The sequence below is a fragment of the Artemia sp. Qi Xiang Cuo genome, chromosome 21 (genome assembly GCF_049724085.1).
Source record: "Artemia sp. Qi Xiang Cuo chromosome 21, ASM4972408v1, whole genome shotgun sequence".
Lineage (NCBI taxonomy): Eukaryota > Metazoa > Arthropoda > Branchiopoda > Anostraca > Artemiidae > Artemia > Artemia sp. Qi Xiang Cuo.
The window spans coordinates 41,605,985-41,678,073 of record NC_142814.1 but is presented as its reverse complement, the minus strand read 5'-3'; the positions used below and the strand labels follow the sequence as shown (position 1 = coordinate 41,678,073).

General features: G+C 33.6%; 3 protein-coding genes across 3 annotated transcripts; 1 reads left to right on the top strand and 2 right to left on the bottom strand.

The window, feature by feature from the left end:
* Positions 1 to 27,970: 27,970 nt before the first annotated feature.
* Positions 27,971 to 45,598, bottom strand: LOC148939564 (DNA mismatch repair protein Mlh3-like). The gene is made up of 5 exons (XM_089106581.1): positions 45,462 to 45,598; positions 39,977 to 40,176; positions 38,240 to 38,360; positions 34,302 to 34,444; positions 27,971 to 28,184 (listed from the first exon to the last, which is right to left on the bottom strand). Exons 2-5 carry the CDS (start codon positions 40,148 to 40,150, stop codon positions 28,125 to 28,127), a joined length of 498 nt encoding a protein of 165 aa, XP_088962707.1. The 5' UTR covers positions 40,151 to 40,176; positions 45,462 to 45,598; the 3' UTR covers positions 27,971 to 28,124.
* A 3,782-nt stretch (positions 45,599 to 49,380) lies between these two features.
* On the bottom strand, positions 49,381 to 59,516 carry LOC148939563 (uncharacterized). The gene is made up of 3 exons (XM_089106909.1): positions 59,443 to 59,516; positions 51,240 to 53,135; positions 49,381 to 49,496 (listed from the first exon to the last, which is right to left on the bottom strand). Exons 2-3 carry the CDS (start codon positions 53,122 to 53,124, stop codon positions 49,381 to 49,383), a joined length of 2,001 nt encoding a protein of 666 aa, XP_088963035.1. The 5' UTR covers positions 53,125 to 53,135; positions 59,443 to 59,516.
* Positions 59,517 to 62,772: 3,256 nt separating this feature from the next.
* Positions 62,773 to 68,619, top strand: LOC148939562 (uncharacterized). The gene is made up of 2 exons (XM_089106722.1): positions 62,773 to 62,892; positions 67,237 to 68,619. Exons 1-2 carry the CDS (start codon positions 62,832 to 62,834, stop codon positions 67,953 to 67,955), a joined length of 780 nt encoding a protein of 259 aa, XP_088962848.1. The 5' UTR covers positions 62,773 to 62,831; the 3' UTR covers positions 67,956 to 68,619.
* The last annotated feature ends 3,470 nt before the right edge of the window (positions 68,620 to 72,089 follow it).

Genomic DNA, 72,089 nt, shown 5'->3' with positions numbered 1-72,089 from the left:
TATATGATATTATTTTGTATTTATTGTTTAGTGTGATGGTATTAGTGGTGTCGGTGGCCAAGTATTCTTTGTTTTAAGGATTTTGTTTTCTCTACCTCCCCCACGGACAAGCTTTGCTTTTTAGGGGAGGCAGCAATAATTTTTTATTGATATGTTTTTTTTTCAATAGATAGATAGATTTTTTAGATAGATTTATTTTTTTCCATATACCAGTAAAATAATTACATAACAATATACAAATCCCACAAAGGCTCCATGGCCTGTAGGAGGGGGATTATGAAAAGATCAAATAAACATTAAACATTTAAACGCTTAAGATTTAAACAATATAAACATAACATTAATATTTAAACATATAAACATAAGCATTTAACTTTTAACATTTAAAGCATTTGCTTAAAAAAAAAAAAAAAAAAAAAAAAATCAATAAAAAAGAATATAAAGAGAGTTCACTAAATCAGCTTTATCAAACTACAGTGAATCACAGCATATATAAAAAAAAAAAAGAGTTCACTAAATAAGCTTTATCAAACTATCAAACTACATTGAATCACAAAATCTATATATATATAAAAAAAAAAATAATAAAAAAAAAAAATTAAATGAAATAAAAATATTGGCAGCAGGCAAAAGTAAAGAAAATTAATCACATGAAAACAAATATTTTTTTACTAGTCTTTTGAAGGTACCAAACGAGTGGCATTCTCGAGCCGAATCGGGAAGGGTGTTCCATATCAAATGACACGCAAGAAGAGGATTAAAATCGGATCTTATTGTTGGTGTATGGGGAATTTGGATATTTAGAGAACTACGGAGTTGATAATTTGACCGATCAGATACAAAAGAAGACGTAAATCTAAGGGACCTAGGAATATCACCATGGAGCTGAAGAAAAGCGAAACACGCACAGGAAATAATATAAAGTTTTTTAATATGAAGTAACGGTTTAGTTGCCGAACGATTTACATCCTGGATAAGATTTATAGCTTTATCATAAGTATTCGAAAGCGGTTTGAGAAAAGAAGGGAAAGTAGACATCCATATGACTGAACAATAGGAAACATAAGAATGAATTAGGATTCTTAGAATTGGCCCTGGAAAGATATGTTTTATTTTTCTTAGAATACCGAGGTTTCTGCATACCTTCATTTTAATCAAATCAATATGGTGTTTGAAAGATAAATTTTCATCTAGGAGGATGCCTAGGAAACGGACATGGCCATCCTTTGGTCTCCTAATAAAGCCTTTGGATATATGAATTTCAGATAATTGAGGACAAGCCTGGGATATACGAGAAAAAACTAAAAAACTGGTTTTAGAAACATTTAAGGCAAGAGAGTTAGCATCAAAACAAATTGAAACTCTCTCAAAGAGGTCCACTAACTTTGTTCGAACCTCATCCTCTGTTCTCCCAGAAGTAATAAGGGTGGTATCATCGGCAAAAGTAATAAGAGAACCCGAGGTACGCAAACTATAGTTATGGGTAAGGGAGACTGTTGGGTGACATAGACGACAGCAATAAAGATGATTTTTATTTCCAACTGCAAAAATTAGGTCATTTATATAAATTAAAAACAGTGCCGGCCCTAAAACTGACCCTTGAGGGACCCCCTGGTCAACACTTGATGGTGAGCGAAAAAGTGGATCAACCGAAATTATTCTACCAGACAAGAAAGACTTGAACCAATCAAACGCACTACCTCTTACGCCAAAATGAGAAAGTTTAAATAGAAGAACACTGTGGGTTAAAGAATCAAAGGCTTTACGAACATCCAGAAACAAAGCAGCAGGAATCAGATGGGAATCTATGGCAGAGTGAAAATAATTCAGTAAAACTGCACAAGCATGCTCAGTCGAATGATTTGCTCGAAAACCAAATTGAAAATTGTGAAAAAAATCTTTAGAAGTAAGAAAATTATTAAGACGAGAAAGCATTGCCTTATCAAATATTTTGCTAAAAACATACGACAAATAAATTGGCCGATAGTTGGCTGGTTCATTTCGTGCCCCCCCCCCCCCCCTTATATAATTTGATGACTCGAGCACTCTTGAGACTACTCGGGAAAATGACATGCTGAAAGGAGAGGTTAATAAGTTTTGTTAAGTGATAAATAATGGAAGGAAGCATGAACTTAATTACTTTAGTAGGAATATTATCAGGGCCAGAAGACGAACAATTTTTCAATCCCATAACAATTTTAGCTATTTCTTTCTCCGTTGCCGGTTCCAAACAAATTGACTTCATACAAGGTGGACCAAGATAAGACCTGAAATTGGATCCTGAAGTAGAATAACCAACAGCCGAAGCGGTCCTTTTACCAATATTCGCAAAATATGAAGTAAATGCATCTTGAACATTCAGTTCACCTTCGATGATTTTGCCATCGAGATCCAAAAAAGAAGGGGTTGATGGAGACTGAAAAGAGGGCCTAAGCACAGAATTTATAACCTGCCAAGTTTTTCGTATATCTTTACCACAATCTGAAAAACAATTAAAATAATACTGGGACTTGGCCTTTCGACACACAGAATTATAAATATTCCTATAAATTTTAAATCGCTGAAAGCAAATAGCTTTCATTGAAGGGCTAGCAGACTTAAAGGCCCAATAAATCCTTATTCTTCTTCCTGACACAAACGGTATTTTTTAATTTGATTTTATATCTTCTAAAGTTGACCTGAAAAATGAAATTTAATATTATTCCAAAAAGTTTCTTTCTGTGTTCTTTGACAACCTGGATACACTCACGCTCTTTTTAATTATTTAAAATGTAAAAGCAAAAGCAGTAATAGTAGTATCCCCAAAAATTTCAACTTAATACCCCCAGTCGTTGTCGATATATTGCTGAGGAGGCTTATTGGCAACCATAACTACAACGCCGTTTGATTTATTTTAAAGCAACATTTAGTTTTAAAGCATTATGGCCTAATTGCATAATTATGCGGGATTGACATGCCTAAAACCCCTAAAGACATAGTTGCTGGACCATTCTACTATACTGAACAAAATGGCTGTCTTAAAATATTTTCTCAAATAAGTTGTCTCAGAAACCAGTCTGTTTGCTTCTCGCCGTGCCTGTCTTTGTCAGTCTGTACGTCTGAAACTATACTCCCACTGTCTTTGCATGTGTGTCTGGACTGCTGATTGCTTGTCCCAGTACCTGTCTTTGTCTGGGCAGGTGTTTTCTTGTCCCAGTGCCTGTCTTTGTTGGGTTTTACGTCTGAATCTATATGTTTGTATGTGTGTTTGTCTCTCTCTCTCTCTCTCTCTCTCTCTCTCTCTCTCTCTCTCTCTCTCTCTCTCGCTCTCTCTCTCTCTCTCTCTCTCTCTCTCTCTCTCTCTCTCTCTCTCTCTCTCTCTCTCTCTGTCGCTCTCTCTCTCTTTCTCTCTCTTTGCTTGTGTGTCTGGGCGGGTGTTTGCCTGTTCTCATGTTTGTCTTTGTCGGTTTCTATGTCTGAATCTATATATTTGTATGTGTTTTTTATCTCTTTCACTTTCATTGGTTGTGTGTCTGGGCGGGTGTTTGCTTATCTCAGTGCCTGTCTTTGTCGGTTTGTATGTCTGAATCTATATATTTGTACTTTTTTTGTCTCTTTCACTCTTTTTGATTGTATGTCTGTGTGGGTGTTCGGTTTCTATAACCGAATCTATATATTTGTATGTGTTTTTTTATCTCTCTCACTTCCATTCGATGGGTCTGGGCGGGTGTTTGCTTATCTCAGTGCCTTTCTTTGTCGGTTTGTATGTCTGAATCTATATATTTGTTCTTGTTTTTTGTCTCTCTCACTTCCATTGCTTGTGTGTCTGGGCGGGTGTTTGCTTGTCCCAGTGCCTGTGTTTGTCGGTTTTTATGTCTGAATATATGTTTTTGTATATGTTTTTATCTCTCTCACTCTCTTTACCTGTGTGTCTGGGCGGGTGTTTGCTTGTCTCAGCGTCTGTCTTTGTCGGTTTGTATGTCTTAATCTCTGTATTTGCACACGTTTTTTGTATCTCTCACTTTCTTTGCCTCTGTATCTGGATGGGTGTTTGCTTCTCCCTGTGCGTGTCTTTGTCGGTTTGTACGTCTGAATCTATACTCTCACTCTCTTTGCCTGTGTGTCTGGGTAGGTGTTTGCTTGTCCCAGTGCCTGTCTTTGTCGGTTCGTATGTCTGAATCTATATATTCGTATGTTTTTTTGTCTCTCTCACTTCCTTTGTTTGTGTGTTTGGGTGGGTGTTTGCTTATCTCAATGCCTGTCTTTGTTGGTTTGTATGTCTGAATCTATATATCTGTATAGACTTTTATCTATCTCACTCTCTCTGTCAATGTGTCTGGGCGGATGTTTGCTTCTCCCAGTACCTGTCATTGTCGGTTTGTGTATCTGAATCTATGTATTTTTATGCGTGTTTGACTCTCTCACTCTCTTTGCCTGTGTATCTGGGTCGGTGTTTGCTTCTCTTTCAGTGTCTGTCATTGTCTGTTTTTAAGTCTGAATCAATATTCTGACTATCATTGCTTGTGAATCCGGGTGGGTGTTTGTTTCTCTCAGTGTCTGTCTTTGTCCGTTTGTATGTCTGAATCTATATATGCGCGTGTGTTTTTATATCCCTCCTTCTCTTTGCCTATGTGTCTGGGCGGATGTTTGCTTCTCTCAGTGTCTGTCTTTGTCGGTTTTTACCTCTGAATCCATACTCTCACTCTCTTTGCTTGTGAATCTAGGTGGGTGTCTGCTTCTCTCAGTGTCTGTCTTGGACGGTTTTTACGTCTGAATCTATACTCTCACTCTCTTTGCCGTTGTGTCTGGGCGGATGTTTGCTTGTCCCAATGCTTGTCATTGTCGGTTTGTATCTCTTAATCTATGTATTTGCGTGTGTTTTTGTCTCTCTCTCTCTCTCTTTGCCCGTGTATCTGGGTGGGTGTTTGCTTCTCCCAATGTTTGTCTTTGTCGGTTTTTACGACTGAATCTATACTCTCACTCTCTTTGCCTATGTGTCTGGGCAATTGTTTGCCTATCCCAGCGCCTGTCTTTGTTGGTTTTTACGTCTGAAGCTATATGTTTGTATGTGTTTTTGTCTCTCTCTCTCTTTGTCTGTTTGTCTGGGCAGGTGTTTGCTTGTCCCAGTGCCTGTTTTTGTTGGTTTTTACGTCTGAATCTATATGTTTGTATGTGTTTTTTTCTCTCTCTCTTTGCTTGTGTGTCTGGGTGGGTGTTTGCTTGTTCCAGTGCCTATCTTTGTTGGTTTTCATGTCTCAATCTATGTATTTTTTGTCTCTCTCACTTCCTTTGATTGTGTGTCTGTACTTACATTTTTCAACCGTTTTAAACAGGAAAAACTTCTTTCGCCAGAACAATTTGTCGCTGGTGTAGGATGAGCCATGCGAACTGCTATGTGTGAATTCTGATAAATGTTATGCTAGCCCTGCTGTTGCAGAAATGAAGATATACTTCTTAAAAACCCATAGTTCGGTTTTGTTAAAACGTTTTTGGAAGTTATATGGTATTGAAAACGTAAACACTCTTGAGCATAACCATTTTCTAATCTAAGTCATTCGAATGAATTTTTTCTAGGAATAGAAAATTTGGTTTGAATTTTGGTTAGAAAAAAATTTAGTTAGTCCACATGTGCTATGTGGTGTACAATCGACGATTAAAGAAAAATATTTCGCGTTTTGTTTCTTATCTTTAATTATTTGAAAAAAACTACGTTTTCTAAGGAGTTAAAGAGGCTGAGTCACAAGTTCGAAGCTTAAAACGTACAGGGATTAGGAGGTGCAGTTGGGGGGCTGCCACCCCCCCCCCCCAAACCCCCACTTCCGTATATGAAAGGGGCTGTGCCCTCCTCAACGCCTCGCTCTTTACGCTAAAGTTTTTATTGTTTAAAACAAAGAGTTGTGAGAAAGTCAAACTTTAGCGTAAAGAGCAAGGCGTTGAGGAGGGCACAGCCACTTTCATATAGGGAAGCGGGGTTTGGGGGCGGCAGCCCCCCATTTACACCTCCTAATCCCTGTACGTTTTAAGGTTCGAACTTGTGACTCCGCCTCTTTAACTCTTTAGAAAACGTAGTTTTTTTCAAATAATTTCTGCACGTTTTTGTACAGTTTATTACTTTTTATTGCTTGACTAACTGTTAGCTGATCTTTTCCGGAGTTAATGTTGGGGGGCTGCCGCCTCCCAAACCCTCTGTTTTTGAAAATTCTTGTGTTAAGGCTTTTAATTCCTGAATACTCAAATCAAATGCACAGTAAGATTTTCTTTTTCAACTTTTTTTCGAGCATGCGGGTATGCGGACTGTTATCAAAGCAGTGGAGACTTACCTGTAACCTGAAGGCCGACTGTGATATTCTTCTGGAGACGCCTGTTGAGCCGAAGGATTTAATAGATTGGATTTAAAAAAGAAACTGAGTTTCTTTTTTAAACTTTAAATTCAGTATATAAAAAATTTTCTCTGACAGGGAATCAAACCCAGATCTTCCGCCTAGCAGTCAGGAACAGCGACCATTGTACCACAGAGACACTTGTTATATTATTTTAGTCTATTGTATCTATTTTTGACGCAAAAAATCTCCACAAAACTTGATATTTGGTTTTTGGAAAATAGGGAAGGAAGGATCGGATCGGACAACGTTAAAGGGGGGCTGTGGTGGGAAAAATTAACATGGGCTCTTATAGGAAAACGAGATTTTTCGTAAATGTAAATTCGGGGGATAATTTTTTCGGTCTGAAAATATCAAAAGGCCCTAACAGGTCAAATTCCGCTTCGAATGAGTCCTCATTCACCCGGATCCGTTGCCAACTGTGGCCTGTAGGCGTGGCTGATAAAAAAAAAAGAGAAATGAACTTTAAGTGGCTATATTCGGTTTTTGGAAAACAGAGAAGGAGTGATCGGATTGAGCTGAAATTTCGAGGATAAGCTTCCGGGTCCCAGGAATACGTGACTTCTAAATTTCAAACCAATGGAAAAACGATAAAGGGGGGCTGGGGTCGGTGGATTAAAACTTCCGGCCCACTTTTACCCATGAAGATAAAGTTGGAGGGAGGTGAAATTTTGCACATTTCTTAGTTGGAGCTTGGGCTACAAAATGCGATCACCGCTGTCTCTCTGCGACCGGAAATCGCTTAACATTGTGGTGGGTCGCCTCTTTAAAGAGGCACAAGTGTGTCTCCTTGATTTGTTTTAAGACTTTATGACTCAAAAAAGAATAAACACATGGCAAATGATTTAGACAATTAAACTTCCAGATCCTTAATTTCCAAATCGTTTAATACGACTGTCTAAAAGGGTCGAATTCAGCTAAGTTCCAAAATCATACAATACTTTTCGGTGTGTGGATCACCGAACTTTTAATTTTTTCCCCTGAAAGTGAGGCCTCTTGAACGTAGTCGTTTCACAACGGCAGCAACTCTCTTCAGACCGTTTCGCCAATACATAATTTCTTCATCAATCTGGACATGCAGCAAATGATCAAGTCTGCTATCTATGTTAGTTCTTAGTTTCAAACTAATATTACTAAGTTTATGGCGTGAAGAGTTTTCATGCTGAGATACTCGGTGTTCTACATTTTCCAGTCATTGAACCCTTCGTTCTCAAACTGAGTTTTATTTTCTAATGGGCTGAATGCCAAACAAGGCTCACAAAAACAAATTTTTAGTTTCAGAATAAACCAGCCAATTTCGGTCATTAACTTCATTGTCTTTCATTTTATTTTAGAAAATACTCAATGGCAGGAAACGATGCTGATCAGCATATATTTTTTCACCTTTTGAGAAGCCTTTCGAAGCCTGTTGTTTTAATCGAAGCCTTTCCTAGCAATAATCTCCCTTACAGAATCATTGATATCCCATAAGGCTGGATATTTGTTGAGATTAATAACACTTTCTAACTTCGATTCTAATGTAAGATTTGGAGACACATTTTTACTTTTGGAATTAGTTGATGATTCCACCACCGCTTCCTTAAAAAGTAGATGTAGGTGGTAAAGCTAAAGCCATTGATTGTTGTTCTTCAGCTGCAGCAGTATTTTCTTTTTCTTTAATTTTCGACTTTCATCGTTTTACGGTTGATTTCTTCTTGTTCTTCCTTTTTCATTTTGGCCTTCCTTTTATACTCAGCTCCACTTTCCATCACTTTTTTCCATCGCTCATTTTGATCATTTTTTATCCAAAATTTAGATAGAAAATATAGATAGAAAATAGAAATAGAAGATAGAAAATTTAGATAGAAAATATATTTATTTCTTGTTTACAGTAGTTAAATTACAGAGTGATTTGTTTCTGAAAAAAATATTAATATTATCATATATACTACTTACCCATTATAAATAAGTTACGGCGTTAATATAATTTACAAAAAACTTGTAAAGAAAATTACAGCAAACACTCAGAACAAATTGTATTCTATTCGCAAGAAAAAACTGAAACTGTTATAATCAAGCAGTTCGTGGTAACGAACTGTAGGCTCAGTAAAGAGCGACCCGGCTCAATAGTGACCAAAATTCCAAAAAAAAGCGAATTTTGATACCAATAGATACATCAAAAGAAGAAAATTTTTATGTTGATTTCAACTATATAAGTTTAATCAAGTTTAGTTTTACTGACCAAAAGTTACGAGCCGGAAAAAAATTTGCCTTATTTTAGAAAAAACGGGAAAGCACCACCTAAAAGTCAGAGAATCTTAATGAAAATAACACAATCAGATTCAGTGTATCAGAGAATTCTACTGTAGAGGTTTCAAGCTCATATCTGCAAAAATGTGGAATTTTGTATTTTTTGCCAGAAGAAAGATCACGGATGCGTGTTTATTTGTTTTTTTCCCAGGGGTGATCATATCGACCCAGTGGTCCTAGATCATCGGGAGAGGGCACATTCTAACGGAAATTAAAAGTTCTGGTGCTTTTTAAGTGACCGAAAAATTGGAGGGTAGCTAGGCCCCCTCCAACGCTCATTTTTTCCCAAAGTCACCCGATAAAAATTTTGAGATAGCCATTTTGTTCAACATAGTCGAAAAATCTAATAACTGTGATTTTGAGGACACCTTAATCCCCCACAGTCCTTGGGGGAAGGGCTGAAAGTTATGAACTTTGCCCATTGTTTACATATAGTATTGGTTATTGGGAAGTATACAGACGTTTTCAGGGGCATTTTTTTCTGGTGCGGGGTCGGGAGTTACGTGGGAGGATCTTTCCATGGAGGAATTTTTCCTGGGGGAAGGGAATTTTCCACGAAGGGGGCGCCGGATTTCACACCATTTTAAAAAAACGATCAGAAATTAAATAAAAAAACAAGATTGTTCAACTAAAAGTAAGGAGCAACATTAAAACTTAAAACGAAAAGAAATTACTACGTATATGAGTGTGTTTGCCCCCCTCGTCAATGCCTCACTCTTTACGCTAAAGTTTTTTAGTACTTTCAAAAGAGCTATTTATTCTATTTAAACGGCCTTTGTGATTCAGGATTCTTAAAGAATCGGAACAAAATTCGAACTTTAGCGTAAAGGGAGAGGTATTTACGAGGGGGGCGAACACACCCATATATGTAATAATTTCTGCTCATTTTTAGTTTTAATATTCTCCTAAATTTCAGTTGAAAAACTTGCTTTTTTATTTAATTCAAAAGAAAGCGCGCTCATAGTCAATAATGACAAGTAAGCACTGTAATGCAATATATATATATATATATATATATATATATATATATATATATATATATATATATATATATATATATATATATATATATATATATATATATATATATATATATATATATATATATATATATATATATATATATATATATATATATATATATAGAATAATGACTCATAAACTTAAAACTATAAAGTTTGTTTTGCATTTGCCAACAAAAGACTATCGACAATGTCGGTAAAATTTGCCAACAAAATACACTCTACACATCAAATAAATTTGATAGAGTTTATTCAGAGATTTTAAAAATTTGAAACATAAGCAATGCCAATAAAGCGATCACGCCAAAGAATCGGTCTATTAGAATAACAAAAACAAATATCAATATTTGTTCCTTTATGTAATATTTATTATTGTTAATTTTTTTGGTCGCCCCGAATTTACGCCACCCCCAAATCTTGCCGCCCAAGTGCGCTCCTTTCCCACCGCCTAGGAACGGCCCCGGTAAGTTCATTACGTATGGTGCTAGCGCTATCATTTCCTCACTCTTCAGTACCTCACTCTTTATGCAAAAGTTCGACCTTTTGTTCCAATTGTTTAGGAATGACTTCTGAAACACAAGGGCCGATTAATTAGAATAATAAGCTTTTTTCAAAAGTTCTAAAACAAACTTCAGTGTAAAGCGCGAGGTATTGAGGAGGGGGAACCTTTCTCATATACGTAATAGTTTCGGTCGTTTTAAGCTTTAATGTTGCTTCTTGCTTTCAGTTGATTTTTTTTTTTAATTTTTTAAAAGTAGAATGGAAGACCAGGAAAAATGCCCAGGTTAAAGTGGTTTTTGGCTTTATGCATTATTTTAAATTAGGTTTACCATCTAAGATATTAGGGACCTGGTTTCGTATTCAAACAAAGTGTCTAACATTAAGAAATACAAATAAGGCGTTTGAAAGTAAAGGCTGGCCTCAGACAGAAGCAGTGTTAAGGGGGACAGAGGGGGCACTTGCTCCAGGATCCAGGTACAGAAATTTTAGGGGCGCAAAATTTCAAATAAATAATCTAACGGTTATAATCATTTTGCAACGTCCTGTCATAGCGCAGTAGGTTTGACCTTAGCTTGGTAGTATGGGACCCAGAGATTGAACCTTGCTGAAGCAGCACACTCCAGGGCCAACACAGGGACCTTAGTAGTCAAGAAGCGTCAGTTGATCCGATTACATTGCATTAGTCGTTTTGTAATTTTTGAAAGTTATTTTTATTCAAATAAAGTAGAGGGCGCAGTTGGCAGTAAGTATAAGCAAATTGAATCGGGAACTTTCATGTTTTCCGGAAGCTATCAATTGGGACGAGTTAGTTATAATTTTGCAGAGACTAAAGTAAGAAAAGTCAGATTAAAATAAATTATTTTCAGTCAGATGGTTATTTTTATGTTATAATGTTGTAATGTATAGTATGGGATACTATGTTGAATGACCTTATTCAAATTAGGATCAATAAATTATTTATTGTTGTTATATTTGGCAGGAATGTGAAAACTGAAAACATTGCGGATATTTTAATTATCATATTCCGTAATTAATTACCGCAAGCTAAAAATATTAGGTATTCAAGATTGAGTTTATTGGCCGGAAATCCTTCTTTAACGATTTAGACTATTTAAATAGTTGTGTAAATCCGCATAAATAATCTTTTTATTGAAGTTGAGTAATGGCCATATTAAATTGCATTTTCCACAAGAAAGAATAAGAAAACAAAGGTAGAATAAACTTTTTCCCGAAAAAATAAAAAATAGATACTCGAAAAAATAGAGGTTTTTATTAGACTCTATAATTGAAAGGGTAGCTAAGACATGAATATAGATTTATTTCCTGAATTAAATAGAAAATAGGGTCTGGTTAAATGGAGGGTGAATTGCAAGGGGTGAGTTAAATGGGGTTGAGTTGGATGAAGGCTGAGTTAAATGTGGATTCAGTTCAATGTTTTCATTAGACTATATACCGTATATGAAAAGGTGGTTGAGTCATAAATATAGATTTACTTCCTGAACTAAATAGAAAATAGGGTAAGGTGAAATGGTGGTTGAGTTGCAGGGGGTTGAGTTAAATGGGTTTCAATTGAATGAGGTCTGAGGTGAATGGAGGCTGAGTCAAATGGGGTTGGGTTTAACGACGGTTCGTCTAATAGGGTTGAATTGATTGAGGTTGGTTTAAACGATGGTTCAGCTGCACAGGAACCGCGTAGCGTATATTCTTATATATCCCTCCCCCATCTCCAGCGCAAAATTTGAAGTTACCTTGCTTTTCCCCTCCCAAAAAACCTCTCCCTGGTTCCTCCAGCCCTGACTCACAGGAGGGTAGACTTATCAGATCTAGAAGTTTGGAGACCCTCATTTGAAATACCAAAGGCAGTAAAAATGAACTCTAACTGTTTGAATGAGTCAAGCGGAAACTTATATAATCTTTATTTTCTAAAGGAAAATAGCTCCATGTAAAGTTACGGGATTTTTAATAGTAGCAGGGCCAAATTTAAAAAAGATAAATGTAAAAATTTATGGCACCAATTAGTTACAAAGACATACCTTTCCCTTTGAAGATGGAGTTGTCTTTGAGAATCAGCAGATTCTTGTTACTTGAATTTTTACGAACGAAAAGCGTTGTCAAATTTAACTCATTTGTTTCGCTAATTTATTTTTATGATTGAACGTGGCAACACTGACTGTGGCATTGCCAGAAAAGCTTCGTAATTTAAAAAAAGAAGAAGAAAAATCTTAGAAAATTGTGGTCTTCGGGTATGAAAATGTAAGACGGGCTGAGAGGGCATTTTTTTTCTTTGATGTTCTTGGTAATTAAAATAAGTCAATGAGACTCAAATCAAATTCGTTATCTATCTGAATAGCATCATCCAGTGACGCCAAACGTGGTACAATTGTATCATTTTGGTACATTTCACCTCTACTGGTACAATTTAGTACACTCCTACAATATATGATACATTTTACAAAATTATGGTACAATGTGGTACAATTCAGTATTTTTGTACATATATTTGTATTCTTTCATCTAGAAATATTTTATTTCACCCTGATCTGTTCAGCATAGTCAAGATCAGAGACAGACAAGCAGTCACCTATTTTCATTTTTTCGTAAAGAGAAACTTCACTTCCGGCGTTCAAAGGTCGACAAAAACATCTCTCTGTGTATCAACTCTTACCGATTGAAAATGAAAAACTAAAAATGAAGGTATAATGGCACTTGGATTCGTAATGGTTGGGAATCTAGTGCAATAAAAACAAAAGCCAACCACCCAAGGTGTATATATATATATATATATATATATATATATATATATATATATATATATATATATATATATATATATATATATATATATATAGTTACCAAACTTCGAAAGCAGTTAGTTTTTTTTTCTTCAGAATTGCATAAAATGAATCATTTTACTTGTAGATAGATTGTTTATCATCCTTTCATCCTAGGGTAGAACTAACGTAAATAGTAATATTTGTTGGTGGAGCAGTGGTGGATCCAGGATTTTTTTTTAAGGGGGGGGGCAGAAAATAGGTCGATCCAGTAAACTTGCGTTAGGAGCAAGTTTAATTAACGCAAATTTGCGTTAATTAAGTAAAATTACACTACTTTAGACTACGTTAGGGGGACGCGCGCGCCCCTCGCCCCCCTCTCTGGATCCGCCACTGGAGTGGGGGCAATTGCGGGTGGGGCACTCGCAGTTGAGTTAAGGTCTAAAGCTATGATATAGATTTGACACATTAATAAACATATATGTCAGATATTAAGTAATCGTCCCATTGTTAATATTTGAGTCTCTTAACTAAAATGGCTGCTAACCACTGTGTTAGTTGAATGCTGTGAACTTGAGTGCCTCTTCTCTTCTGAATGAGATGACATATGGTTTCAGTCTGCATTTGATTACTCAGATTCTGCAACAGGAAATGTGTCCTATTTCAGGCAAATTGCAGACTCATGTAAATATTGGGCTGTACCTGTATCAGTGATTAAATAAAAAAAACAATTTTTTTCAACTGAAAGTAAGGAGCAACATTGAAACTTAAAACGAACAGAAATTATCATAGACAGCGCAATCGCGCTACCTAAGAAAAAGAACGATGTTGGCACAATGTATTATTTTTTTTGTCCTTTAGACCAGGGCACTTTGTATCGAAGGAGTTGTCGGAGAAACTTGGAAAAGGGCTCATTCGATTGGAAATTGGAATGGCGAATGCCCTTTTTAGTAATGGAAAGTGATTGGAGGGCAACTAATTCCCCTCCCACGCCCATCCTCCCATCTTCCCATTATGTTTAAAAACTAAATTTTGCCTTAAGGTTAAATCAAAATGAACTGTGTTAATTCTAATTCCCAATAAGACATCTCAGCAGTATCTCAAGAACGACTGAGGGTATTATGTTCAAACTTTCGGGGCTACTTCTGCTCTTAAGATTTAACCAAATCAAAATAGCGTAAGTGTATCCAAGCTATCAAAGAAAATAAACAGATTTTTTTGCGAATGGTATCAAGTTTTCTATTTCAGCTCAACTAGAGGAGGTATGAAACTAAATTAAACACTACTATTTGTGTCCAAATTTTTAAAAGGGTGTATGTTGTTAAAAATTGCTGAAAATTTTTCTCCGGCATACAAATAGCGGTAAATTTTTCGTTATTCATATTATTGAGTTACGAATAAAGATTTAACAAAATTAAAATAGCGTAGGTGTATCCAAGCTATCAAAGAAAGCATACAGAGTTTTTTGCGAATGGTATCATGTTATTTATTTCAGGTCAACTAGGCGAGGTTTGAAACTAAATTAAAAACTTATATTTGTGTCAAGATTCTATAGAAGGGTGTGTGTTGTTAAAAATTGCTGAAAATTTCTCTCCAGCATACAAATAGCGGTAAATTTTTCGTTATTCATATTATTGATTTACGAATAAAGTAAGCATACCATTCGATGCCTTTTTTATGCTCTTTCCAAATATAATAACCATTATTGTCGGAAATGAATTTTACCTCCCCCACCCCTATATATGCCTATTCAGGGTATATATTTGCACATTAGGGGGTGAGGGTAAATTTTATTTCTGATGTAAATGAGAGTTGAGTTTAAACTTTCCACCCACCTCCTTAATGTGCAAGCATATACCCTGAATTGGTATATATAGGGGTGGGGGGTAGAATTCATTTCCGACAGAAATGATTATTATATTTTGAAAGAGCATAATAAAAGGCATCGAGTGGTATGTTTACTTTATTCATAAGTCAATAATATGAATAACGAAAAATTTACCCGAATAGCAGGCCAAACTATAAAGTCTTAAAAAACGAAAAAGTTTAAACTATTATTTTCTTTTTCCCAGAAAAGACTATGTCAATATAAAACGAACAGAAATTAATCAAAAAACTTTTTCACCAAAATAAGTTTTTCAAAGAAAAGTAAAGAACTCCATTAAACCAAAAATGAGCAAAAATAAAATCAAATAATCTACCAAGCGTGAAACTACCACAAATCAGCATCGATAAATAAATGAAACCCGAAGCGAACAGAAATTACAATAAATAACTGAGTCAAGCTCAAAACGAGCAGAAATCAAAATAAGCAGGGCTCAAAACGCCTATGCCTTCCCAAGGCCAGAACATAATTTGCACTTTACTGGAAAAAATACAAATGAATGTGTATTGTCAGTTTAATATACATATACTGATATTTAGTAATCAAAATGTTAATATTATTTGATTTATTAAAGTTATAAAAGTAAAAACCTTTTTTATTTTTCAGTAGATTGCAAGTTATGTTCTGGCCTTGAGAAGGCATATAGGTGTTGAGCCCTACTCTTGTTAATTTCTGCTCGTTTTGAGTTTGAAAAAGTTTGCTAAAGTTTACCAGGTTTATAAATGGTCGTAAATGGCCGAAAAACAACGACTTTTGTTGGCCGGTAGTACAATGTTTTTGTTGTAATATATGTTACTCCGAACAATTTCTTCAGGTACTGTCAGGAGTAATATACTGTGTTAGAAGAGAAAGAAAAACAAAGGAATGGAAAAAGAAAGTGAATGAAAATGTCTTATGCAAAATTTTCATAGATAGTACTTTACGTCCCCGACGATCCGCGTGTTACGCGAAGCGTAACGTGCGGAAAAATTTTTTGGATGTGGTACATTTTTTTTGTCTTTGGTACATTTTTCATACAATTTGTGGCACATTTTGTTTTGAGGTGTTGGTAACACTGGCATCAGTTGCTATTCAGTCTCTGACCTTTTAAGAGCTATTTGTGTTAAAAAAGGATTATATTTCGGAATCAATTAGAGACTAAATATATTTCGTCATTCACATCTGACCGGTGTACAATAGTTCAATTTTAAGCCGGATTAACTTTGGAATATATTATAACATTGAGAGGGCAGACATATATGGACTTTAAAGATGCCTTTAATGATTGTATATGAAATCTTGATAGACTTTTTTTTTACCTGGATAATGAATTAATTTCGGCTATGTTTTGAACAAGAGACTGTTTTGGACTGAGCTAAGCAAAGTGATAATGTTTTTACTTTCAAATATTCTTAATTTTATCCCATCAAACATTCCATTGAGTACTGATGACGAAGTTATTATTAATCATGCAGTGGAGTTTTTTCCTGAAGATATTCACAAAGATGCTAAAGTTGATTTATGGTCAGAAATACACCCCAGTAGTAAAACAGCACCAAGGAGACAAGGTGATAATGCCACCGCTCGGCACGTGAAAGATATGATTGATTTGCTTCGGAAGTGTGAAAATGAGGAGCTAATAGTGCCAACGTATGTAATTATTTCACCCACTGAAGTGCCTGTAATTCCTGCTGTTGTTTACCACAAACTTGCTTCCAAAATTTGTGCTCTGGATAGTACCCTTAACTTCATCAAATAAAAGGTAACAGCTTATGATTGAAATTCTCCGTCACTTCCCATTCCTTATGCTAGTCCTCATATTGCAAGCACTGCCACCTTTATCATTTCAAAAGTGCATACTAAACTTGACGACCCTTCAAAACGGGCTCATACTCTATATAAAATCCCTGGTCATCAAGCTATTCCTAAGATGAGGCCATCTGGAAATAGGCTGCTTGTTCAGATTACTCAATTTGCAGCAAATATTTCCGGCAGTGTGGTTCCTGACGTATTGAATAGGTCTGACGTCATCACTCACGAAAATAAATTTCATGGCATTATTAAGGGGGTGCTGTCTAATTATGAGGTGATAATTTTGAATAAATGTGAAGGTGTCATCGACGCTGAACGTTTGGGAAAATCCTTGGCTGTGAAAATTACCTTTGCTGATGCTGTAGCCCAGAGTAATAGCCTACGACTCAGGCTCAAGGTGGGCTATGAATCATTCCGGGTTTTTGAATTCCTGCGGCCGTCCCGTTGCTGTCATAATTGTCAACCTCCCAAACACATGAAAACCAAATGCGATAAGCCAACAAAATGTAGCCGCTGTGCCGCCTCTCATGTATCATCCCGTGATTCCCCCTGTGTTTTTTATCCAAAATGCACTAATCGTGAGGGTAATCACGTACCACTTTGCCTAAAATGTCCTATTCTGTATGATATCTTCAGCAATTCTGTCATTCGGAAATGACTTTCGAACTATCCGTCCCTTTATGTTGGTTTAATATCAATGACACGAAATGTAAAGACGGCTTAATAAATAAAAAAATTAATGATTTCGATGTTTTGTTCTTGTAAGAATATCTCCTTCCTACAATTCGTCAAATCTTTACGAAAAAGCAAACACCATACTTTCTTTACTGTCAATGTCTGAAAAACAAAAGGCAAACCCTGGAAAGACCTTGTACGTGTTATCAAACTATTTAATACTCCTTTGTCGTTTATCTTATTTCATTTTCATGATAACAATATGACAATACTACTTGGTCACCATGTATTTATAAATGTATATCTTCCCTGCGATCAGAAACGTCTAGCTTCACTTACTAAGTTTTCTAATGCCGGCTCATCCATTAAAACTCTGTTATGCAATATTGAAAAGCATGGGTATCGTTGGCTATTGATAGGTGACTTCAATTGTGATGTTCATAGCTCCTCTACTCGTGCCGACTTAGTCTTAGATTCGATGCCTATTGGTTACCCCATAGTACCCAAAGCCCCTAATTACAGTTATATTCATAATAGAGGAACTGTGACTAGTATTGATCATTGTATTTGCTCTACCGATATTCCCTGTTCTGTCGTTAATGTTTTTGACCACCTTCCCCTTTCCCTTACTGTGACATTAACCGCTCATCCATCTAATCATCCTTGTGCTGCTAATAAAAAATGGTGTATGAAACGAGAGTGGAGCAAAGCCAATTGGCCTTTATATATTTCTACCCTAAGAGCTCTGTTGTCCTGCGTCAAGATCCCTTTTAATCTATTGTGCACGAGTGTTTTTTCGCCACAAGCCAGAGTGCAACTGAATGTTTATTATCTTCACTTAGTTAAGTGCATGAAACAAGCTGAGAATGTAGCTGTTCCCCTTGTCCGGGTTAAACTCAAAAATCGAAGTCCAATTTAGAAAGAAGACCCGGGTCTTAAAGTCGTCAAAAATCGTGCTAAACTCTGGCTTCGCATCTGGATTGCGTGTGGGCGGCCCTTGCGAGGCCAAGTGTTTGATATAAAGAGTAAAACAAAAGCGGAGTTTAAACGGTATCTTCGTTTGGTTCGATATAACGGTGCTGAGTTCCCTAAAAGTGCAGTACAATGGAAAGAAGTCATTATTACGTCTAAATTTGATTCTTTAGAGACCAGTGATGTTATCTCAGTTTCGTATTGGGTTAGGCATTATAAAAATATTTTCTGTAAGATTGAGTATAGTGTTCATTATCATTTTCAGTTCTTAGTTTCTAAATTTTTGCCTCCTAAAGTTTTGCAACATCATGTTATTCCCGTCTCAACTAAAAGTTTTGTTAAATGTATACTTAAACTTAAGTCTAAATCGAATGATCTTGATGGGATTAGCGCCCACCATTTACGTTGTGATTGTCCGGCACTAGTCACTCAGCTCTAGTTACTTTTTCGGTTCTGGTTATCTTTGTCAATGGTACCTGATCCCTTCTTGTACAGAATGGTCTCTTCGACTCTTAAAGGTAGTAGAGACCCTTTTTATTGCAGTTGACATAGGCCCATCCCTGTTGCTTGCAATACTATTAAGGTTTTTGCATATGTTCTGCTCCCATATATTATTGAACGAACTGCGAAAGACTCTAACCAATTTGGATTTCAACCTCGTATTGGGTGTCAACATGCGCATAAGGTTTTAGCTTCAACTCTTTATGATGCCCAGTCTAAAGGTTATGAATTACATGTTTGCGCTTTGGATTTATCTAAAGCCTCCGATAGTATTTGCCCTGTACAAATGAAGCACTCCTTGTGTCAGTTAGGAGTGAAGCGTTCTGTCATACAATTATTTCAATTTGGGTATAACAATTCATATCTTTATTCTAAATTCGGTACAGGGTACTATGATAACATACCATTTCAATCTGGAGTACGGTAGTGTTGGATGCTATCAGCTTAGCTATTTAATGCTTCCATTCAAAATGCATTGTTAAGAATCAAGCCTTTGTATTTCTATAATTTATCTGATGTGTCTTATATTGCGTATGTGGACGACCTGCTAGTTTTAAGCCGAACCAAGTCTATTTTGGCATTATCGGTGCAACGTATTTCTATGATGTTTCGGGATGTTGGTCTGTTTTGGAATTTTAATAAATGCAAATATTTAGTTTTCAATCCCAAATCATCTGCTCATAATTTCTCCTGTGGATCCTCAGTAATTCGCAATGTTGCGAGTTTACGGTTGTTAGGAATTAGTATTTGTTCTACACTCACTTTTTTGCGACTTCAAGTTTTGAGAGATGTAAAAGAAAAGTTGAAGATCGGATATGCGAAAATTGTACCAAACCGTGGAAAATATTCACACCCAGCTCTAGCTAAAATATATTCCACATATTGTGACCATTCTGTCTTGTCTTTAAGTGGAATGTATTCGTTATTGAATAAGAACGATCTGCGCCAGATCCGTATTGCTTATTTTAGATATTGCAATTTTTTATTGTACCTTCCCACTTCATATCGTAATACACATATTATTGAGAAGTATGGTGCTACTGACAATGTCCAATCGTTTGAATTGCTTAGTAATAATTTGACAAGAAATGCCTGTGTCCCTAGGCCCAAACCATAATATTATCCGTGTGGTTTTGTCAGTGGTTGAGGTTTAAGTTATCTTTGTTTCTGTGTATTTGATTGTTTTTTTTCCTTCTTAGTGTACTTTACTCCGCTTGTTTTGTGTAAAAGTGGGTTAAAAATAAATTATTATTACTATTATTAAGTTGTCTATTATTAATTCTTACTCCGGCAATTTTTTGCCCAGAAAAAGAATATATTCTCCATATCTGTACCTTTTACCGACAGGAAAACGTCATGTGTTGGGTTAAAATCTACAACCCTGTAACTAATACGGGGTGCTACCATTTCACCGCACCGTCACAACATCGAAGCGTCGGAACCTCGAACCGTCATAACATCTAAAAAAATTTATTAGTTTATATAATAGAAAGAAGTATATATTAGTTTAGAAACAAATTTCGGCTATGTATTTGCATATCCCGGGGGTAGGGGCAAAGCCTTGCATATATTACATGCGTAACCAAAACTAAGTACTTTTTCCCCCTAAACCCCAAAAACTACAGTTTAAAATTTTAGATGCTGCGACGGTTAGTGGTTCTGACGGATTTGCTTGTCGATGTTATTGTTATGACAGATTTTGTAGACGAAATGACGTTAGTTCTCCTGACGGTTAGATGTTATGACGCCTTTCCGTTAAAATCTACAACCCTCTAGCTAATACCATGATCGATCACATGCTCTACCGACTGAGCCAGCGGGCTTGGTTAGTTGATTTTATACCTTTCGTGTACCTAAATGTAAACAAAATCGGGTTTACTATATACAGTCTTTCTCCAACTATTATATAATCTTTATATAATAGTTATATAATAATAAAAAAAAGTTTGAATGGAATATCGAACGTGATTAATTGCTTGGCTCCTTATGTAATATAGCTAACACAGTTGCTATTAAGATGTAGCCGTAGACTTGTTCCATAAATGGGGTCCCCTTGCCTCCAATACCTTATGAAGAAAGGCTTTTTTTTATACTTGATTGTTTTCCGTTCGTATTTTTGTCATAAAATTGCCTTAGCAACCATTATAAGTTATGGATTCGAGATTTAGTGGAAAAACTTATGTCCCAGCTATTTTTCTGAGAAATTGTCTCAGGAAGGTTATCAAACTTTTGATAATTTTAGTTTTGTTGCTAAGTTTTGAAAAATTGGCAACATTTGAAGTTCATCAGAGACAATACTCAAGGTTTGCCTATAGTAAAGAGCCACAAGGCTTCACTGTAGATTATTCTTCGGATTTTTTTTTTCAAAAGTCACTTCATACGGAAGGGGTGGTCGTATAAACTTCGAAGGGGGCCTATTGAACTGAAAATTGAAAGTTTTAGTGCCCTTTTTAGGAGTCAAAAGTGACCAGAGGGTAACCAGCCCCCCACCCACGCCCTTTTACCCCTGGCACATCCGATCAGAATTTTGAGATAGGCACTTTGTTCAAGATAGTCCAAAGGTCAAATAATTATCCGTTCAGGATTAAAATAGACCCCCGCAACAAAGGCTGTAAACTATGAACGTTGCCCCTATGTTTACATATAAAATTTATTATAAGGAAAAGGGACATGTTTGACCCAAAGTCTCCAAAAAAGTCTAGGATATTGGAGAAACTTTTAGAAAACGTTTACAGGGATGTCAACGAAAATCAAAACACACTATATGGTTGTTAAAGGATGGCAGGATGGTTGTCAAAAGGGCATCTCAACAACATCTAAGGGACGGCTGAGATTATTTAGTTGAAACTTTTAGGGTATGTTGAGGGGGATTTTGAAGAGTGATTGGAGGGCAACCAGCCCCCCTTGTCCTTTAGAGATGTCCCCCGCCATCAACACTGATAGAAATTCTGAAAAGTAATTGTGTTCAAAGTCACGGTTGCAGCCGTAGCTACAACCTAGTAAATGACGAACCACAGCCCATAGTAACCAAAAATGTAGAAACACGTTTTAAAAAGGAAAAAAAAACTGGCAAAAGATAAAATATCGCCATTTCTAGCTGATTTATGAATGGTAACTATTGTCTCGATTAATCTTAATAATAAAATATTATGTCGACAACAAATTAATGAGAATTTCAAAAAATAGCCTGAACCCCCTGAAAAATGGCCTCAGATCAAAAGAAAAGTACAGCATTGGAATTGCAATGGCCAAAATCCAAACAAAGGAAACTTACTGTGCCCTGGCTTGAACAACAAGGAAAATCGCTTTTTTTTGCATGGATAGCACTGAAGTGTCCCTTTTTCTTTTTTTTTCTCCACCGCTAGCAGGACCATGGAATATCATAGAGCCGTTTAATGACTCATTATTAGAGGAATTTGCTACATCTGGGCAATTGTAATTGACAAAACACAATACTTCAAATAAAATTAAATTTTTGACAAAAACTGAATCTGCTGATTGGGATTTGATAAAATCTACCGTTAGAAGATATGTGACAACGGGCATCATAACGAATCACAAATAAAAGCAATGCAAAGCAAAATCCACGGTTAGAAGACAAGACATACGACAACGGGCATCAATAATCGACGCTCGGTTAGAAGACATGCGACAACGGGCATCACAACAAATCACATATGAAAATGATGCGCAACGAAATCTGCAGTTAGAAGAACAGACATTCGACAACGAGCATCAATAATTATGTGTAAGTGTGTATACTTAATACATATTATTTCTAGAAAACGGCTAGATAATTTTTCTGCAAACTGGCGCAATAACACGTTTTGACTTTAAAAGATGATGTAGATAGGTCACAACTTCGGAAAAATTCGTTTAGAGCCTCAATTTTGGAAAGACATTTTTCATATGAACATGAAAAATTTCACTATTTCTTAAAACGTCATGTGACGTTTAAGAAACGTCACATTTCTAGGCATTTCTTAACATTCTTCTGTATGTTTTATCTCGTGTCCAGAGATACCATGCCCCCAGATGCCCCAGGAATGTAAATTATACAACTTGGCCGTTTTTACATGCAGGATTTATCATTTGGAAAGGGGGGAATGCTTAATCCTTTGCGTGTCCAAAAAGTCTAAGCGTATCGAGCTGAAATTTCGGGAGTTGTTGAGAGTATTGAACTAAATCAAAAGACAATATGTGCATCCATGGTATCAAAAAGTTGTATCTGCAATACCTTAGGCCCGGGTAAAGATATTAAATTGAAACTTTCAGGGCTACTGCTTCTTTGACTGTAACTGCGGCTACTTATGACTGCGAGCAGTTGCAACACCACCTACTATTACTTGCGACGGCGACTACTTGCAACCATGGCTACTTGCGACATCGACTACGAATACTCACAACAGTGACAGCAACTATTTGAGAATACGAATACTTTTACTAGCGACTACTTTTTGGAAATTCTGAGCGAAAATACCCTAGGGGCAAGCTGGTTGTAAAAAATGACGCATCACTAATATCTCAGGAATGTCTGAAGGCATTAAGTTCAAACTTTCAGGGTATGTTCAGAAGGATGTTCAGCCCCTCCCCTACTTGTCCTGTGTAGATGCCTCCTCCCCAGCACTGATCGAAATTTTGAAAAAAACTTCTTTGTTCAAAATAATCAAAATGTCCAATAGTTTAAACTATTTTACAAATAGTTCCAACTAGGGTGAGTGAGGTGAGAAGAGCAGAGGGGGATTGAAGATGTTGCAGTTTTCGAGGCAGAATTATGTAAGAATTTTTAATCTGTTCCAATGTGGGCAAGTAGCTCTCCCCATCGGCATTTATTTATTTTTTTATAGCATATTAGATGATATGCATCGTTTCAACTTTAAGAAGGTGCAACATGCCAGCTCTTTCAACAAAAATGTTTTTGTGAAAAAGTGGGAAATTTTACAATGTGGCCTTGCCTTTGGGTCCAAACAGGCTATGCTTTCTCCCAAAAATATATTTATTGGGCCTTTTGGTCATTCTGAGTGAAATTGGCTAGCTCAAAATTTTAATTTGACACCGTGGAAGATGTCCAAGGGAAAAACGCATGGGAGAGGACTGGTTGCTTTCAGCTCCGTTTTAGTCCTTAAAAGGGGCATGCTAATTTTTAAATTACGATCAAATGAAACACATACCAGTTTTCTATGAACACCAATTCTATTCAAAATTGGCTGCAACTCAATGTACCTAAAATTTTACTCTTATTGTAAACAATTTGCCAACATGATTTGATTTCATTTCGTTCTTTGACATACACTTTTAAACCCTTTGCACACTACTGAAATACCCAAAACCTTTCAAGTTTAAAGTTCCAAAATATCCATTTCTAGAACATAAAGTTTCAGCTAAGCCGGGGTTTAATACTGAAACCTCACAACTTATAAACAACAACAACTCGAATTGATTGCACTGCGCGACCTCATTGAATCATTCTCAATACTGCGTATTTTGGATACTTTCTTAAGTATCCTTTTAAGTTCCTTAAGGTATCTTTTCTCAAGTTAAACATTTTATCGTCACTGCCAGAACAATAATTATATTAACCGTTTTAAAGTTTTATTTGAAAACTTTCTTTTAAAAACCTTTTTTACGATAACATCTTTCCACGCTTCAGTTTCATTTCAGATCTATTCTGTAGAATAGGGTCTTGCAGTTGAAAAAGTTTCATTTCAGATAAGTTGGGTCTTCTAACCCGACTAATCGATTTTCATACAAATCCCTCCTAATTCATTAACCTTTCTACTTGTATCGGCAAACTCGAACTGATTGGAGTCATTGAGCTTAGTGTATTATTTTCAACACTTTTATATTTAGGATATTTTCTTAATTTAGACATCCGATCAGGATTATTTAACAGATATGATAAATATCTTGATTGATTAAGAATAGATCTTTCGACATCTTTATTCTTTGGATAAGAAAATTCTTGAAGTGGCTCTAACACAGATATATTTTCTCGGAAGTAGTTGACAAATTCTTGGCTGCCACTTGCAAAAAGGATTTTTAATAAATGTATGGACTTCACAATGTGCCTGGGACACTTTTTGTCAGTTAAGCGTTTTACGATTGCGAAATAAAGGGGAACGGTAATATTGGAAAGTCTTATTAAATTGCGGATGGCGTCTTCTGAAGGTTCTGAATTTTCATTGCAGGTAATTTCACGGACTAACTTCTCAATCTCGGAGTAAGATGATAACTTGTTCTTTAATCTTCTGCGAATAGCTCTTAATGACATAATTTAAAACTTAAAATAGTAAGCTCAATATGTTTTGAAGTAAACATTATCAAAACAAAGTCCGGTTAGTAAGTTTCAGTTTGGTCAAAAATCGAACTGAAACTTTTTAGTTCGGTTTCTTAGCAAAAACATAAAGTTGAAATAGGAGATATTTTTGCCAGTTTTCGTTTCAGCATGAAACTCGGAGAGAAGACAAATCTTCTGATGTTTGATGATACCTTTCCCAATGAGGTGTGGAATATTACTTTATAAAATTTGTATGTGTCCGTAATACCCGGGTAGTCACTAGTCTGAAAGCATTGGCGTCCTGCTATTCAACGGGTAACAGTTTCTTCGAAGTATTTTTGTAATGAGATTAAGCTCACTTGGTTTTTGAATGCTCATGAGAACGTATGTATTTTTGTACCTCTAACCTAAAGGCAAGCGAGTTTGCCTCATGACAGAGATTACACGCAGTCATAAGATCGTGGTTTCAACGGTAGCTGCAATCTAGTAGAGAACGCAACATAGTAACCACATAAAAAATTAAAAACGCGTAAAAAAAAACCCGAGAAAAGATTACCTAGCTGATTCAGGAGTGGATAACTATTATCTCGATTAGTCTTAATAGTAAAATGTTATTTTGAAAATAAATTTAAGGTAACTTTGAAAAATAGCCCGAAACCCGTAAAAATGGCGTTGGATCGAAACAAAAGTGAACCATTGGCATTGCTTTGGCCGAAAACCCCAATCAGGAAACTTGCAGTCCCCTGACTTGAACAACCAGAGAAATCACTTTTTTGATGGGTAACAGCTGCAAGCTCTTGTTTTTCTTTTTTCATCCTCCGCTGCTATCAGCGCACTGGAACATCGTAGAGAGCTGTTTAAGGGCTCATTTTAAAGGAAACTGCTGAATCTAAGTGCTTTTGTAATTAATAAAACACAATATTTAAAATAAACAAATTTTACGATAAATGGTATCTTCGTTAATGATGTCATAATCGTCGGTTGCAAAATTAAATGACGGTAAAAGTAAAAACTATATAAATGCAACGGTTATTTGACAAAAACTGCACCTTCGTGCACAAGATGATGTTATATTGGATATGACGTCATATTTTTTTAGCAATCTGCTGCCTATCCTATCCTGTACGTTAATTATATATACTGATAATTACGTCAAGTTTCACTAAAAGGTGAAATTTTTTATAAATAGTCCGATAAGTATACCCCGTTTTATTTCATTGCAAGGGATTGGGTTTTTTTTTGGGGGGGGGGTTGTCATAGAAATCATAATTACATTTGAAGGGAGAGGGAAAACTTTGTTTATTAGGTCTCAAAAGAAAGTTTAAGCTAATTTGTATCTCTTTTGTATGCTTGTAGCCCAACAGTCTTTGACTAGTATATATGATCAATAATATGCACCAAGAGTGCCACCGAGAAATTTTTCAGACGGATGAGGGGGTTTTAGCTACTTGAATTGCAACATCAGACGCGTATTATTATTTTTTGGAGGAGGGGCGTCAGGTTACTTATATTTGTATTTGAGGGAAGGCGGCAAACTGTTTCTCTGGTCTCACAAAAAAAGTATACGCTATTTTTTTCTCTTTTGCATCACTGTCATCCGAGAGGGAGAAGAAAGTACTATCAGGAGTTTCGCTTTTCCAAATTTAAATGGGGATATTTCTCATTTTACTCTTCCGATGAATTTTCTAAAGGCTTTCTTGATTCCTAGCAGAGAAAGATGATAACTACACTATTAACGTTGTTACAATATCAGAATACCCTATAACCTCTATTAAAAAATCAGGGTAGCCAGGGGGAATGATATGACCCCTCATCGTCCCTAGGAAAGGGGCTGTGTAACTTACGCAATTTGGCCATTATTTACGCACAGTATTTGCTATAGGGAAATATACGAAAATTTTCGGGAGGGGCGGGGGTCTGTGGTGGGATTTTCTCCATAGGGAGGAAAGTTTCCAAGGAGAATTCTTCGAGGGAAAATATCATACATGGGGGGGGGGGGGGATTTCCCGGCATGATTTGAAAAGCCTTCAGAAACTAGATTAAGAAGCAAGTTACTTCAACTGAAAGTAAGTAGCAGCATTAAAACTTAAAAAGAACGGAAATTGATCCGCATATGAGGGGGGCTACCCCTTCCTCATCGGTCCCTCTTTACACTGCTTAAGTTTGACTTTCTGTCCAAATTGTTTAAAAGCGACTCCTGAAACACAAGGGCCGTAAATTTGAATGATTGAATGATTTTCTCCATAGGGAGGAAAGTTTCCAAGGAGAATTCTTCGAGGGAAAATATCATACATGGGGGGGGGGGATTTCCCGACATTATTTGAAAAGCCTTCAGAAACTAGATTCAGAAGCAAGTTACTTCAACTGAAAGTAAGTAGCAGCATTAAAACTTAAAAAGAACGGAAATTGATCCGCATATGGGGGGGGGGCTACCCCTTCCTCATCCGTCCCTCTTTACACTGCTTAAGTTTGACTTTCTGTCCAAATTATTTAAAAGCGACTCCTGAAACACAAGGGCCGTAAATTTGAATGATAAGCATTTTTAAAGAACTTTAAGACTTGAGCGGAAAGAACGAGGAATCAGGATGGGGCCCACCCCCTTATATACGGAATAATTTCTGTTCTTTTTTTAAGTTTCAGTTGAAAAACTTGTCTTTTTTGTTGAATTTGGAGTAGAAACGGGCTGGGTCTTAACTTGGTACACATAATTCGAACGGAGGCAGACTATTTAAATACCAAATACTGTCACTTCAAAAAAAAAAAAAAAAAAAAAAAAGAGCCGAAGACCCGAGTTGCCAAGCAAAGGGAATAAAACTCAAGAAAAGCCAGTTCTTCTGCAAATAATTTTATATTTGAAACCTGGAAAACCAAGCTTCAAATGATGCTTTCAGAAAGAGTAATTTGTAGGTAAAATATATCAGATTTGGTTTATCTGCAGTATAATTCTGAAAATACAACAATGCTTACGAGTAGAAATAATACGATATATAGAAAACAGAATAAATAGAAATAATCTTGCCAATACATTAATTTCTTCTTTAACAAATGTAAAAAAGTGTCCAAAAAATAGTGAAGTCAGCACTACGCATTGAAATTTTCCTTCCTTGCTACAATATTTGTCACCGGCTTTGAAAGCTGCAACTAAACAAAACAAATAATTAATGTGATGCACAAAAGTTGACATCCTGAAGCACGTGAAAAGGCAATAAATAGCCACTATAAATTAATCAATAATTAATTAATAAATAAATAGCTATAAGTTAATTAATTGATTAATAAATAAATTAAGTGAACAAATAATTACTATACTGCACAAAAGTTGACATCGTGAATTACGTAAAAAATAAATAAATAGTCGCTATAAGCTAGTCATAATTACTTAATAAATAAATTACTATAAATTAATTAACTGATTAGTAAATAAATTAAGTAAACAAATAATTAATATGCTGCATAAAAGTTTACATCGTGAAGTACGTAAAAAGCAACAAATAGCTACTATAAATTAATCAATGATTATCAAATAAATAAATTACAATAAATTAATTAACTGATTAATAAATAAATTAAGTAAGCAAATAATTACTATGCTGCCCAAAAGTTGACATCGTGATATATAAAAAAAAAAAAAAAATAAATAGTACACTGTAAAATAATTTATTATCATTTAATAAATAAGTTACAACATATTAATTAACTGATTAATAAACAAATTAAGTAAATAAACCATCACTATGCTGAGCACTATCAGAGGGGTAATAACTATACTTACAGATAGCCAAATGAGTAGAAATTTATTGGACGTGACAACGCCTTTTTGACACGGATGATTACAGTAATAAGATTAAGTAATAATATTCTAGTCGCATAAATACTACATTTCTACTATCAGTAATACTGTTATCAGTATAGTATCATCTATAGATCGATATATCTATCGATCTATCGGTATGGCCTGTTATCGATCGATCGGTATGTTATCATCGACAAAGTGATAAATACTTTTACCGATCGTCGAAATCTATTATCACCAGAAAAGCAAAAATCGTAAGTAAAAACCATAGACGTATTATTAAATATTATATTATAAATAGACGTAATATTAATTTAAAATTATAGATATATGTCAAAAACTAATGAGAAATAGTTAAGTACCGTTAAGGTAGTGAATAAGGAGTACAATTCTTTGAATTATTATTAAAGTTGTACGGGAAATCTGAGATAAATTTTTATACGTTCTTCTCATTGTGTTAAAAAAATAACAGAATCCACTCCTATTTCCTGTATTAAAAATTGTACGCCGGATATTCAGGACCAAAAGGCGACTTTTCCGTCACGTGTGTTTAAAAAAGAAAAGAAGAAAGTATTACATTTTAAAACAGAGTTCACGGAATAATTAAACAGTTGACTTTTAGGAATATTTTATTGACATTATATTTTATTGACATTATATTTTATGAATATTTTATTGACATTATAAGAAAGATAGAGCACATCTATAACAAGTCAGACAAGTTTCATAACATTAGAGAAGTTGTCAGGACTTCCTGGAAGGCAATTGCAGTGTTCATATCAAGAAATGGATATGGCTCCATGACAGGGTTAGATTTTTCTTTTGATTTTTTTGTGGTTTCATATGCATTCAATTGACATTTGTTCTAGCTAGTACTGTTTTGTTCATGGCCTGTCTTACCAGGGATGATTTTCACTGAAACATGTCATTTTCTTGAGACTGCTTGAAAGATCTAAAATTAACTATGGCTTAGTATTTTAGCCACAGCCCCATCCCATCTCAGTTTACCTTACTAATTGCGTTTTTACCTTACTAGTTGCCACTAATTGCGCAAGTCATAGTTAAAAAACATGATTTAAATATACTAGGCTAGGTTATAGAGGCTAGGATTTTTACCCCGAATTATAGATAATTCATGGCACCTCCTATTGCCTAATTATTAAGCTATGCTAAAATATAAATTTTGCATAAACTTAAATCTATAGCTATTTTATTTCCTAACCATACTCTGTCTTAGGACTATAGAAATTATAGGCCTAGGCCAAATAGGTAAAAGATCCTAAACTTACAATTAGTTCAGGGGGGGGGTAATGAGGGAGAGGTTTATAAAAACAATTTTACACAACGCATTAAACATTTGAATATATACATTTTTGTAACAAGTCAGACAATTTTTTTGGGAGGGGGGGGTCAAACCCCTGTATCCCCCTGGATACCAGCTTTTTTGCTAGTACCTTATCATGGCTGAACATTTCACTATCTTGTCTTCAATTGTCGAAATTTGGCAATCAAGCGACTTCATCCTCCCTATTTGGAAAGATTGAGAAACTTAAGAAAAAGGCCAAAAATTGTTAAAACAGTTCCTTGTTAAATATCTTATTTTAATGTTATGAGAAGTGAGACACACAAGACAGAAAGTTCCTTGTACGTTAGAAACAAGAAAAAAGGATGGTACATTATACAGGTTTATTTTATTTAAAATGTGCAATTTTATGTTTTATTGCTCAGTTGAAGCAAAGAAAGTATAAATTATAGATTGAAGAGGGTAGTCAATTTCTAAACTTGTTCCAAAAACGATTGTATATTATAAGATAGTGTGTACTATATAGTATTTAAATACTGTATATTTATATAATATTGCATGTTGTAAATATATGGGTACAGTCATGGGCGCCCTTAAGCTGAATTTCAGGGGGGCTTACCTGTTCTAATTGATTCTTCTAATACTGTATAATAGAAATCTTAAAGCAAAAATATAAAACTGTAAGGCAGCGTCATTCAGCCACGGGGAGGGGGTCTGGAGACCCCCCCCCCCATATGGGCGCCCATGAGTACAGTATTATTATACATTGTATATTATACTATTGTTATTTAGAATATCGATTACCATATCTTTCCTAATAATATAATATCATATAAAGCCCCGCATGAAAACAACAAGGATAGAGGTTCAATCTCTGTTGTCACAAGGAACATGCAATCACGTAATAACGTAGCTATGACAAGGTTAGTAGATTTCTTATTCATGTTTATTTTTTTTATTCTTTTCTTTTTCCCCTACTCCGTCTGATCATATTACGTGAGTGGGTTTTCAATAAATAAATGAATATATTAAGGTATCGCTTATATAATTATATATCTTTTATTATTATATTGTGTATTATATTTACCTTTAACATCCCGTTGCTATAACATACAAAGGTCGTGTTCACACCTTGGAGACAATCACAAAACCGTTTGCTAAGCTCTTATGAAAGGGATCAAAGGGGCAAAATCGTGCTGATCCTTCCTTTAAAAACAGCGCAGAAAACGTTTTTCGCAATTTTCATAGAAATATAAAAACGTCAGATATGACCTTCAGATTAAACGCAGAAGATCTGTATGTTTTTATCACAGGGAGGTTATTTCTACATTTTATTTTGCTGTATCTTGCACGGTGTTACCACAAAGAGGAATTATTATTATTATTTATTGAAAACCCGTCTTCAAACAAAAAGAAAATGAAGGATCAATGAAAATAAAACAACAAAAGCAAAAGAACAGTATATAGCTCTGACAATGTAACTAATGTAGAAAGAGTTGGGTCCAAGCATGTTTTGAAATCTTTGGGTTCTGTTTCATTGTCACTGGCGTTTGTAACACACGATAGTTTGATTTTTGCTTTCTTTTCAGCTGAAAAGTATTTCCAAATGTCAGAATATCTCAACTATAGTTGAATAATTTGAAACGTAGCTATCGCAAAACTTTCTTTTAGACTTTTAGATCAAACACAGAAGATCTGTGTTTGATTTTATCGACAGGAAAGTTCTTTCTGCATTTTGTTCAGCTGTGTTGCCAAGGCGGGGAATTATTTGTTATTAGTCGCTATTGCCGTTTGTAACACACTCTTAGTTTCATTTTTGCTTTCTTTTCCCCCGAAATACATTTCCGAATGTTTAACTATAATATCTCAACTACAGTTGAATAATTTGAGAGTCTTAAGTAGACATTATCACAAAATTGACGTTATAAATTTATTTACCTGTAATCTCACTTTATTGCAAAAAAAAAAAAAAACAAGCAAAAACAAGTATATGTCTTGTTTTTGCGTCAGATTACATGTAATACTGTAATCTGACGTTATTGCAAAATTTTCCTATTTCTACATACTTTTGTCTTTTCATTTACTTCTTATATATTTGACCCAGATTTCTAGCCTTTTTAGTCATCTCTAGCTTTTTTATTTCTATTTTTACGTGAAAACAAGCCCAAAACAAGTATCTTACATTATGTAAGGTTTTTCTGAAAATTTAGTTCCTTTTTAAGAAGAGTTGCATAGTTGCCTGTAATTTTTTTCACATAATTTTTCTACTTTAATACTTTTTGTTATACATTTTTTGAAATATTTATTTTCTTTTTTGTATAAAAACAAAACACAGAATATTTTTTAATAATTTTGAACTGGAATCTTGAGTACTAGCAACAAACTTAGTCTGCCATAGGCACAAGTCCATTTCCTTTTATTATGTTTAATTTTCTACCATATTTTATTGTACTTCTACCGATTGAAAACACATGAGAAATTAAGATGTCTAAATGATGTTTTTACGGCGTCCTGTATACCTGCTTAGGATTCGTTCCCCTTTTTCAATAGTTTTCATATGACTCACCCAATTGCACGGTTTTGATTCCTACAAAGACATTTCCGAGAAAAGCTGATAGGGAAGTCAAATAACTTTTCTGTTTGAAAAATTAGACCCCTCCCCTTCTTCTTATCCCGTAAACAAGTTTTTAAGAAAAATCTGGTATAATAATCAAAATCGGTATTTTAAAGAGATATTAAAACACATAAAAACCTATTCTAGTAATTATTGAAATCTTGATTATCAGTACCAGACTTGGTTTTTCAGTCTCAAAATCTACTAATTTAATATTTGTAATTTACTTTTCATAGTTTTAATATGACTCATCCATTTTTGCTGACATGACTGATTCTCCTCCTCCTCTCTTTCAGGACTCTTTTACAAAATTTATACTACCGTTCAACCATTTTCTATTGTTTTAACGACCCCCCCCCCCTCTGCATGGCCGTTTACAAGAACAGCTGACATGGCAATTTAAGTACTTTTACAGTTTTGAAAAATAAGCTACACGCCCATAACAACATTATTAAGAAAGGCTTATATGGTAATTTAAATCAATGCTTCAATAGCATTTCAATTTCAATTTTTCATTCAAATTTAAATCAATTGCAACCGTGAAGACATATGAAAACACTCAAAATCCAGACTTGGTACTCAACGTCTAAAATCTTGATTTGGGGTTTCGACCGATTTTCCATAGTTTTAATATGAATACTATTTTGACCAAATCCTCCCCCCACCCCCACCCCATAAAGACAGTTTCAAAAACGTTGATACAGCCATCAAACCGATTTGGCTTTTTTTAAAATCCCTTTTTCCTCGTAAGAACATTTTCAAGAGAAGAAGATTAGATATTTCGACCACTTTTACTGTTTTGAAGGACTTGCCTCCCGTCCTTCCCTAAGAGAGAGTATTAAAAGAAAGCTACTTACTTAAAGTATATACCAGCAGTTACTCTTGCTATACAATGGACATAAATCACCAGCAGCTCATGTCATTTACCTTGGAGTTGGACTATATGCTTTTTCTAAACGTATTGTGAGTAAAATAGTAATAGGATTTATAGTTTTTTAAAAATACATTTATTTTAAGTAACACTCAAAACCCGGACTTGGTATTCAACGTCTAAGATCTTGATTTGGGGTTTCGACCAACTTTTCATTGTCTTAATATGAATACTATTTTGATTGTTTTGACCAAATCCTCCTCCCCCTCATGGGCGCCCATATGGGGGGGGGGGGGAAGGGGCTGTTGCCCCCCCTGGCTAAATGATGCTGCCTTATTTTTATATTTTTGTTCTGAGATTTCTATTATATAGCATTAAAAGTAGCAATTAGACGTAGTTTGCCCCCCCCTGGAATTCAGCTTATGGGCGCCCATGCTCCCCCTCCCCATAGACACTTTCAAAAAAAGCTGATACAGCAATTCAACCTATTTGACTTTTTCGACAATCCCTTTTTCCTCCTAATAACGTTTTCAAGAAAAGAATATTAGATATTTCGACCGCTTCTACTGTTTTGAAGAACTTGCCTCCCCTCCTCCCCCATAAAAGTATATAAAAGAAAGATGATTTGTAAATCAAATTAGTAATCTGTGATCACACTAACACATATAAAAACCTACCTTAGCAACAGTGGGAATCTTGATTAGCGGTACCAAGCTTGGTCTACCATGGGCACACTGGAAGGGAAGCTTTTGGGCTGACAAGAGTCTCATCAACTGCAAACATGAGTCTCGTGACATCTTGCGACCAAATCGAACTGAGCCTGCAAAAGAAGAAGCTGAAGAAAAAACTATGAGAACCTGCAAAAAAGGGAAGTTGAAGAAGACAAACCTATTGAACCTGCAATCAAGAAGTTGAGCAGAAATCAAACTGAACGTGAACACAAACAGGTTACCATTTGACAGTAGTTCACGAGCAAAGAAAAAAAAACATAATTATATAAAATCAAGAGTTTATGTGTTTTGTTTTGAGCAAATTTCGAATAATTTTCCAACAATTGCTGTTTAAAGTTAGTAAACCATACGAAAAATAATGAAAGATGCTGAGTTTTAGATCGATGGCAATCAAAAAGATTCCTACCAGTTTCTCAGTTTGAGATTAGTAGACCTCATGGAAATTATGGAAAATGATCATGTATGTTGAGCTCTGAATCTTAGCAAAATAAACGAAACTACTCATAGTTTCCAAATCTAGAGCAGTGACGAGACTAGGGCCAATTGCAGCATTTTTGTATGTAATTCAAAACTGTAGACTCTCATAAAGTTTGCTAGCAATTGACATAGACACCTAAATTTAGAAGACGTTAAAACCTACAAAAAAGTAATAATACTCTCAAAATGACACACATAGGGATACGGGGAAACAGTTATCATGGCTTTGTAACTTATTTGTCTGAAAGGTCTATCAGTATTGACCCTAAGCTTCAATTTTAATTCCGTGTTGATTTCGGTGTCCCTCTAGGGTCTATCTTAGGACCTATTTTATTCCTTATATGTAATAATACTCTCCAAAATGGAACACATAGGAATACGGGGAAACAGTTATCATTGGCTTGGAACTTATCTATTTGAAAGGTCAATCAGTATTGACCCTAAACTTCAAGATCAATTCCGTGTTGATTTTAGTGTCCCTCAAGGGTCAATCCTAGGATCTGTTTTATTCCTTATATTCGTCAATGACCTTCTCACAGCTGTAGCCTAACCAACCAAACAAAATTGCTGTAGTATTTGTGATCACAATTTTGTCCCACCTCGTGAGGCAGCTCAGGACCTAGTGCTATTGGCATTTGCAGATGATAGTACTCTTGGGTGTTCAAGAATTTAGGAATCTTCGCTTATCATGAACAGGTATTCTGTTTACATATTTATCATGAACATGTAAATCTAGTTTACATATCTATTCCAGATCAGGTACTCCTTGTCCTTCGGTTCAAACTATTTACCACCCATAGTGATATAACTCGTCCCCCTGATAGACATGTTCAATTCTTGGGTATTTTATTGGACGAAAAACTTTCTTTTAGAAATCACTGTGTGGACGAAAAACTTTCTTTTAGAGATCACTGTGCTCTTGTCGACTTAAGCTCTCCGAAAACCTAGGAGCTCTCCTTCAAAATGTTTAGGGAACTTTGGCCCCACTCCTGTTTGTTGTAACTTCTGTTCTTTTTGGATCTCATTTATTTAGTGATATTGATTATTATTATATTATTATATTTTATTATTTATTGTATTACATTATTACTCCAATTATTGTTTTATCATTATTTTATTTAATATAATAAAATAATGTATATCATTATATATTTATTATTTTATTATTATATATTGTTATGTTATATTATTATAATGTACTATTATAATTATTTATTCTATTATTTTATTTTATTTAGAGATTAATGATAGCTTAGTGATTCATCTTTTAGTTTAAATCATTGGTTTACTTTATTTCTGCTCATCTTTAGTTTGGATATTTGTTTGTTTGGAACTTCTTTTTCACACGTCAGTTCATTCCCCCCCCCCCCAAAAAAAATAAATAAAATAAAAAATAGACAAAGACGATGACTCACACGGAAGCTTCGTCGTTGTTTCCCTGGTTCAATAATAAAGGTCCTCTTTCACTACTTCTCTATTCAAGATTCTATCTCTCTTTTTTTACCCTCCCTGTTTTCAAAATTCTCTTTTTTTACCTCTTTTCTCTTTATTCCTTCTTTTACCCTCCCAGTTTTCAAAATACATAAGAGAGCAACTAAATCAGTGTCTGAGGTGACAGATTAGCTCAGCATTAATTTATAGGACGGTCAATTCGCCTACATTGTTAATTCCTCTTATTTCATTCTTATGTATTCTTATGAACTGCTCCCTGACTCCTTCAAGCAATTATCTTTTTGATTCTGAACTACGAAAGCAATCTTGTGTTTTCTTTTGTCTCAGAAACGACACGGATACTTTCATTCATAAAACTAAAACCATAAGATCAGATTTTAATCCAGTTTTATGTAGTGCCTTCATATGAAATTTCATACCTATAAAAATTCGGCTTTGTCGTTCTCATGGACATTTTAAAAAAGAGCTAATTGACCACCTCCTATGCCCTGAGAGTCAGTTTTTTCCTCCATTCTCGCTTTCCCCTCTATTTTTCCTTTTCAATTTGTTTAATCCACTTATTTTAATTGGTAGGGTATTTTTTGTTTTTGTTGTTAATATTTTTTCTTTTTCTTCTTCTTCTTGCCCTTTTGTTTGATTTTAGTGCTATTATTTAATGTAATAATTAGTCTCCCACTCTCAAAGGCCAAAGAGCCTTTTTGGGGATCTAAAGCATTTTTAATTTTTTCTCTTTTATTTAAATAAATGAATTGATTGATTAATATTCATGAAAAATATTGCAATTATCGCATAAAGATATATCAAACCATCGTTTTTCTCTATTTTTTTTGTGGGGGGGGGGAATGAACTGACCTGTAAAAAGAAGTTAAGAAGTTACCATTTAACAAAAATCCTAAGTATAGATGAGCAGAAATAAAGTAAAGCAATGATTCAAACTGAAGATGGGTCACTAAGCTATCATTAACCTCTAAATATAATAACATAAAAGAATAAATAATTATAATAATATATTTAATAATATAACATAATAATATACAATAATAAAATAATCAATATATAATGATATACATTATTTGATTGTATTAAATAAAATTATGATAAAACAATAATTGAATTAATAATATAATACTACTACTACTACTACTACTACTAACTCATCGAAGCACCAAGCCACCTGAGGCCAACTCAGCTACGCACGCTCCTCCTCCATCCCAATCTATTCAAAGCCTCCCTTTTCACCCCCTCCCACGAAGTTCCATTTCCTTTAAATCTTTCTTTATGACGTCCTCCCACACCAGACGATGACGACCTGCTTTCCATTTAGCCCTAGACGGTTTGGCAAAAAGAACAATCTTCGGCAATCTGTCATCCTTTATCCGCACAGCGTGCTCTAGCCACCTCAATCCTTCTTTCATTATTGCCCAAGAGAGCGGTATTGAACCACATTTATCGTAAAAAAAATGTAGTATAATAAATGATAAAATATAATAATAATCACTATCACTAAATAAATGAGATCCAAAAAGAAGAAACGTTACAACAAACAAGAGTGGGACCAACACTCCCTAAACATTTTGAAGGTCTGAGCGTCATTCGCACTTTACTGAAAACAATATAAATTTCTATTTTTTTTCTTTTATAAATATATTTCTTTTTTTTCTTTTATAACGTTAATAAATCTGAAATGGCTGAGTCTTCAAAGCATGAATATCGTTATATATTAAAAAGTCAGTTATTTTTATTAGCTCTTCTCAGTAGTCCCGGTTAATATGATGCTTCTCTTTGTTTATTTACTAATGTTAAGAAAAATAAATCACATTGTCAAAACAGCAGCAACGTTCTGGCTTTTAGAAGGCCAAAGGAATTTTAGCCCTAATCCTGTTTCCTCAATCCCTAATCCTGTGGAAAGCAACATTCACACTAGGTCAAAGAGGGGATGAAAAGCACAAGCTCACCGTGACAAGCCATTGAGGCCAGTGCAGATACTACTGTAGATGGAATAAACTCAGATCTTAATGGTGTATCTATAGCTTCATTTATCGTATCTGACACAAGCTGCTGCAACTGATCTCTTGTCTGCAAATAAAAAAAAAATTAGCACAGCTAAACTATTTCATACACCATACTGTTAAAATATACCAAATGACAAAAAAAACTATACAAAATGATTTTAAATTTACAGGTTTAAGAATAAATTAATAGCTAAACGTTTCAAAAATCTAGAAAAAAAACATCCTTAAAATAAAATCGGGAACATGGACAGAACAAAAAAGCAGAGAGAGGGAAAGCCATAGTCAGACATCTTTCTAAAAACCTGAATTCTGTGGGAAAGATTTAAAATCCTGTCAATCAAGTAGCTTCTTTGCACATAACAAGCCATATGCGCTAAAGCAAACTTTACATAGATTCCTGAAAAAATACATCAACAGGGGAGATCGCCCTGTGAGGGAGATTCATGTTTAGGTGTGGAGGTCTTGCTAGACTAATGTCAATGCCGCTTAAAGACTTCCACCAATGCGTTGAAAGCCTAGAAACTAGTGGATTGAAGTGATATTTGTATCAAATATCCTCTAACTGGATTTCCACTTTTTTTTACAGAAAAGAAGTAATAATAATTATTGGGGGGGGGGGCTTCCTGAATAATCTTTCTATTTAATAATTATTTCTAGGTAGAAATATCTTTAATGTTTAGATTATTTTACTAAGGCATTGTCTTATATAAATAAACATTGTTCAGTACCTTCTTAGACAAATATTTATAGTAAATTCAGTGGAAATGTGCTTCCACCTGGAAAACATTACTATATACTTTTTTCTACGATAAAGACGAGTCTAGCTGACCCCCATACTGTTAAAAATCAGAATCAGACCCCCGTGCCGTCAATAATATATAAGTGAAAGATATGTTCGATAAGGGAAAATAGATAAATTCGTCACATATTTATAGTAAAATTTAGCTGTATAAGTGACTTTAGATACAATACAAAATAAAGATATATTTAATAAGTGAAAGGCTGATAGAAAACTGCAAAAAAGCCAGAGATGGTTTTAGTGAGGGATGACAGAGTAAGGGTAAGAGGGCACTTACCCTTTACAAAATTTAAATAACCTATCTAACAGACATAATTACTTTGTAATTTTTTTTATTTTATTTTTATTAAAATAAAGTAGAGGATGCAGTTAATAAATAATAAATACAAATAATTAATAAATTATTAATTAATAAAATAAAAATAAATTAAAGAGAAAAGTAACTAAATAACGATAATTAAAATAACCACTAATAATTAAACAATTAAAATAACAAATTAAAAATAGCTGACAAATAAATTTTTGATTAATTAATAAATTAAAAATAATTATGTTAATAAATGAAATTTATGTTAAAATTTGGCCAGAAAATTTTGTGGGAAACAGGGGGGGGGGGGCACTAATCAAGATTTTGCATGGGGCACAAGAGAGGCCAGAACTGCTACTGGGAAAAGTATACCTTATATACCGATCGACACAGAAAACTTACCGGAAAAACTATTATCTTGAAAGACAAAAAAAAATCGCCGAAAAGGCCACTCAACTTCCTGACACATAGATGCAATTACTGAATAAAGGACCCAGTACTAGTCAAAGACATAATAATCATCGAAAAATCCCTGATGTATTGAGACTCAGATAAACTTAATGAGATAAAATACCTGGTACTTCTTCCTGAGTAGAAAACATAGCGGGACAGATGCTATTTCAAGGCCAGTTGCAATATTCTTAAAATTTACACCACATTTCTGCAAGAGGTCAACTTTGGTACCTACACTTTTCTTTTTTTCTTCACAGAGAGGTAGGATTAACGGCTGATTCAACAGAGAATGCATAACGATTCCATTTGGCTGAATATGCTCTAAACGACAAGTCTTCAATTAGTCTATAATTTATATATAGTCTATAATAAGACTATAACTAGTCTAAACGACAAGACTATAATTAGACTATAATAGGGGAGATATAAACCCCTAGGGGGCGTGTGGACAAGAAAATCGCTGAAAAACTCACCCATTTCCAACTTGGTTTATCCCAGTACATACATCCAGGGGTGTCCCGAGACTTATTTCATTGGGGGGGGGGATCTTCGTAAATTTTTCTGAATTGCGACCTGATTTATGCCGAATTTTCTGTAGAAATCAAGGATTTTGCTAAATTTCGGGCAATTTTGCAAAATTGCTCGAAATACCAAACCGTTGGAGGGGCGGCGCCCACATCCCCTCCCCCCCCTCGGGACGCCTCTGCATACATCAGTGAGTTTTTAATCTGTAAACTTAAAATCAAGCTTGAAAAAGAATAAATATTATTATCGATTTGTTAAGATGTATGAAAACAGTAAGATGGCAGTCCTATCCCTGATTAAAAAAAAAACAAGTTTTTTAACTGCAAGTAAGGAACGACGTTAAAACTCAAAACGAACAGAAATTATTCCGTATATGAAAGGGGCTGTCCCCTCCTCAACGCCTCGCTCTTTACGCTAAAGTTTTTCATTGTTAAAAAAAAAATTTAGTTGTGAGAAAGTCAAACTTTAGTGTAAAGAGCGAGGCGTTGAGGAGGGGACAGCCCCTTTCATATACGGAATAATTTCTGTTCGTTTTAATTTTTAACGTCGTTCATTACTTTCAGTTAAAAAAACTTGTTTTTTTTTATTGTTGAACATTTTTGAATAAATGCAGGTTTTGATCTTGGCTCTCCGTACATGAATAATTAAAACAAAATTTTCATATTAATTTACTTTTATTTGGTTAAATGGCTTTCTCGAAACTTGTTTAATTTTATTTACGAACGTTTTTATTAGTAATAAATATACGTAACTTACGAATTAACTTACGTGACGAACTTCTATATTCATATATTTTTAATACGTATCTTAGGGGGTTCGCCCCCTAGTCGATACCTTGCTCTTTAAGCGAAAGTTCAAATTTTGCTCCAATTCTTTAAAAATGACCGCTTAATCACAAAGGCTGTTAATTAGAATAAATAGCTCTTAGGCCCGCGTCCCCTTCATAGCAATGTCCCTTCCCCCATGAAAATTTCCTTCATTGAAATATCCTCCCATATAACCCCCGAACCCCCCCCCCCCCACTACCAGGAAAAATCTCCCCTGAAAACGTCTGTATACTTCCCAATAACCAATACTACATGTTAACATTGGGTAAAGTTCATAACTTTCAGCCCTCCCCCCGGGAACTTCGGAGGATTAAGTCATCCTAAAAGACATACTTATAATATTTTCGAACATGCTGATCAAAATGGCTATCTCAAAATTTTGATTAGGTGACTTTGGGAAAAAATGAGCTTGGGAGGGGCCTAGTTGCCCTCCATTTTTTTGGTCACTTAAAAAGGGCACTAAAACTTTTAATTTCCATTCCAATGAGCCCTCCCACGATATTCTAGGACCACTGGGTCGATACGATCACCCCTGGGAAAAAAAGAACAAAAAAAAAACAAACAAATAAACACACACCCGTGATCTTTCTTCTGGCAAAAAATGCAAAATTCTACATTTTTGTAGATAGGAGCTTGAAAACTCTACAGTAGGGGTAGGGGTCTCTGATACGCGGAATATGATGGTGTGATTTTCGTTAAGTTTCTATAACTTTTAGGGGGCCTTTCCCCCTTTTTTCGAAAATAAGCCAAATTTTCTCAGGCGCGTAACTTTTGATGGGTAGGTTTAAACTTAATGAAACTTATATATTTGAAATTAGTATTAAAATCTGATTCTTTTGATGTATCTATTTGCATCAAAATACCGTTTTCTAGAGCTTCGGTTACCATTGAGCCGGGTCACTCCTTACTTACAGTTCGCTACCACGAACTGTTTGATTATTCCGGATATGAAAGGGGTTGTCCCCTCCTCAACGCCTCGCTGTTTACGCTAAAGTTTGACTCTGTCTCACAACTTTATTTTTTAAAATAATAAAAAACTTTAGCGTAAAGACTGAGGCGTTGAGGAGGGGACAGCCCCCTTCATATACGGAATAATTTATGTTCGTTTTAAGTTTTAACGTCGTTTCTTACTTTTAGTTAAAAAAAAAACCTGTTTTTTTTTATTTCATTTGTGGATGTTTTTTGATCAATGCAGGTTTCAATTTTGGCTCAAATTGCACGAATAATTAAAAAAATTGAATATTAATTTTACTTTTATTTGGTTAAATGGCTTTCTCGAAACTTGTGGAACTTTATTTACAAACGTTTTTATTAGTAATAAATATACGTAAATTACGAATTAACTTACGTAACGAACTTCTATATTCATATATTTTTAATACGTATATTAGGGGGTTTGCCCCCTAGTCAATACCTTGCTCTTTAAGCTAAAGTTCGAATTTTGTTCCAGTTCTTTAAAATGACCCCTTAATCACAAAGGCCGTTAATCAGAATAAATAGCTCTTATGAAAGTACTAAAAAATCTTTGGCTTAAAGAGCGAGGCATTGACTAGAAGGAGAACCCAATCATATAGCTAATATTTTTTTGTTCGTTTTAAGTTTTGATGTTGCTCCTTACTTTCAGTTGAAAAACTTGTTTTTTTATATTTAATTTCTGATTTTTTAAAAAATAATGATGGGAAATCCGACGCCCCCTTCATAGCAATATCCCTTCCCCCATGAAAACTTCCTTCATGAAAAGATCCTCCCATTGGGAGGATCATTGTGAACATTGGGGGGATCCCATTATGAACATTGGGTAAAGTTCATAACTTTCAGCCCTCCCTCTGGGGGATTCGAGGGATTAAGTCATCCTAAAAGACATAGTTATCATATTTTCGACCCTACTAAACAAAATGGCTATCTCAAATTTTGATCGGGTGACTTTGGGAGAAAACGAGCCTGGGAGGGGGCCTAATTACCCTCCATTTTTGTTGGTCACTTAAAAAGGGCACTAGAACTTTTAATTTTCGTTCCAATGAGCCCTCCCACAATATTCTAGGACCACTGGGTCGATACGATCACCCCTGGGAAAAATAACAAAAAAAACAACAAAAAAACAAATAAACACGCATCAATGATCTTTCTACTGGCAAAAAATGGAAAATTCCACATTTCTGTAGATAGGAGCTTGAAACATCTACAGTGGGGTTCTCTGATACGCTGAATATGATGGTGTGATTTTCATTAAGTTTCTATAACTTTTAAGGGGTCTTTCCCCCTTTTTTCGAAAATCAGCCAAATTTTCTCAGGCGTGTAACTTTTGATAGGTAAGATTAAACTTGATAAAACTTATGTATTTGAAATCAGAATAAAAATCTGATTCCTTTGATGTATCTATTGGTATCAAAATTCCGTTTTTTAGAGTTTCGGTTACTATTGAGCCGGGTCGCTCCTTACTTACAGTTCGTTACCACGAACTGTTTGATACCCATCTTAATTTAGTTGATGGTAATTACAATTGAAATAAAGAATACGAAGATGGGAAAATATGGTGGTCAGCACAATATTTCTTTAAAACGAAAGGAGAAATTCTTAGACTCTTTGCTCTGTTTTTCGGAAGAAGAAGAAGAGGTAAATTTTTCGTAAATCATACTATTGACTTACGAATAAAGTGAATATACCACTCGATGCCTTTTTTATGCTCTTTACGAATATAGTAATCACTTCTATCAGAAATTCAAATTTAAGCCCTTTTTGAGCTCTTGAAAATTACAAAAATATAAAACCGAACCTAGGTAACCCCCCCCCCCAAAAAAAACAACAACAAAAAACAACACTTTAAATATCGTATACGCTATTAAAACCACACTATACATTGTATTTCTCTACAGCGATGTCTTGCATCATTCTATCAAAATGGGCTTTTCATTTAGTCTTCAGTTTGAGATATATAAAAGAGTGGGTATATTGAAGGAGTACCTGCAAATTTATTGTTACAATTTTCATTTATCCAACTTAATTGTGGAAAGTCAGTGCTTGTGGATTAAAAAAGGATTTATTATGAAACAGTAAGTTTAAAACAGATGTTTTAAGCCTTTTTACACCCTATATTTTTTTATATTTTTGTCGTTTTCAAGAGCTCAAAAAGAGCTTAAATTTTAATTTTCAATAGAAGTGATTATTATATTCGTAAAGAGCATAAAAAAAGGCATCGAGTGATATATTCACTTTATTCGTCAGTCAATAATATGATTTGCGAAAAATTTACCGAAGAAGAAACTATATAACATCTCTGTAAGAAAAAATTTACCGGCAGCTATGGATTTCCAGGCACCGGGTCAAGTGTCATCGACATGAATGATGATGATTTGTCAAAATAGGGGTTAAGCAATATTTCGACAAATCATCAGCATTCATGCTTGAATTTAAGTTTCAACCAAATCTGCTGAAAACAGATAATAAAGACTTACTGTTCTGTTCTTTATATATGTTCTGTCTTTCAATGGTTAGGGTAAAGTAGAGAACTGTCATTTAATGGTTGAGATGGGGAATGATTATACACCCTCTTTCCTTTTACAATTTTGATTCACTTGTCTAGCTGTACTGGCTCCTTTGAAATATTAAAAAAATTAGTTTGTGAGGTAGTGGTACCAATTCAAGGAAGAGTAGCCAGGGATGGGAGGTCATAAACTTATTTTTAAAATCTAGAAGGGGGCGGGGATAACTTTTTCAGTTTTTTTTCCATGAACCTTCCTCAAAAGAGTTTTCAACAAAAAGCACTTATTAAAAGTTGATGTTGAGGGGATTTAATTGACTTTTTTTTTTCTTTTTTTTTTCACGTCCGGGCAGGAAGAACTTTTTCGTAATTACCAAGAATTTGATTCGTAATTACCTTTACTGTTGAAATGAAAAACGAAAAGCATCTATAATTAACGAATCAGCTTTGAATTTGAATGGAATCACTTGGTAGTTTTTTTAAAACTATTTTATTTTCCACTTGCAAAGGTGAAGTCTATGAGTCTATGAGTTGCAATGGAACCAAATCACTGACCGTCCAGAAACAAAGAAAAAAAGATGGCCTGGTTTATCTTTAACGAGGTTCAAACTACACAGATTTGGCTTTCGAGAACAAAATAATTGTTTCCAGACGAATAGGGTGGAATTTAGAAATCAAATAATAATGGATCATAATTTCTAACATTAATATATACGTTTCTCGTCATCAGAAACAATTGTAGAGTATTTAGCAAATCATACACTTAACGTTCATACCTTTAAATAATTCTTCCAGCTTAATTCTCTCGTGTGCAGCATGTTGATCAACAACGAAAACGACACCACTTTCATCATCAATTGCACATATGAACTTTGAGTCTAACTGAGCTATCACCTAAAAAAAGCAAGTGGAATTTTGAGCGGAGATTAGGTCTTCCATAGGTAAATCTTGATTTTTTTTTCGTATATTTCTTTGAAAAAAGGAAATAAATATTGTTTTTTTTTCAATTTCCCCATTTTATAGACTTATTTTATAGGCTTATTTTATAGACTAGGTGAAATTGGACTTTGAATCTTTCAATCTGTTCAGACTGAGAATTTGTTTTACAATTAATTTTTTAGAGATGCCTTTTTGAAAATGTGAGGTAAAAAACCCACTGAGGGGGAAATATCCACCCCTGGTTCTATTAAATGGATTAAATGTTTGTTCTATACATAAGTTTCATTCTTATCACAAAATATGTTATACTTTTTTTTCTTTTGAGATAAATATAAGTCATTCTATCCACTACCGTCAAACGGCCCCCTTCCAAACAAATCATGGTTATTGGCAACTTTAGCAACAAGATAAGATAATAACAAAACATGAGCCACAAAAACACCCTAAAACAATCGCAAACTAATCGAAAAACTGGTGATTATATATGTATATATATATATATATATATATATATATATATATATATATATATATATATATATATATAATATATATATATATATATATATATATATATATATATATATATATATATATATATATATATATATATATATATGCTAAAGTGAATGTCCAAAATCTGGCTAATGTCGATATAGGTTATGTTAATTTAGGTTAGATTATATTAGGTGAAATTTGGTTATAAATATCAGAAATGAGTTAAAAACCTAACTTAACCTAACCTAGCCCAATATAAGCTAGCCAACCCTAACCTGTCGGTTCTAGGCGTTTACCCTCTCGGTGATTCCCCCCCCCCCCCCGTGGAAAAAAGGCTTTCCAAATTTAAGAATTTTGTTTGAGTTTTATTTTGTTTATTTCCGTAGGGGGGGGGGGGAGGAATTTTGGTACTTGTGGATTATGCGCCAGTTACTCAAGTTTAGAAATTTTAGAAATTTAGAAATTTAGAAGTTTAGAAATTTACTTTAGAAATAAATTTGGGCTATAGATTTCCATATTAGGTGGGCTATAGATTTGCATACTAGGGCGGGGGGAAGGTAAAGTATAGCGGGTCTGCATGCAAAATGTGTTTGGTACAAGTCGATAAAATAAAAGTTCAAAATAGGGATAAAATCCTTTTTAATAGACAGTGTATAGACATTCACAAAAATACCAGACATTTCGGTCAAATATACAGTGACCGTCATGTGACCTTTTTAATACTGTATCTTTACTTTTTTTTAAAATACTTACGTTTCCCATTAACAAATACTATCTGTAAGCAATTAAATAAAAAAAACAAGTTTTTCAACTGAAAGTTAGGAGCTAATGAAGAAACTAACCAAAAAACGGTGTGTCCTCGAATTATACAAAGCGTAGACATGAGTGAGTGGCGCATAATACATAATTACCAAAATTCTTTTCCCCTACGGAAATAAAAAAAACTCAAATAAAATTCTCAAATATGATTCTCAAAAATTCTCAAAACCTTATTTTACAATTCAATGAGAATTTAAAAATTCTCAAAAACCTTATTTAGAATATTCAAAAATATTCTCAAAAACCTTATTTTCCACAGGGGTAATCCGGTGGGGGGGGGGGTAAACGCCGGCCACCAACCTGTCATCATCAAACCTTAAATTAAAGTGAAAAAGTTGACTGGCAACACTAACTAAATTCAAGGAGAGAGAGAGAGAGAGAAAAAAAAAGATATTTCGGACATTCACCGGGGAATGTAGACATTCGCCGGTGAATGTCAACAAAAAAGATAGTGGCTTGGTGTATGTCCGAAATATTAGTTAAATATCCCCATGTCTAACTTAAACCTGATAATGTCGACATTCACCATGGACTAATGGTGAACGCTGAGCATTACCGAGATTTATGTTTTCTGCTCCATAATTCAGTCACGATAGATTTTTCGCTACTCTTTCTGGAAGGAATGACTAAGAACGTAAAACACATTTTTATGTAAATCTCATTTTTAATGAGAGAACATAAAATCAAAATAATAAAAAATATAACAAAACGGAAATTTCGGATATGATTTGATGACTGAATTCTCTATCCTTATCTGATTGCAATATTATAATGTCAAAACGTTTAACAAATCTAATTACAATATTTATAATGTCAAAAATTTTAATCTTCTGTAATCAAAAGGTGTTTTGCACTTAATTATAGCAGAAATTAATTAATTAATTAATTAAGCAGAATTAATTAATTATAGCAGAAACCAATTAAGAAAGTATTTTAGAGCATTTTTCTTGAGAAGAATTAAATAATTGTCTTCTCGTTTACCCGCAATTAATGCCTTTAACTTTTCAAAAAAAGATCAAGATTCACTGCAGTATCCATTCTGTATAAATCAGGGAATCGGAATTTCTGTTTTAACACAACGTTGCCGTCACCATAGAACTTTGCAGAAGACTGACACAAACTTTGCATAAGACCGACAAACCTGACTGAATCCAAGCAGAGGTAAGGGTTTGGCTTTTTCCTATCTCATCTCTCAATTAGAGTCTCTAATTGGGGTTTCTTCTTCTCTTTTGGACATTCACAAGGGCATATTTTTGATTGCTGACATGCACCCTAAGGACCCAAATGCACAAGAATGTAATGAAATTATTTCACTGACTTATTTGATGTTTGTTGACATTTGCCCGAGAAACTCGACATCAAGCATTCTTGGACATTCTCAGAAACATATATATATATATATATATATATATATATATATAATATATATATATATATATATATATATATATATATATATATATATATATATATATATATATATATATATATATATATATATATATATATATATATATATATATATATATATATATATATATATATATATATATATATATATATATATATATATATATATATATATATATATATATATATATATATATATATATATATATATATAATATATATATATAAATATCCCCACATACTTTGGTACTTTGAATACTTTGAATCAATTATATACTATATAAAATCCTACAAAAATCCCAGTTATCAGGCGCGAGACCCAGGATAAATAAATAAAAGAGAAGGGAGGGGGAGCAGAAATTGTTTTGATTTCGATAACCTTGGTACTTTAAACAAAAGACACTTCTTAAATGGAAGAAACTCTTCTTATTCAAATTCAATGGCCCTTGTGTTTCAACAGCCCTTGGCTTACTCTGAGGGGGGTGGGGGTAGGGAAGGGAGTTTTCTGGCATGATTTAAATAGAAATCAAATAGAAATTCCACTGAAAGTAAAAAGCAAAGTTAAAACTTGAACTAACAGAAATTATTCTGTATATAAAGGGGCCTGCCCCTTCTTAAACCGTGGCTCTTTAGGCTACAGTCTTAAAGTCCTTTAAAAAGTATTCTAATCAACAATGGCCCTTGTGTTTGAACAGTATTTCTTACAGAACTATAACAGAGAGTTAAACTTAAGTGTAAAGAATGAGGGTTGAAGAAGGGAAAGCCCCCTCATATATGGAATAATTTCCCTTGGTATGAAGTTCCAATGTTGCTCCTTACTTTCAGTTTACAAAAATACGTTTTTTTTTTAAATTCAATTTCTGATCGCTTTTGAAATCATGCCAGGAAATTCCCCCACCCCTTCGTGTACAACTTCCCCTGTGAAATCTGAGATCACGAAGAAACTGCTTACTGCCATCACGTATTGGTATATAAAATTATTCAGTAGGGGTGGGAGTGATATATATTCGAGATAGGGCTCACAGATACTCACTCTGGTATTTTCAGCGAATCTTTTTGAAACTTGATTTCCTCTGCCAAGGCTGCATCAGCATCATTACAACTCTGAATAGGTGCAGTAAAAAATGAATGATTCTTGTCATTACCTATAAAAGAAAATATTGCTTACAGTAAATTATAGTAAATAAAAAAAAAGCTACTTCAAAAAGACAACTAGTCCATTAGTCACCAATAATTTAGAAAACAGACCATAAATAAGTGAAAAATAAAGAAAAAAGCAAGTATCTGTCTTTACATAATCAATTAGCAAAAGAAGGTACAAGAAAAAAAAACTGGCATTAAAAATATAAAAGTATTGATAAACAATATCGAAGAACTGACAGAAAGGAAGAAAAAAAGCAGATAGGAAAAGTAAAAAAACAAGCAAAGCAAGTATAAATCTAGGAAAGGATAAAGACAAGTAAAAAAAACATCACAATTCTGGATAAGTTCAGTACAAAATTAGTAATCCTTTCCATTATCTTCAAAAGAAAGTGGTGTTCATATTTGTTATCAACTTGTCACACGCTTAAACATTACTCACATTTCTCAAAGGTGTCGAAACGAACTTAATAATTTGGCTAAAGTCTCATTCGTCCTAGAAGGTCGTATTGAGGCTTCTTGTTTCAACAGGCTATAGATGTAAATCCTAAATGAACACCCAGCTTCAGCCAGGTGGAGAAGGTACAACATGTGAGTGGAAATATATTGAATTTCCATCTCTCAGGAGGACACCTTGAAGCCCCAGAACCCTTTACATAACCACCCAAGGCTATATTTGGGAGACAAATGATGTCTATGCATTTCATGTATCCTAGTCATAAATTGTTGTAGTTTTACTTTGTCCAGGATGCAGTGTTAGACTTTGAGAGTTCAGAGCAACTTTTTGTTGAAGATTCTAACACGGTAAGTGATATCAGTTTTACACTGTAGTGATTATGCTTCCAAAACTATTTCTACTCCTCCTGCAAGAGTATCAGATACTTTATATGTGACTGAAAGGATTGCAGTTAATGAGACTGAAGAGCTCCAGAGATAGTAAGCAACCTTATAGAGCCCAGGTCAATGTTTAAAAGCTTTTGGTGAAGCCTTCTCCAGTCATAACACGACTTCTGGACTTGTCTCTGCTCAGGCAAACCAAGCTTGGTGAATCCCCAGCTGGAGAGAGAATGAGTTGAAGGCCTTCTTTCCAGTTGAAGTCGAACGCCAAGATATTTTTTTAAGAATTGATAGACTGTCAAACTTTGATTAACTGTCGACGCATTTGGTCAGACACCCACTTGATATTCTGTGATAACGCTGATTAAATATTTATATTTATAAATAAATATTTTTACACAATTCCTTAAAAAAATAGTATCAGTGTTAGGATTAATGTGTACTGCTACTACTGCTAACCACTCAATGCAACTGCAATCAAACCATATCTTTTGCAGTTTTTTTTTTCTTACAAAAAAAAACATGTCATCATAAAATATATTGTAAAAAGTACATTTATGACCATTAAATTGCATTAACTACTGGTTCATGTAAGGCGAACAGAAAAAAAGAAAACGTTTTTCCTCTGTCGAATATTTTCGAATTTTAAGATCAATATTTTAACTTTGATGGCAGATGCATTGAGAAATACCAAAATTTTTCTTTTCTGTTAAAATTTGTTTTCATCTCCTGTGTATTTTGAATATTTTAGGCAATAAATAATTATGATTTGATGGCAGTACCTTTGAGAAATATAAAGTTTCCTTCACTTTTAAAAGTGTCATGCTGAATAAAAACAAAAAGAAGTAGAGTTCTTCCTCTTAAAAAAATTAAAACTTTGGAGGTATTACAAAATTTAAAAGAGGACTTACAACACAGAGTAAAGGCAAATTCATGAACAAGGTTACCAAGCTTCATTTGGTCACTCATTGCCAAAGGTGACATAGGGTCATCCTTCATCTTCTTCAAAAAAGGTGATTTTCCCTTGGGCAAAATAGTTGAGTCATTTTCATTACTTTTGAACAAAATTGGCAGAGAGTGATTGCTAGTTCCAACAGTAAGAGTATGTCCTGACACAGGATTAATGTAAAAACCCTTATATATGAGTGGAAATGCATTGATGTTACTCATCTCTGGTAATACTAATGTATTTATTGATGCTTTTCGTATACCAGAATGGATAAAATCAACATCTGTTATTAATACAGATTTGTTGTTACAATCCAATGTTAATGCATTCACAGCTGAGTCACTACACATTTTGATATCTTCAAATTTATGTGATGCCTTCTGAATATCCATAGAATCACTAGTCTTTTCAGCATCAGGGTCTAGGCTATCTATTCCTTTTAATGCAACATAATCATCACTGTTTTTTACTTCTTGCGGCTGTATAGGGTTCTGAATATCAAAAATATCAAGGTCTGATGTGCTACCAAGATCTAAAGTAACATTTCCTTTTTGCGTAGCTAGCTCATTACTGCTAAATATATCTTTACAGTTAAACATCAAAGAGCCACTGCACTCTTCATTTTGAAGTTCTAAAGCAACACTTTTTTTGTGTGTTTTATAATCATTGTCATTAGTAGTAGTATTTAGTCTGATGCTTGCATGTGTCAATGCCAAACTACAGCTGTCATCTACTACCTGGAATTTTTCTTTCTTATTTATAGATTCACCATCTTCAAATTGCTTACTTGAATCGATATCAGATATGCTAGCCACCTGACAATCAGCAACTGCTAACACTGGTGGTGTAGATATATTATTGGTAACAGAAGGCTCAAGCTTTTCAAGCACAAATGTGACTGGTGTTGAATTTGCAGTGTTCTGTTTGAGGCATGCACGTGTTAATGCCAAACTATAACTGTTATTGAATACCTTGAACTTTTCTTTATTCTTTATAGATTTACCATTTTCAAGTTGTTTATTGCCATTCACTTCTGGTATGTTGGCCACCTGATAATCAGCAATTATTAATCCAGTTGGTGAAAAAATGTTCTTGGAAACAGAAGGCTTTAACTTTCTATCACTAAATTCAACTGGTGGAGGCAAAATAATATCAAATGAATTGTCAATTTTGAAATGATTTTTTATTGGCTCAAAAAAATGCTTTGGGCCCTTCTGTTTCTGAATTTCACTTGACTTCCTTCTGTGTGTTTTACTTCTATGTAGGAATCCATTTTGCTGATTTTGATTATAATTTTGGGCTATTTCTTGATCAATCTGCCCAGGTTTTTCACTATCAACACTTAATACATGGTAAGCATTTGATAAGTTTGCACAAATGTCTTTAAAATGTACATTCTGCACTATTTTTTTTTTTTGGCTTTTCTGTTCCTGAACTTTCTCTGCTAAAATTGAAAATAAACTTTCTGATGTTTTTCCAGTGGTTTTTTCCTCATTTCTATCAAGTACAATAGGGTTTGCAGCAAAATTTCTTTGGCAAGTGTATTTGACAATGCTGCTTTTCATTTCATTTTTCTTAGGCAGCTTTATTTTTTTGTCAGATTTAGTTAATTTTGTAAAATTATGTCCTTGTCTATATTTTAATCCATGAAAAAGGGAATACCCTTTTGTACATCTTTCTAAAGACAGCAAATGACCAGTTGAGCCATCAATAAGGGCTTTAATATCAAATTTCTTTGAAACATTAGAGGCAAAACTTTTGCTTCTTTCTCCTTTAAAAGTTGTCTCTTTATTCAAGCTTTCAAGAAAGCATCTGACAGATGATTTCCTCTCCAATTTCCTTTTCATTTGTACAAAGCCTAAAAAAACACATCAAATTAAATGAATACAAAACAAAAGTAACAAATAAAATGAAAATATTCCCCCGTTTTGACCTGTTTCAGCTATGGGATTTAGCTGTCAATATCTGACCCCCTTCCTTTTCCCTGTGTTAATTAATGGATGATTGCAAGTGCTTGTGAAGTGTAAGCTTTACATGCTTATAGGATAGAACTTTATTTTCTCCACTTAAATATGAATTGAATTATTACAACTTTGGGAATATTGGACATACTGTGCTCCACTAAGCTTCAGAAAATAACACAATGCATTTTTTTTTCTTTTGCTTTGGAGAGCAAAAACTGTAATTGAAAAAAACTGTAGATAATGCTTGTTATACAACCACAAAAAAAATAAATTGAAATAACAATTTTTCTTGATCCTTGGAAAAAACAAGAATTCTATAGGTCCTAATTTATTTTGTTAACATGTTTCCTTTAGACATGGTCAAACACTAAAATTTTGCCAATATATGAAGGCTAATGGGTTGTATTTTTTTCCATCAGGAGAGGGAAGAGCATTGCAATTTGCCTTTAGGAATTAAGTCAGTAGGTCTATGTATTTTTAAATATTTCAATGTGAAGTAGCTTTCAAATGTTTGGGGGATTACCTTCAAGTGCACCCCTGGTCCTAAAGTACCAAGGACATGAAAATGAAAAAATGTACCCCCTGTCTCTGCTTTCGATCTATCTATTCCTTCAAATCAGGATTTTCTTCAGTTTTTATTTGGTTGTAATACAACTATCAAGATCATTCTTAGTGCATAATTCTCGACTATATTAACACAATAGCGCCGTTCTTTTACTCATCTTTGTGCTAAGATCTTATATCTTTTGACAAAGAACACTTAAAAGTGAAATCTTAGCAATAAGATCTTAAATCTTATAGCGTTCTTTTGCAAACGTCTTTTATAATTCCGCTCTGATCAGCGGTCTAAGAACAATGATGAGTATATTATCAAAGTTCTTTCATCATTGTTCTATATGGCAGAAATATGGTGTCCTTCACATTTTTTGCTAACATCAGTGAGCTGATGTTAGATCTTTGAACAAAGATCTTAGATTTTAGAAAAAAGATGAGTTAAAAGAACAGAAATCTTTGCAGAAAGATGTGAAATCTTAGATGTAAGATCTTAGTGCATAAGAATGGGCCTACTGAGTCATCTTAAAAAACAAACTTAGCCTATTTTTGTTTATAGAGAAGCCAAAGAAAAATTCTTATACCACCCAAGTTATGTGGAATAGAATAGAATTTTATTTTAAAAATTTATATCACAGCATAGTTAAATAGTTAAAAAGAAAAAGTAAATAGATAACATTAAAATTAATGACTAATTTTCCTGGCTATTATATACCTCAACAAAACTCTTATGATATCTTTCATCTTTAGTGGGGATGGGATTCAGTTTGGGATTTTATACAGGACAGTCTGTTGAGGGCAGGAAGGTAGGGTTCAGGGATGATGGAATGTAATCAAGGAACAGACAGGATCTTGATACCGAAAGAAAGGCATAGGAGATTCCTTCTCTAGGCCAACATGGTGAGCTTGAAATTACCTAGATAAGTAGATAATGATATGAAACCTTCCCTTCAACCATTTATGAATCTAAGTCCTTGTTTTTGGACATTTTCAATCTTATAAATATGCTTTGAAGAAAGACCAAAATGCCACACTGGACAAGCCAACTCCAGTTTTGGCCAAATAAAAGAACAATAAAGTTGGAGAAGATCCTTAGGGGGGGCAAGAAAATTTTAACAAAAGTTTTAGAAGGGAAACCAAAGGAGAAGCTTGTTTTAGGATATTTTGAACATGGGCATCCCACCTCAAGTCAGCAATTACTGTCTCCCTCAGTAGTTTAATGCATTTGACAGAGATTTCGAGAGGAATGGGGTATGTGAAAGAAGGGGATGATTTAAAAAACTTAACTGTCATAATTGACAATTTATCAGCATTAACTTTCATCTTTAACAAAGAAGCCTCCTGTGCATCATATGTGCATCGTAGGGTCGTGCATTTGAAAAATAAACTGGGTGGTAAAGCCTTTGCTATTGAACAAATATTGAATAGTGAGAATATGTAAAAATTAAGCAAGAAAAGTAACATTTTTCAAATCAGAAGAAAAAAGTATTGATGAGATGATACTCCTTCTAGCTCTTAAGGGTATTCATCTTTCACAGTCTTTAAGAATCTTTGTAATATAAACGCAAAATCTTTCCAAATACTTCTTCAGCTGAAATGAGGCACAAGAAAGTCTTTTTAACCTCATACTTTTGGTCATTTCCTATATATATATAGGCTAAGGTATTAAAGATCTGTAAATCTATTCCTCAAATTAAGGGAAACCTCATTGATATAGCTTGAAATTCTACTGAAATTATAGAATTGCATTTTCATTTTTAAAGCCTAGGTTTTTTATTGATAAAAACATAAATAGGCCTAAAGGAAAAATATTTCTTTTTTTATGACAATTCAGACCTGTCAAGTATTTAATCTTCTAAGCCCAAGAAATAGCAATAGGGTAAAAATAGTACCATGACAATAATAACGTAAGTGCATTTCCTGTCCTGAGTTCATTCGTGAAAGTCTTATTTACCTAACTCAGGTGCTTACGAAGATTGCTAGAAGCCCCTAAACTAGATTTGTACTGTAACTTATAAGTATTTTAAAAGTGGACAACAAAGGAAGGAAACAAGCGTAAGATGATAAATCTAATACTACTACTGAGGTGTTGTGAAAGCTCTTAGAAATGATAAACATAAGTATTTTGAATTTTCTAAAGTAATTTTTAGAATTTTATAGTGTTTCCTTCTAAGGAGACCAACCACTAAACTAGTATCTTTTCCTTTCTTGTATAATTGTTTTAATATAAAAAATAGGCTTGTGCTAAAGTAGGCTGACTTGAGTAGACAGGGCTTATCATTCTTGTGGTTGGCCTATTGTGAATATACCACCATTATAAAAAAAAGATCCTGCTTAAGTATCTGTAGAAAAAATTCCTGCTTTATTATATGCAGAAATTATAAAATTCTAGATGAAGGATATTTAGTAAAATCAGAAATCAGGTGAGTTAGGATAACCTAGCATTAATTTTTTGAATTTTTCCAGAGTCTAAAGTACACCCAAGAAATACCTTTTAAGGAATCAGTGCTAACACAGAGTAACTACTAAAGTCAGAGGCATCCCTAGCAGAAATTATTGGAGGGGGGGAGGGCAATGAATTTTAACCAGCTTGTTTGTTATTTTTACTGTAGGATTTTGGTGTTATTGCTATTAAGATTACTATACTTAGTATTCTTTTTTTACCAGTTGACACTGATTTTTGGGATATATTTACATCAGCATGTTTACCCTGATAAAAAAGAAGTGAGTCAGTAAAAAAGTTTTGTCTGAACCACTTTTTGCACAAATGCACCACCATGAAGCACTACTTCCTCTCCAACTAGAAAGTTTAATATATAGTTGCTTGATACTCATAATAAATTGGCTATTTAAGAATTGTCAATTGATGGCAACTTTTACCCCCTTATGAACTAAACTGTAATTTGGTGCCCAAAAATGGCAGAAAATAGCCAATTTCTAATGACCAGAGCTTTTAGTTCACTGAAAAAGGGCACAAAACTCCCAAGTTTCATTTAAATAACCCCTCTCCTAATATTACAAAACCATTAGTTTAGTAAAATCACCTCTGGGAAAAACAACAACCAGCACCTGTGATGCTTGTTCCACAAGTTCCAAATTTTTGTAAATAGAAGTGTTAAATATCTATTGTAGTTTTTTGGAACAGTTTCTTTATATTTGCTGAATCTATTCAAGTCAGTTATCACTTGTTTGGTTAAATTGTTTTTCCATGTGCTGATATTCACAATCTGTTTTGAAAACTTTCACTATCTATATTTCTATAGGCTCAATTTAATGAAATGGTTTGTCTTAACAAACCTAACACTAATCTTATTATTGCATAAACCTTAATCCATTTGAAAGCTTTAAGGTCCTCTAGACCTGTATACAAATAATATTTAAATTGATTTAAAAAAAAGTGGACAATACTGGAAGAATACATGATAATGTGAGTGATACAAACATTCTGTCAAGATTAAAAACAACATAAAAATCATTGGTTCATTATACTTTTAATATATTCTAAGGGCTAAGCCTGGGACCAATAGGCAGAGGGGGGGGGCATGTTTGGACATAGCATAAAATAGGAAACCAATGGATAGCATAGCCCTTTAATTTGTTTGTTGATGTTGTTTGGGGTTTGATACATTTGACCAATTGATCATATGTGTTTGCATCACTCAATTGTTCTGTGCCTTCTTTAACCACTAGCTTCCTTGGGTCTCACTTCAGTCAATATTCATTGCACTAGATCAGGTATCACTTATTGTGCTATTGGTTGGGGGTTATTCACCTGCAGCAAATGCCTGCGTTGAAAATCGGGAATCAGGGTAATTCAGCTGTGCTTTGCCATAAAACAATTAAAATACATTTACGACACAATTAAAATAAGTAATGCAAATATACATCATTCCTATCACATATGTAGATATAAAAAACCAACCTGATAAAATATATATAACTAAATAATAAATAAACAGATAATAAACAAATAATGCAAATATACATCAGTCCTGTCACATTACACCAAATACAAAAAACAAAGTTGACATAAAAAAAAATAAATATTCTATAGGGAAAGAACCAAACCTGTAGTCTTAACAAATCTACCTAAAAGGTTTGTGCTTAGTCTTCTAGCCCAAAGAGGAGAAGTGTGATGTCCCATAACAGAAAGCATTGTGAATACCTTAAATACCTTCTCACAGCAATTCCTTAGTATTTCCCTCTCCTTTTCATATTTTCTACTGTTGAAGATTAATTTGTTTAGCATGTTGCCTTTCTTTCAGAAGTGGCAAAGACTAGGCTTATACTAAGGCTGCATGCCTATCAAGGCATCAGGCAAAAAGGGAGGGAAAACACTGTTGTCACAATAGCATCTATTTGATCTTATATTAAAATACTGGGTAAAATTCTACTTTAGCTACTTTTGGCTATCTTGGAAAGCAGTTAGGTCAGGAAAGTGAAACTTTCAGGGATGGGTCTACAGGCTAGAGTGTGTCCCAGAAAGGTATTTTGAAGAACCTACCTCCAGTCCTTCTCCCTCTAGAGGGTACTGACCTTTAAAAATCTTTGTGGTATGAAAGTGAAACCTTGTAAAATATATCTTCTGCTAAAATGAAGTACAACAAAATTGTTTTCAGCCTCACAACTTTGCTCAGTCCCAATTTATAAGGCTTTAAAGATATGTAAATACATTTCCTAAATTTTGAAAAAAAAACATTGATATGGCTTAAAATTCTACTCAAATAACAGAAATTGGATTTTCAGAACTAAAGCCAGAAAAAAAACTAATAAATGAAAATTAAGGTAAAATATTGTTTTGTAAAAATTTCAATAGGTTCCAGGAATTTATATTTCAAAATTTCAATAGGTTTCAGGACCATCTAGAGGGAGAAGGAGTGGAGGTAGGTACTTCAAAATGTCTTCTGGGACATACTTTAGCATGTAGACCTATCCCTGAAAGACTCATTTTCTTAACCTAAACCCTTTGCAAGATAGCCAAAGTAGAATTTCACCAAAGAGAGTAAAATTCCAAACCAGATAACAAACAAGGGAGAAAAAAAAGGCTACAGAAAAAAAAACAGGTTGTCCTGGGCAAATCTATCCTTTAATATTAATTTTTGGGCTAGGCCTCAGGTTTGAAAATAGTTTGTAAGGTGTCTAGAATAGCAGCTCTTTAGAAGGAGACATCATAAATATAGAATGCTAGCCTAATTGTATGGTCATCTTTATGGTTTTGCTTGTATTTTTGACAATAGGCTAAATTCTCAACCCCCCTTTAATGGTCTCATGTAGGCCTAGGCTATGTAATAATCAAATAATAACAATTAATGAAAACTTATTTAAAAACAGATTAAAATGAAAAAAACAATGACAATAAAATATGGTTCATTGATATTTGCTGCATGTTATAAAGTAAGAATTTCATTTTTTTTTGTGTATGGTCTAGGACTTTAAGGGACCATTAGCGGTAAACAGGGGCGAGTGGTCAAAACACAAGCAAAACAATGACAATGTGCACAAAATTAGCAATCTAAAATATGTCTCTTTTTGTTCTAGGATGTGAATTTCTGCTGCAAGTACAATCAGGTCACTAAGACCTAAAATTCACTCCTTCTTAGAAACTAGCCCAGGTAAAAGTTGCCTTAGGTCAAAAAGGTGAAACTCTACCCTTCAATGACTGGCCTTGATTAAGTCATTAGTTAATTGACTCTTTGATTGAACGCAAAACATGTGCTAACTTTTTAAATTTATCGCCGCGAAATAAAAATCTGCTAAGGCTTTTAGCTGCCTGTGACTACTGGGATACCAAATGGACACTTTTAGTGGCGTTGGACACTTTTTCACTCTGAGGGACACCGGGACACTATTGGGTTAAAAAAGGCAGCATTTTGAGAAAAAGGACACTTTTTGGACATTTTTCCAAATCAAAAACCAAATGTCTTTATTTTTTTCTTTTTCTTATAAATTAATTTAAAAAAAAATTTCCACAAAATAAGTTTTTCAAAGAAAAGTACAGAACTCCATTAAACAAAAAATGAGCAAAAATAAAATCAAATAATCTACCAAGCGTGAAACTACCACAAATCAGCATCGATAAATAAATGATACCCAAAACGAACAGAAATAACAATAAATAACCGAATCAAACACAAAACGAGCAGAAATTAACATAAGTCGGGCTCAAAACCCATATGCCTTCCCAAGGCCAGAACATAATTTGCACTTTACTGAAAAAAATATATATGTTTTTACTTTTATAGCTTTAATAAATAAAATAATATTAACATTTGATTACTAAATATCAGTATATCTATATTAAACTGACAGTGCACATTCATTTGTATTTTTTTACAGTAAAGTGCAAATTATGTTGAATACATAATTTAATACACAATTTCATACATACTTAATTTCCTTAAATGCATAATTTCCAAAACTTTCAATTATGTTGAACAAAATGTCTATCTCTAAACTTTGATTGAATGTTTTTGGGGAAATGGTGGGCGTGAGAGAGGGGTTAATTGCTCTCCACTCACTTTCGACTATTAAAAAGGGCGATTTCAATTTCCAATCAAATGAGCCCTTTTTGAAATTTCTACAACAACTTTCTATATAAACCTTATATACTCTCAGGGCATAACTTACAACTCTTTCACTGAGGGCTCTGAGGGGGTTATCATCCTAAAAGACTGAATTTTCAGAACTTTCAACTACGTTGAACAAAATTGATATCTCAAAGTTTAGATTGGATGTGTCTGGTAAAATACTGGGCATGAGGGTGGGGGGAGGGTAGTTGCCTTTCAATCACTTTCGACTATTATAAAGGGCACTAGCCTTTTCAATTTCCAGTTGAATGAGCCCTTCTTGAAGTTTCTACAACATCGCTTTCCGTAAAAACCTTATATGCCCCTAGAGCATAACTTACAACCCTACCCTGAAGGCTGTGGGTGGTGAAGGGTTGTCATCCTTAAAGGACTAATTTCCAAAACTTTCAATTATGTTGAATAAAATGGCTATCTCAAAATTTCTTTTGGATGTGTTTGGGGAAAAGGTGGGCGTAAGAGGGGGGAAGTTCCAATCAGTTTCGAGTATTTAAAAGGCACTAGCCATTAGAATTTCCAATCGAATGAGCCTTTTTTGAAGTTTCTAAGACAACGATTTCTATAAAAACCTTATATACTCCCAGGGTATAATTTACAGCCCTTGCCCTGAGGGCTGTGGGGGAGTGTACTCCTCAAAAACATGACTTCTATCCGAAAATCAACTACGCTGAACAAAATGGCTACCTCAAAATTTTGATTGGATGTGTTCGGGAAATAATGGGCGTGGAAGGCGTTAATTGAAACTTAGAGAGGAAAAAAAAACTAACAAAATGAAAAATAAAATCAAAAAGGGTGAAAAAACGAGGATTTTGTCAGCCAGTGGCGAACCATGAAGAAGACAAAATATAAGCAAATATTTCGAAAAGGACCACCGCCAAGTCGTCCTCAGTGCTAAACAAAAAAGAAGACAAAGAAAAAAATAGAAAATCTAACCTTTCGAAGTTTACCCTACAAAGAGAGTAAGCGTCTATTCTGTCTTTGTAGGGTAAACTTCGAAAGGTTTGATTTTTGTTTTTTTTCTTTGTCATCGATAATCGACATAAAATTTCGCTCTGTTGACATTCTCATGACGATTTTTTCTGCCTTCTCTTCAAATTGAACTAGCACTAAAATTAATTTACAGGTAGCGTTAATGTCGAAGCTGGAAATACCTGTGGAACTCATGCAGGTAATAGGCAATTTCACAGGTTTTCCGGCTCTTTTTCACAGGTTTTGAAAATTCATAGTGGCAAACCTGTATTCTGGGTAATTTTCTAGAGGGACACTAAAAAGGACCTTTTTTGGCTGATTTGGACCCTCTTGTCCCTCAAAGTTTTGGCAACCCTGATGGACTGTGATGGCAAGCTTAATAATGTATTTGAGAAAATGTGTCTCTAAAATAATTTGAAGTTTTTCAATATTAACTATTGGAAATTAAATTTCTGAGAGTCAGGTTTGACAATCGAAGACATTAGAATAGTATTTTGTTTAGTATACTCTGAATCTTCATAACAATTTATACATTATATATCTTCATAACTTGGAGCTTGCTGGCCATAGCCTATTTAAGGGTTAATTTTATAATTTTTTGAGAAAATAGGTTGTTCCTGAACTAGTTTCTCATCTCGATAAAATTCCACTTTAGTTACTTTTGGCTATCTTTGAAAGGGGTTAGGTTAAGAAAATGAAACTCTTAGGGATGGCTCCACAGGCTATAATATATCCTGGGAAGGTTTTTTAAAGTAGGCCTATTTATCTCTACTCATTATCCCTATAGAGGGTCCTGACATTTGTTGACCTTTAAAAATCAGTGTATTATAAAAGCAAAAGCTTGCAAAGTAGGTCTTCTGCTTAAAGGAAGTACAACAAAATTGTTTTCAGTTTAGCAACTTTGCCCAGCCCCAATTTATAAGGTTTGAAAGATATATGGGACTATTATGAGGCTATAAAGATATATTAAGTGTACATTGTCCAAGGGGTCATCAATGTCTTACAGATTAGGCTTAGGTAGATTTTTGGCAATGGAGAACAAAGACTAGACTAGATAAGGCTAGAGAGGTTTCATATGAGTTTAACAGTAAATGAGCTATGTGATGCTTTGCAATATCAATGTCCATTTGGTGCTCTGCATGTACATATTTGTGTTTTTTTTATTTGATGTTTTTTTGTTGCCATCTTTCCTTTTATTACTACACTAGTGACATATGTCTTTCTAGTGGGAAATAAAGAGCCCGTTTTCACGAGAACGCGAGTTGAACTCGAGTTCAATACCCACGTGGATTTATGTTTTCGCACTGGATTTGCTAGCTGGATGTATGTTTTTGCGTAAATCCTCCTCAAATCCATCTAAAGTTGAACTCAAAGTTGATCTCAAATCCATTGAAAGTTCTACTCTGTGTTAATAACAGAGTAGAATGTCAACCTGCATAGAATCTTGTATATTTTTGATAAATTTTGGCAATTTGTTATTGAAAAATGAATAATTTGTGGCAATTTGTTAGCTATGAGTATGATTGTTTTCTCTTCCAAAAACAAGGTAGGTATTAAAGATGTTATATCTTTTGTTGAATAAAAAAAAACCCTCTTTCCAATTACTACTAGAAGTAATGATGTAAAGCAGCCTCCCTCCTAGTGTGGCAGGATATATGGAATTTTCCATCATAGCCTAGCCTAAACATAACCCAGGAAGATGCTTTTAAATATAGAATATAGCCTAGCCTATTGGTAAAATTTACCTGAGAGGCTTTTGATGTTTTAAACAACAGTTGAGAAAGATAGACTAAATAACACTAAGTAATGAAGTAAAAGCCTTAACACTTATCTGGGAGAATTTTGAGAAATTTATAGGTTTATTTTTTCATACAATTTAGCCAGTGAGAAAACGATCAGATCACTTGATACCTCTCTCATGCTCCTTTCCATTATAGGGACTAGTTCCATTTTGAGTCACTAATGGGGACCACAACAACTCATTAAAGGCTTGTTTTTATTTATAGCCCTAATTTATAATTTAATATTTATAGCCCTAATTTAATTTATAGCCCTGGGTAGTTCACAGGATATTTTTTATTTTTTTTATTCTTAATTTTTAAATATTTGTATGACAAAAATTTTGCAGAATTTTTTAAAAGAGCCTGAAGTGCTCTCAAAAATGAATTAAGTTTTGTTGTGAAGTCATTTTCAATGAGCATCAGACACTTTTAAAAAGTTCCTTTAAAAATTTTTTTTCAAAATAAAATTGCCTGCAAGGATGGCCAAAAACATCTCCAAATTACTGTCTGGGCTCCATTTGAACAAATAGACGAAGAGAAGAACAAAAAGAGAAGAGAATAAATTTGTTTTATTCCTATTCACTGCTCATGTTAAGAGATTCTTGGACATCTGCACAAGTCTTGAGACTTCCCAACTCAGTCTAGGCCCCTTTACCTGTTATATACACCATGTTTGAATGCTCAAGGAGGGACTTGGTCATCCAACATTTTCACCTAACAGACCCCCTTTATTTCTCCCAACTTTATCTCACACTTGTTCTTCAAAGTAAAATTATAAAATAACAATTAGGCCGACCATTCTTGAATCAGCTACAAACTATTTTTTTCACTAGAGAGTTTTCTTTGAATGATTTTAAACTTCTGGTTACTATAGGCTTTGAGGCCTTTGGGGGTTTAAACTCTGACTGTCCCCCCCAGAGTAATTATTAAATTTTGAAAAAGAATAAAAAAAATTCATCATGCAATGCAGTGACTTTCATCAAAGCTAAATTATATTGTCAACCAAGCATTTACAATTATTGATGGGAAATAAAAACATTAAATTGATACTGATTAGACATACAAACTAGCTTTTGAATGAGCCCACAAATAGTTCAATGTTTGTTTCTACTCCTAATGGGATCAAACATAGCTGTAAATTATTTGCTTTTTGATTTTAGAGTCAAATGATATATCTCTTTTCCATAATTTTTCCATCATACACATTCTTTTCTTTTCAACTTCTTCAGCTCTTAAAATTCAAATTTAAATACTTGTACAATTGATACCTTTGTCTTTAAATTAGTTAAAAAAATGTGTTTGAATAAAAAGAGGTTGTAAAAGAGTTCTTAAGACCTGATCAGGAAAATTTTTAATTTAGGTCTAATAAGTCTAATTAAAAGAATATGTAAAAAAATAATTAAAAGAATAAGAAAAAAGGTAGCTTGAAGCAAGAACAAAATGAATCATATGCTCAAAAATAAATTACATAAATTAACCACAGACTTAGCAAGAAACAAAAAATGCAGTATCATCAGGAAGTATAACCACCTAAAATGCCATAAAGGAGCAATAAAACTTCAAACATGAGAGATGACAATTAATGAAGCTGAAAATACACGATGGAAAATTTGTTATTCAAAGATAGAATTGAACCTTGAAACTTGTCAGTTTACTTTATGTATTAAATAATAAATATTCTTAAATGTGAAGTAAGAGTTGGAACAAAAAACAAATGCATTATTATTATTTCATGATATGCATGTCAAATAACGCTTTCCAAGCACTCCATCAAATTATAGTTTAATAAATCATCAACTGCCTGTTGGCTTATAATTATTCCCACAACCCACAGGGTGTGCAATAGTTGACTTGGCTATAGACACGTCTAGCACAGATATGAACAAAAATCCTGGACCAAAAAGTTTAAAACAACAAATTTTTTCAGTCTGTTTATTTTGTACTATAAAGTCGTGGCGAGTTTATTATTTATGTAATGTTGCATTGAAAAATTTTGTGTTATTGTTATTGGTAATAGAGCAATAGTAATTAGGGGTTGATAAATCTTTTTGCAAATTACTTGTCTATTCCTTTGTAAACTGAAGCTCTAAAAAAAATTTCAAAAGCTGGAGATTTACATGATTACTCCTATTGTAGCTTACCTAATTGGTAGTCTTCACTACAAGTTAACCGAAATAAAACTAATTGTCTGTTTCTTTGGTTATACATTTTAAAAGTCACAATAATTGTTTGTATTTTATGGATTAATAAAATCCTTTATGGATAGAAAACCAAAAAGGAGCCCAAAAAAATTGCAAATATGAAGAGACAACAATAATGAAACTAGAAAATAAAGGGTCTGGTGTTTAATTTTCATAAATAAGATTTTGACCAAAAAAAAACATGATTGCCATTTTTTTATATTTATGTCCCGTATTGTTTTTTCCAAGCACTGCATCAGCTTGAATAGTTATGTTCTTATATACTTTCCCATTTTTGTAGTCTATATAATTTTTTGAAATTTCTTCCCCCAAAAAAGTATTTTTCCATACACTATTCATGTTTGCACATAGTATTCCATGTTCTACCATATTGTGATATCAATTAAGTAAAATATGTTGTACATAAATTTGCTTGTCAAATTTTGTAGATTTTTTCAAATTTGGAAGAATAAGCTACTAGATAACTTAATTTTGAAAACACTAGAAGTTTATTTTACTTAGACATGTTTAGTTTAAAAAAAGTAAAATATGTGATAAAACTTAACTGAAAATTTAAAATAAAGAAAAGTGATAACAATGTAAACATTTCTGCAATGAACTTGAAAACCTGGGGTTAAATTCCAAATTAATCTGCCATAACTGGTTTTCAAAGCACCAGTGTTTATATTTTACAATAGAAAAATGAAGATAAATACGAGAAAATTCTTGAAAACAGTTTAACAATGGTTCTCAGTTGGTTATTTTTCTAAGTCTCAATCCCAAGAATGTCTTATAATTCAGAAAGACTAGAAAATATTATGTAAAGCATAATATATAGAACAATTTGTTTCCTTCTTCTTTTCTTTGCAGTAGTTGAAGGGGAAGGTGGATATAGATGGTCCCACTTTTGCTGTTATAGACAGTTTAGCCAAATTGGGAAGGCTAGAAGAAAGGTTTGAACACCAAATGTTGCCGGATTCATTGTTCTGGCCCCTATTTTTTTTTTAAAGACTGTTATTAGAGAAAGAGATTTATTCTAAACAAACAAACAACTTAACATAAGTTTAGTAGCCACCCCAAGAAGTAAAAACTTGTCCAAGGGGGTGTTAAAAATACACTAACATAACAAAACAAAGAAAAAAAACAAAAAAATAATAATCTATCTATATCACATTCCCCAAACAGCACCACAAACCTTAAAACTTAACATTTTCATTCAATTTGCTATCGTATTCATAATCATCACCCCCAGGAGCCATAAAAATTTACCAATATCATTATTAAAAAAACAAAAAAAACCTAAAATTCATACTTACTAAAAAACATCCCTTTAATTACTATCTTAAACGAAACCCATTATGCCCATTATGTTGTTCAGCATTTTTGACATGCAAAGTCAGGAGTGACCAATGTACCCCAGTGCACACCTTGCTCAGAGATATAACGCAGTCTGGTCATAATTGCAATATTATGTTTGTTTAATAAAGTACTTAGGATAAACAAAGTTCTCTACAGTCATCCACCCTGAGGGATGAGAAACTCCCACATTTCCTGGTAGAAATTTCTTGCGTATGTGTGGGGGATGCTTCATCCTTGGGGAAATCATGGATGGTGGAATAGTAGTATGATGAGCTGAGATAGCTGCGAACATGACAACTTGTTGAGACTGGAAATACATTTCTTAAACTTAGCAAAAAAAAAATCATCTTCAGTCATTATCCTAAATTCTATATTCTATCAAAATAAAATTTACAAAGCTTTGGAATGATATTTTAAAACATCATTTTAAACTTGTCTTAAAATAGTAATTTAGAGATACAACCATTTTTGTTTTACTGTAATATTTGAAGTGATATAATTATTGTTCATTAAGTTACACATTTTTCTGTTAGATACATATTATATATAATAAACATTGTTTCGTTTTAGGAGAATCACCGGAAATACTTTACAGTTTCAGTTTCACAGAAGCTATATCAGCTGGATTTGATGAAAGTAGCTTGAAAATGATTATAGAAAATTCATGCAAAGAAAAAAAAATACAAATTTGGACTGGGAAGAAAGACAAGCACCAAAAAAAAATTGACTTTGATGCTACCAAATTATTTTTAAATATTTTAGAAACGCATTGGCCAAAGTTAAGTGATGATAAAACACAAAAGAGTGAAGTTTGGGACTTGGTTGGAGATAATTTAAAGCAAATGGGGTATAGTTTGGAAGAAAACCCAGGAATCAAATCTAAAAATAAATGGTGTAATATGATTAAGGCATACAAGAAATTTGTTGCCCAGACACAGGCAACAGGGAGTGGAGTGGAAGTTCTGGACGACCCCCCTCTTTTTATGGAGGACATTCAGCGAATCCTTGGCGAGGCTCATGGAATTCACCCAACTTATACTGGGGATTCCATGAAAGAATCTCAAACGCCTAAATTGTTATCAAATTTTTTTTTTTTAGAAAAATGTAATATAAAGAGGGGCCAAGACATTCAGCCTAGACAATTAAATTTAAATGAGGAATTGAATAATATCAGCCAAGCTGATACTTCTTTAAATGCTGAGTTTAACAGCGAAACTCCCTCCCCTGCACCATCAACTTTCACTCAAAATGACTCTCTCCCCTGCACAATCAACTTTCACTCAAAATGAAAACTCCATTCCATCAACTTCAGCAGCTAGTTGTGAAATAAATCGTGCTAATGATATTCATAACCCCAGGAGAAGACCCCCATCTAAGGCCAGCCATTTTGAAAAACTTGTCAATTTGTTAACGGAAAGTGAAAAAAAAGGGATCAAGAAATTGAAGAGCTAAGAAATATTCGTCGGGAAAAAAACCAGCTAGAATTAGACAAAGAAGTGAAAAAAGCAGAAGAGACATGAAGAAAAATTAGCCTTATACGGGAAAATGCAGCTGAGCCAAATTGCTGCCATGAAAGAACTTTTGGGTGAAAAACAAAAAAATCAAAAAAGAAGACAAGCTAGCTCTGACTCAGAATAAGAAAAAACGGTTTTGATTTAGTTGAATTTTCATATTGTTGTATGTAATTTTAGTCATTTCGATGTCGGGGCTACTTTTTTTCTGTATTTTTTTTAACTGGTTTTTAAATTGATCTGGGCACAGTTATATTTCGGTCTTATTTAAATAGATCCTCGCCTGATCTAACCAAACATGCCCCCATAACCTCAAGAAGGTGTCTTGAAAGTATTGATTTGACTATTATCAAACTTGTGATATATCATTGCTATATTCAGTAATGAGCTTATGTTGTAAGCTTTTTTTGTGCCATAAACATTCCAAAAAACTACGATTGTAGTAAAGGTATACGATTAAGGTATATATATATATATATATATATATATATATATATATATATATATATATATATATATATATATATATATATATATATATATATATATATATATATATATATATATATATATATATATATATATATATATATATATATATATATATATATATATATATATATATATATATATATATATATATATATATATATATATATATATATATATATATATATATATATATATAATATATATATATACATATATATATATAATATATATATATATATATATATATATATATATATATATATAATGTCTCAATTACTCGGAATTATCTGTCTTGGCTTGGCAATTAGCCATGTCTTGATGCACACTACTGCAAAATACTGGATTTTCAATTCAAAATCAATGGACTCATTTGACCTTGTTTTGAAAATATATAAATCCCTGTGTGTACGTATATATATATATATATATATATATATATATATATATATATATATATATATATATATATATATATATATATATATATATATATATATATATATATATATATATATATATATATATATATATATATATATATATATATATATATATATATACATATTATATGTGTGTGTGCCTGTGTATATATATTATATACTTATATTTCGCCTTGAATCGTAATTATAGTGTTTTATGCTTTTCTTCATATTATTTTATAACTGAAATGTATCATCTCGGAAATGTTAATTTTTTCACTTTTCAATAAAATTTATAGTAGGGATCAAAAGAAATATGTATTAGAAATAGTGCTTGCCGTCTGTAATATCAATACTTTTCCTAGGCCTGAGTATTCCTTCCATCATTAGGGGATAATATTACCTTGAAAGAACGGCAGAATATCTGCTTGGTTATCAATTATGTCTAAATTTGTCAGTCCAATAGAAATACAGAGGGGCAAATTTACTATTGACGCGATTTGAAGGAAGAAAATAGACAGGAACCGAAAATCGTTTCAACTTACCTAAGAAAAATAAAACTCCGTTGTCAAAACGTTGATCGATGATATTGGTACTATTCATTTTATTACTAATTGGGAAACTCCGCAACTCTGTTTCATATGGGGAAATTTGGGTAAAAACTTGCAAAATTTTTGGTGTTGAATTTGGGGAAATTTGATTTTATATCCCAAATTTTCAAATTTTTTCCTCAATTTTCCCAAGTAAAAAAAATTATATTTTTATTTATATTATACGCATTCAGGTAATTTTGTCTAAGCAAATTAGAAAAAAAATTTGGGGAAAAGTATCAGTGAAAAAATGGGAACAGTGGAGCAAATTAAGTCAAAACCTCCCCAATTTGTGTATCTAGTTGAAAACAATATGCATGTATGAATTATCAGAATATCTGCACACTTTTCAAAAGGATCCTGACTAAAATCAACACTTTTCTTCCAGTTTAAATCTCGAAAAATAGGCAAAAGTTGATGAAAGAATGACGCTTTATTTATAATAGACAATTGGAGATATTGCTGTGACAGCTCTACAAAGTACTCAGTTTTGCAACAACAGAAAAGAATATATTCCAATTGTAAATAAAAACAAAAAAACAGCTTGACAAATAAAATCCACTTAGCAATCAACAAAATCACAATAACTTCAGAAAAGGAGTAATTTTTGTGACAGCACTGCTTTGTTTCATTCTTTCAGATTGCTTCAAGACCAAACAGTTTTTGACTCTTACAGAGATTGACTATTGAGAAAATTTACAATCACATACGATCTTTAGATTATGTGATACATCACCTTTAACAGTGGCAGCAACGGCATTTCAAAAAGCCTCTAAGCAAGGGTGTATCCAGGATTTTTATTCGGGAGGGGTAAGAAACAAACTTTACAAAATGCATCAAAAATTATTTTCAACGCATTTTTTATACTTGTCCAAAATTCTGAGGGAAATTTCTGAGGGAGGAGATTCAAACCTGTTAACGAACACCCTCCCCCGACCCCCGTCCCTCTCCATCGACTTTTCTACAAGAGTAGAATATTTATAAGACGGAACGAATTTAACAAACTCTGTACGGAGTGGTTACAAAAAAATAGGATAATTTAACATACCTTTGGATATAATCATAAATTTTAATGACATTATTTATATGGTATGCAGAGTTTCTTAGAAAGAAAGTGGAACCTCCTTGGCACCAGATATCATTGAAATCTATTTCTTCGGGTTAAGAAATTGACCTATAAAACTGAAAAAAGAGGAATTTTAGAGAAAAAATTATAGAAACTGGCAAAATTCAAACAAGAGCAGTTTCATAACAGCAGCAAAAGCTGTTCCCGATCCATAGGCCTATGTCTAAAAATAAAACTGTTGACCCTTAAAACCAACTTGAAAGATACTTAAAACAAACTTGACCATTTGACTAAGTAAGCAGAATCACTATAACAGCTACGGAAATAGACAGGTTTCCTGATAGAGGCAAATAGTATGTTACCATTTGAAATTTTGATTGTTTTAAATAAATAACAAAAAAAAAACTTGTCAGATTTTTAAGGGCATAATTGTGTGAGATGATGTAAAGACAAAATTTTTCATTTTGGTGAATTGTCAGTATAACTAATTTGGGTTGTGATTTAAGGTAAAAAGATGGAAACAGTAGAATGAAGCCAAAAGTGTTTTGTTGGATTTGGTAATTTTGGTGCCACTGTTGAAGGGTTGCCTAAAATGTCAATATGGCAGGCTTGTATAGATTTACTTTTATTGTTGCTTATATTAAGCTTTGTTTTTATTTAAAAACCGTTTTTCAAAACCGTGTTGTGGTTGATATTGTAATCCTAACTTCCCCTTAGGTTTTGAAAACCATCTTTTATGGTACTTTTTTTTGATAAGAAAGAGAAAGAAACAAACAAAATCCTTCCACCCCCTAGATTTGAAATATGTATCTTTTTGTATAAGCAGTAAAAATGAATTGTTTTCTCCCCTCCCCCCTTGTCAAGTGCATGAGTTTCTTGTCCTGCTTACTTGTGACAAAAACATAGACGAAATCTAAACCATAAACTTTTGTCAAATATTTATATTCTGGGCATAACTTATTTCGAAAAATGATTATCACAGGCCCTGCTCTATCTAATTTACATATCAAGGAAAAAATGTAAAAAACAATCAAACATACACAAAAGTACTGTTTCATCAAAACTGTCAGAGAAAAAAAGAGGGCAGGGATAACAACAAGTGATCAGGATGGTGGCACTAGTGTAGAGTTATGGGAAAAGAAGGACTAGTACTATTCAAAATGACTATTAAAATCACTACAAAGCAGATCTTATGCTTTCTCGTTTCTGGAGAGCACACACAGATATATTTGATAATAGATTTCGAGGCTAAGGATTCACTGCAACATTCGGAACAACATTTGTATTATTTTCTAAAGAAAAATCACCATTGTTTTGCAGACATTGTGTATAACACAGCATGCAA

Excerpts from the sequence above, each read along its gene's own strand:
- LOC148939564 (XM_089106581.1), bottom strand. The coding sequence starts at position 40,150 with ATGCATTCTCTGTTGAATCAGCCGTTAATCCTACCTCTCTGTGAAGAA. Across the intron at positions 38,361-39,976 it reads TACTCAGGAAGAAGTACCAG|ACAAGAGATCAGTTGCAGCA; the intron begins GTATTTTATCTC and ends TTTTATTTGCAG. Across the intron at positions 28,185-34,301 it reads AGATTCCCACTGTTGCTAAG|TTGCAGCTTTCAAAGCCGGT; the intron begins GTAGGTTTTTAT and ends TGTTTTGTTTAG.
- LOC148939563 (XM_089106909.1), bottom strand. The coding sequence starts at position 53,124 with ATGAAAAGGAAATTGGAGAGGAAATCATCTGTCAGATGCTTTCTTGAA. Across the intron at positions 49,497-51,239 it reads ATTTGCCTTTACTCTGTGTT|GTAATGACAAGAATCATTCA; the intron begins GTAAGTCCTCTT and ends TTTCTTTTATAG.
- LOC148939562 (XM_089106722.1), top strand. The coding sequence starts at position 62,832 with ATGAATAATTTGTGGCAATTTGTTAGCTATGAGTATGATTGTTTTCTC. Across the intron at positions 62,893-67,236 it reads TTTTCTCTTCCAAAAACAAG|GAGAATCACCGGAAATACTT; the intron begins GTAGGTATTAAA and ends GTTTCGTTTTAG.